Here is a 72,089-nt window from a genome sequence, read left to right on the forward strand (position 1 = left end):
TCATTATTTCTTTTCAAAATTTCTCTCTTTATTTTAGTTAATCGTGGCTTTTGGTATGGTTTGAAATTTTATCGACTCTTTAATAAACTAATTGTGCTGAAATTTTTTTCTGTCTTTGAACACATACTGTAGATTCTTTTTTTCTTTCTTCTTTCTTTCTTTCTTTCTTTCTTTCTTTCTTTCTTTCTCTTTCTTTTTCTTTCCTCCTTTCACAGAGAAAGAGCACAAGCAGGCAGAGCAGCAAGCAGAAGGAGAGGGAGAAGCAGGCCCCTGACTATGCAGGGAGCCCTGAGCAGGGAGCCTGATGGGGGGCTGGATCCCAGGACCTTGGGTTCATGACCTGAGCTGAAGGCAGACACTTAACAAACTGAGCTGGCCAGACTCCCCCATACTGTAGATTCTTAAAATAGTATTGTTCCCATGCTCTATGTCTCGAATAGCTTTCTAATGAACAGATTATCCCACATCCAGGGTTGTTAAAGAAAGTCACATGCTGTTCAAGAAAATATCCAAGTCACAAGCATTTTTACAATGCTTAATCTACAAAACAAAAACGTGTTGTAAAATTTGCAGTCGTCAACACTCCCAGGTTCTGCCGATGAAGTTTTTCCCTCTATCACTGAGATTAAGTGAAGCAGCTGCATACTGCAGACACTCTGCAATTAATTCATCTTTCAAACAGCACTTACAGCCGTTTGTCTTCACCAATGTCATATGCTAATCTCTATATTAAGTATTTCACGTGCATTACTTCTTTTCATTTCCACCGCTGTCCTATTAGTTGTGAATATAATAACTATTATTATCTCCATTTTACAGGTGAAACTGTGAGGCTTGAATATGTAGCTAGCAAATGATTGAGCCAGAAGTCATGCTCAGGAACTCTGAATCTAGGGCGTAAGCTCTTACCTGCTTACTCTCAGATTTCTTTCTTGCTTTCTTTGATTACTGTATTGATATAAGTGAGATGATTTGGAAGGAGGAAATGTTTTTCCTGAAATATTGGTATTGCCTTAGCTTAAGGCTATGTATGGCAAGATAAACACATTTAGCAAAGCTGAAAGGGTCCGTATTTTTCCCGCTCCTTGTTCTAATGAGTGACTGGATTGTGGCAGCCATTTTTAGCCTCTGAGACCTGCAGAGGGAGCATGGAGATTTTAAGTTCTCACACACTTTTGCTAGCTATACAAGACTAGCCTATTGGAAGGACAGTGGAATCTTGGATCCTCCCCCTGACTGTGACCTCTGTTTAACTCTGTCACCAGACCGGGCTACAGCTTCTTCCTCTATAAAATTACAGAGGACTACACTAAATGGTCTCTTAGGTCTTTTCCGGCTCTAAAATTCCGTAAAGCTCAAATGCAATGCCAGTTTAAGTACGAACATGGGGTGTACCTAGTACCAAAGACATTTATTTTTTCCATCTTTTTTTTTAAAATTTTTAAAAGACTTTATTTATTTATTTGAGAGAGAGCGCACACAAGCAGAGGGAGGGGCATAGGGGAAAGAGAAGCGTGCTCCTGGCTGAGCGGAGAGCCCGATGTGGGGCTCACTCGATCCCAAGATGCCAGGATCGTGACCTGAGGCAAACGCAGATGCTTAACCAACTGAGCCACCCAGGCATCCCTGTTTTTTCATCTTTAGTTGCTAAACTCCTACTATTTAGATATGGAGTCATATAGTAAAATACAAACCAAGCTATTCTCTTATCTCAAATATTTTGATTTATCAATTATCCACAAAATTAAAATGAAGGGGCTTTGATATTAATAAGCTTTATTGTATATAAGTAAGGATATTATGGGAGATAATCCACTGCTAAAACAATAATAATGATGATGATGACGGTGGTGTTCTCACTTGTGTTCATACTGATTTATGGCAATCTGTAAATTGGATTTGGAAAATCAGTCATACTGAAGCATGTTTACAAATAAATGTTCCTGTCTAAAAACCATAAATGATCAATAAGCTCACAAGAAGGTATCAATATCACCGAGAATCAAGGAAGTAAAAATTAAAGCAAAGAAATACAATTTTCTAACCCCCGAACTGATAAAGACTGAATGGAAGTGTAATTTGGCAAACCTTTCTAAGGGAAAATTTGGTAATATATTTGGAATTCTTTTTTAATAAAAAAAAAACACTTCATGAAAGCAGCTAAACTTAGCACTAACCCATTTTTTCAATGGTACATCTGAAGAGTTAAATATAAGCGTAGTCTAATTTTGTGCATTTCTGATGACGATAATTTTAAGTTGCCTGCTTCTTTTCCATTCATAATTAAAGAGACAAGCCCCTGTCATGTTTTGTGCCTCTCACCTTCTTAACTTGGCATCAGGGATACCCTGCCTCGGGCACCTGCTGGGGGACCCCAGGTGAAGGTGCTATCAGCTCGAGGTCCGCAGACCTTCCTACTGAGTGAGGGCTCTGACTGGAGTCCCAGCCTCTCTTTCCTCCAACAACGGGAGGTGTGCAGGGTTGCATCTGGCCTCCAGCATCAGCCACCCTTTCAGATCTTCTTCCCACATGGGACAGGGTGGGAAACTAGTGTTGCTTGGTCTGAACAGATGTAAGAAGGTTTTATCAGGAGGACCTGAAAACTACCAGAGCCTGCTCCCGTCCTGCACGTCCCCTCCAGGCGAAGGCCGTGGTCCCCGAGAAAAAGGGCAGAGGCTGCCTTAGTCCTCCTTACCTCCTGGAGCGAGGAGCTTCCCTGAGCTGGAGTGGGTCAGCGTGGACATTCAGGCGGATTCCAGCTTCACTCTGTCCGGGGGGTGGGGGGGTGGGGGGGTGGGGGTGGGGAATGGGGAGAAACTGCTTAATGGGTGAGAGGTTTTACTTGGAGGGATGGAAATGTTTTGGAAGGAGATGGAGGTGGTTGTTACACAACACTGTGAATGTACTAAATGCCACTGAATTGTTCACTTTGAAACAGTTAATTTTATATTCTCTAAATTTCACCTCAAATTATTTTTTAAAGTGAGTAGGGACTATTTTTGAGTAGTGGCATTTTGCATGATTTCTCTTGTCATTTATTTGCCTTTAAAAATTGCCACTTAGGAACCATAGTGTTTTAATAATTAGGAAAGAATTGTAAAAAAGAGAAATTAATACCCAAGAAAGTTACAATTTAAAACTACACCCGAAGACCGCTGACAAAAAGGCTAAGAAAAATCTAGACATCTTTCCACACACTTTGAGAAAAATACATCTTCAAAAAATATATGAAAAACATAATATTTATCATTTTCATCTCTGTTCATTAACAAATTTCTTTCCATGTATTGCTTCCCAGAACTCTTTTAAGCAAAGAAGAACGACAGCAGAAAAGTTCATAGACTTAATTTAGAGCGAGTGCCTTTTGGGGAAAGGAGAGGTGGTGAGAAGGGACGAGATTATTGGGACAAAAAGTTTAATCAAAATCTACTTTTAAGAAAGAAACAACTAGCCATTTGGAGGATGAGAACAAAGTTCGCTTCACAGCTGTCTGTCTTCCTTCTCTTTCTCTGCCAGATAGAGGATTGAGAGAAAGTAGATGCAGGATACTTTTCTGCTTGTTTGTTTTAATCATAAAACTATTCCCTGAAGACTTTAGCTAGAGCAGTTGAGTTTTGGTTTGGAAAAATTAGAGAAGCAATAAAGAAGAAGGAACTGCAATTCTCACGGCCTCTAATTTTCTTCTGTAATGAGTTTCCTGCTTCAATGTGCGTGCAGTTTGTCCTCTTCCCTTATGGGAAAATATGTGCAGGAGCAACTCTTTCAGGGCTGGCTTTCCTCAGAGTGCTCAGTTTGCTCCGTTGGGGGAAAATACTTGCAATTAGTGCCAGTCCAGCCCTACTGTGGGCGACATTTGGGAGAACGTGGAAGGTGTTGTTAAAAAGAATAACAGATCCCGGGTTTTTATTTTTCTGCGAGCTACTTACAAGAAAACCATAGAGCAGATACTGCAAAGAAAAATGGTGGCTGAAAGTGTTTCTCAAAGTGTTTGTGGACTGCCTGAATCAAAATGTCCTCATTATTGTCAAAAATACAAAGAGTAGGTTTAATCCTAGAACTACTGAAACAGAAACTGTGGGAGGCGAAACTGCATTAAAAAAAATACACACTAGGGGCACCTGGGTGGCTCAGTCTGTTAAGTGTCTGCCTTTGGCTCAGGTCATGATGGTGGGGTCCTGGATCAACCCCACAGAAGGCTCCCTGCTCAGTGAGGAGTCTGCTTCTCCCTCTCCCTCTGCTCCCTCCCACCCCTCCTCAAGCTCTTGCTTTCTCTCTCTCTCTCTCAAATAAATGAATAAAATCTTTTTTAAAAATGCATATAAACACATTCTAAGTCAGAGGTCAATGAAGCATCAGCAGTGGACCGAATCCAGCCCACTGCCTGTTTTTATAAGTAAAGTTTTATTGGCACACAGCCACACTCAGTTGCTGCTTTTGTTCTAAGATGGCGGAGAGAAGTAGTTGTGGCGGAAGCTCTATGGGGCTGTGTTTATTGTCTAGCCCTTTGCTGAAAAAGTTTGCTACCCCTGCTCTAAGCCACTGCCTCTCAAACTTTAACGTGCATATGAATCACTCAGCAATCATTTGAGAAAGATTTTGACTCAGTAGGTCTGTCAGGGGGCCTGAGATTCTTTTTCTCTCAAATCTCCTGTGTGATGCTGATGCTGCTGTTTCGTAGGTCACGTTTGGTAGCATGGTCGAGAGTAGTTGTTCTCAGAATATGATAAATGCAAATTCTTAGCTCCAACACAAGCCTACCAGATCAGAAATGCTGCAGGTTGGACTCAGAAATCCATGTTTTATCAAGCCTTCCAGGGGATTTCTGATGCATTCCAAAGCTTGAGAACCACTTGTCTGGACTATCCTTATGTAAACTAAAACCATCTTCAAAGAGCCTGAAATTATGTTTATGTTAGGCTCCATTATCTTTGATTTTCCTAAACACAGTATATATTTGTTGATCATAATAATCAGCAGGGAAGGAGACACACTGCATGAAATTGCCACTTAATACCATCTGATTTATTTCTTCCTTGTATATCCAGAATGGCAGCCTCAAATAACTGATTTTAAATATGTCTTCTTTGGTTTATTCTAGTTTAATTAATATTTGCTTTCGGAGAGGCCTTCTATTTATGTGCCTGTTCAAAATAGCTTCAAATGCCATGTCATTTCTAAAACGAACAACAGGGGGAGCTGGTGTTATAATCTTAATCCATGAGGATTAGCAGAATTTTTCCTCTTTACTGGCCGAATCAAAGAAAGAACAGCCTCTTGACTCATTCTTGAATGAAATGTTATTGTTTAGATAAAGAGTGCATGTTATATACAGCTCTTATGCCAAATCAGTTATACGATATGTTCTAAATGAGTGTAACTTGTCAGCAATTCTATTCAATTACGTTCAACATCCACAGGCCTTCTAATATGTTCAAATAGTATTGAAGGTACAAGAGATTACTAAAACACAGACCCTGTTCTCATTAAACATAAGCTTCTGGGTAGAGGGAGTATTAACATTGTTTATAAATAAATTTAATAATATATATAATATATATTTTATTTATATAATAGTATTAACATTAATTTATAAATAAATTTAATAATACAGAATACAACCCCCTACTAAGATTGGAGAGGAACAGATAGATGCTTTGACTAGAAGTGGTCTTTTGGGTACATGACATGAGTAGTCACAGAAGGACCTGAGCCACGTAGCACGGAGCTGAGTGATGTCCCTCACCACAGCACTAGAAGTACAAACTGGTCATTGTCATTGTCCAGTTTGTCGACGGGAGAGACAATGTTTACAAAACACAGTGGAATGTATTCCCAGGGGTCAGGGACCAGCACAGAGCAAAAAATGACTATATTAGATCCTTGCCTTCAGCACCACAAAGATTTAAATGAGTTTTGGCTGGCAAGGATCCAAGACTTGGCTTTGCTTATCTAGACAAACAAATTAATGTTAATACAGCTGAAGGGTTGAAATGAATGATACTACGTCAGTTTGACTTTTTTTCTGATCAAGAAAACCATTTTAGGGAACATTCTGTATAATGCTTAGAAGGACTTAGTGGATTGGGGACTAAATACATATTTGCTGATATATAAAGAGGTGGATAGAGGAAAAAATGGCTGATTGGATTGACAGAATAAAGAGATAGTTCAAGTCTGATGAGGGCGTTATTACTGAGGATGAAACAGAAAGAAAAACTGGAGAAATACTGTTCAGGTAGATCTCAGGGTTTGATAATTATTTGGACACAGGGATGTAGAAGTCAGTGGGCATGAAAATGGTGACCCAGCAATGATACGGTCTTGAGCATTAATCAAAAACTTAGGAAGCTAGTTGAGCTTGGAGGGTGTATGTCCGGGGATGAGTTTAGCTTTAGACTCTTTGAGCTGGAGGTGCTACACCACCCAGGATGTGATAAACAAGAGGCTGTTGGCGTCACAACTTTGAGGTTTGGAAGAGATTGGAGTTATCTTTATAGAGATTTTAAGATAGCTTAGGTATATGATAAAAAGAAAATATATTCAGTCACAAATGTACTCTTCCATCTGATAACATTTACCAAAGACCTAACATGTTCTATACTCTGGGCTACAAGCTGATGAGTATAATGGCCCACATTTTTGGAGTACTGATTTTATGATAGGCAGTGCCTGGTGCTAAGACTGGGGCAGCAGACGTAGATGAAATTTACATCCTAGTAGGAAGAGATAGAAAATAAAATGAAGAAGTGAAATGTATGCGGTTAGACAATGATATGGAGAAAAGTAAGGCCTGAAAGCAAGATGGAGAATGTTAGAGCCAGGGGTTTTCACTTTTGAACAGGGTGATCAAGGAAGGCCTTGCTGAGAAAATAGCATTTGCACAAAGACCAGATGTGGGTAAAGGAGCAAGGATGTATGGGAAACACACATTGCAGGCAGAGCAGCATGAAGCAACAAGAACACTGAGTACAAATGCCCTGGGGTAGGGACATGCCTGCAGCACTAGAAGAATGGCGAGAAGGGCAGGGCTTCTGCAGCAGAGTAGAGTAATAGGAGGTGATGGGGAGCCGCTCATGTAGGAGGGACTTGTAGGCTGCTGACATGACTTTGGCTTTCACTAAGAAGGAGAGGAGAACCTTTCAGAGGGATTTTCGTGGAGGAGTGACATGATCTGATTTATATGCTGTAGGATAACTCAGGCTTCCACTGGGAAAAATAACCCAAGAGGCAAAGACAGAAGCAGTTAGAAGACTAATTTGGGTAAGAAATGACGGTGGCTTAGACCAGGTTAATAGCAGCAGAGGTGGAGAGCGGTTGCATTCTGGATATATTTTGAAAGGAGAAGCGATGGGGCTTGATTGATTGATTGATTATGGGGTGGGAGAGAAAAGTGGGAATAAAAGATCACTCCACCAGGTTTTGCCCTGAGCAACGGGAAGCATGGCATTATCATTGGCGAGGGTGGAGAACACTGAGATGAAGTTTGTGGAAGGAGGGAAAGATCAGGAATTTTGTCTGAACACGTGAACGGTGAGATACCCCTTAGACAACCAGGTGAAGTCACAGAAGAGGCTATTTTCTATATGACCATGGAGTTCAGGACAGAATTGTCAGCGGGAGATAGAAATGTGGCAGTTGTCCTGTACAGATGGTGTTTGCAGACTGAAGTAGATGAAATCACCAAGAGAAGGAGTGCAGATAGAAAAAGAGCTCAAAGCCTAAATTAAAATGAAAATCTTGGAACGTTCAACATTTGGAGTCAGAGAAAACTACAGGAACTAGTCAAAGAGAGTCAGTCAAGGAGTTATACTAAAAAGAGACACATACAGAAGTAAGTGTAAGTATGTTTGTACTTACTACAGAGGCGGTTCAAAGGAGGAGAGAGGTCAAGTCTATCAAACTAGTGAAGGGCCAAGAAAGATTTGATAGACAAGGACCCTGGAAGTGGGTGAGGATTTTTCCAGGCACAGAGAGATAAGGTTCACAAATCTAGATCATTGGGGGGGGGGGGGGTTAATGAAGATGACTTTGAAGTCCGACTGCGTGGTTTTGAATCCTGGCTACAAACTTACTAGCTATGTGACTTTGGCCAAATCACTTCATGGGCCTCAATTTCCTCATCCGTAAAGTGAGGATAATAGTAGTACATACATCATAGGGTTGTTATGAGGATTCAATAATTCAATATTTGTAAAATTCTTTAATTACATAGCACGCTATGTGCTATGTAGAAATATTAGTTAAACAAATCAACACGTGGAGATTTGCAATTCTATGGAACAACTTGGGAATTGTAATGATTAGAGAACATGGAGGGTGGGGAGAAGAAACGGTGAATCATAAGGCTGGAGAGGCCAGCAAGGGCTAACTCATGGAGCCCTTCATATCATAGTAAGGTATTTGGGCTTTTCCTCTAAGCAACTGACCAGATTCGTGTTTTTGAAACACCATTCCAGCATCAGGGTGAAGGTTCCTGAGTGATGAGGTAAGAGGTTAGAGGCAAAACATGATTAAGGAGAGAGAATGAGCTGGGCTGAAGAGAAAGAGGTGTGAGTGAACTGGAGAGCATTTAGAAGGCAAAATCGGCAGCGCCTGGTCCCCATTCGGATGTGAAGAGTAAGGCGAAAGGGAAAGACTCGAGGGACTCCCAGGTTCTCTATTGTGTTACTGATTAGCTGAGAAGGAACATAAGAGGAAGAACATGCGTTTTTAAGGGAAGGTAATTCCTCTGTTTTGTGAGTGCCGGGATTGAGTACTTTCAATACTCAGGCTAAGATGATCAGACCCTCGGGGGAGCAGAAGCATGGGATACAATCTGATGCATGGCTGTGACCTCTGGAGAAGAGTCTAGGCTGGACATGCGGATTCAGAAGTCAACATCGTATGAGTGGCTGCGAGAGTCATGGAATTAGAAGGGATGCTTAAGGAATAGCGTGCACAAGGAGAACTCCAAAGCAGAGCCCTGTGGAGCATCAACACTCGGAGAAGAGACAGCTGATGAGGAGGTAAAATTGGTATAGAGGTGGAAGAAGCAAGGAAGAGTGGCTTCTTAAAAGTCAAGAAAAGGAAAATATCTAGGAGGATGATGACGGAAGCCCCAAATGCTGCATATGGAGAGGGCAAGGACGAGAACAAAAGAAATTTCATCAGGTTTGGCAATTATGAGATCATTGGCTCCTCACCATAAAATGAAGTGGCAAAAGCTGGAGGCTAATTACAGTGGGTGTAGTAGACACAGGTGCTGCTCCTCCCATATCCTTTGGCATTCGCCATTCCCATACCTGCTGATTACCTCCTACTGCAAACACCTGCCACCTTCTGCCCCCTGGCCAGCAGGAGCCCAGCTTTGTCTTGGAGCTGGCCAGAAGGGCTAGAGAGTCAATGTCACCAGGAGCAACCCTCAGGGATCCGGGATGAGAGTTGATTGGTAAGTACCCCAGGATTCCCACCTCCAAAGGGGAAAACTCTGGGATGTGTTCTGCATAGTTTCTCAAATCTCCTCGGTGAGATTCAAATCTCAGTTTCCCACAGTAGTACCCTATGCATTGACACATCCTACCTCGACGCTTTTCCTTCTCTAAGTCACTTCACCATCCCCCTGGCTGAGATTGTCTCCCAAATAAGCCACTCCCATCAAATTCTCATCAGAGCCACCTTCTGGAGTTGCCCAACCTAAGACATTAGGTAATAAAAGTTATAGAGAGACAAAGACTAAAACAATTTAGAATATTTAAGTGGGATTGTGAATGAAAAAACAAGATATAGGGCAGTAGCTAAAAGGTGGTATAGGGTCAAGAGATTTTTTTCTTTATGTCATAGGAGAAAATCAAGCAAGTTTATATTCTGAGAGGAAAGAGCCTCTAGGAAGGGGCTGAGGGTGTAGGACAAAGGATAAGCTAAGGCATCGGTGTCCCTGGGATAGTTGGAAGGCAGGTGATTGCACAAGGAGAGATCGCTAATCGAGGAGAAAGGGCACGTTTTTATTGAGTAAGAGGAAAGGAGAGTGCAGTTGAGTGTGTATATTCTGGTGGCCAGAAAGCAGAAAAAGAGCTCATTCTATCTGGGTGAGGAAGATTAAGGTCAAAGTATAAATCTGTTGAGCAAGAAAAAGGATAAAAGTTGAGACTGATAGAATGCCTTCATTTGGGTGATGAAAGGAAAAAAGAAAAATTTAGAAAGGAAAGTTAAGAAACAAGTAATACAGTGACATGGACACCAAAGAAGAAACACTTGGAAAGGAGAGAGTGATCAAATTGGCCAAGACTGTAGACAGGCTGAGGTGATAGGAAAGGTTTTTGGATTTTGCAATTTCCTAAACCACTGTCAGTGACTTTGGAGAGAGAAGTCTCAACTGGGATGATAGAATAGAAGCTGTCCACTGGAAGGATAAAGAAGTAAATGGATAGGGGAAAGATAGAGAATAGTAAATAATAATTACACAATAAATAAATAAATAAATAAATAAATAAATAAATACATAATAATTCCAAAATATATGTTCATATCAGTTTAATGGAGAAAGATATTTCCAGGGACACCAAGGGCCTGTATTCAAAACCCATCAGCTATTTGATTCTATTATGTGAAATCGCCTGGATTTGACAATTTTTAACTACAAATAGGGTAATTTCATATGATTGAACCCAATATTCAAAAATGTCATGGGTTAGGTTTCTTACTGACTAGAAGTCAGATTCTCAGTCCTCTGTGTTGTCTACAGGGAATACCTGAGCCATAACACTGCCAAGAATACTTTGTAGCTCATGAGACACATAGATGGAGGATAACGAAAATTGATAAATTATAATTTCATTGTTACTGTTTGCTAATAATGTATACTCAACATAAAGAATAATTTCTATAACACATAGAAATAAGCAGCTTACTTTTTGCTCTATTTTCACAAATATTCTGAAAATAAAAATCTTTCTCTAGAATCCTCAGCTTTTAATCTAAGTATTTTTGAGAGTAAAAATCTGTAGTAGAATGAAACTATGAATGGTAATTTATCTGCTAGAGACATTACTAAATGAAAACAACTTTAGTGAACTTGATTATTTTGGACCTTACTCCTTGCTTCAATAATTTTTCTCAAATTTAATTGCTTCAAGGCCAATGCTGAAGGGCATGTAAAATGCAATTAACAGATGAAAAATATCTCTTGTGATTTGATATTAAACAGAAGTGATGGAGTGTGACATTAAAAAAATGGTATCAGAGGTGCACACTTTGCATTTCACTTTAATTATATCAATTTCAGATTCTGGAACACTGCAGTTTCACACATGCTTAATTAAATTATGTCACTATCAATACTTTTAGGTCAAAAAATTTTTTTCAGAGGAAGTTTCAAAGACAGATAAGATGAGGACAGTCGTTCTTTGCCTTTCTGGCTATTAGGCCAGACTAAGCTCTTGAAAAAGTCTTTTTTTTTTTTTTTTACCTATAAAGATCTGTGGTTGTAATAGAAAATGATTTCAAAGCCCCAAAGACAACCGGCATGATTTTAAGCAGACTTTGGGCTCACAGAAGGGAGAGTGGTCTGTATTAATTTCACTAACTCCCCACCTCTTACAAGTAGTTTCAGACTACTTTTTGCACATGTAAAAAACAAACAACAGAGAAACTGATAAAAGCTTTTTTTAACAATCAAAGAATTAAATCATTAATTTTACTTCAAAGAAGAATTTAAAAGGTCAGGGCTCCTGGGTGGCTCTGTTGGTTAAGCGTCTGCCTTCAGCGCAGGTCATGATCCCAGGGTCCTGGGATGGAGCCCCGTGTTGGGCTCCCTGCTCAGCAGGGAGTCTGCTTCTCCCTCTCCTCCCTGCTCATGCTCTGTCTCTCACTCTCTCTCTCTCAAATAAATAAATCAAATATTTTTTTAAAAAAGAATTTAAAAGTTCTAATTTATATCCATTTTATAGACCGGAAACTAAAACTTTCAGATATTAATGTTTAGGCTGTGGCCCGCTGGTTGTACAGCTGATGTACAAGTTTCCCTATGACATATCACGTACCAAATTCCTAATCTACATGTTCCTTTCAAGGGATTCTGCGAATAGGCAGGAATTATATATTTTCTTCCTTTGCCCCTGTTTATGTTAACAATGATGTTATTTTTGCTCTTCCAGTGCTCATGTCCTGTCTTCTTTTCCACTCTACCCTTTTCCTAGAGGCATTCTATGATAAACATTCAAGTTAAAGTCATTGATGGAGGCCTGAAGTCCTCATGTTGGGGACACTAGCTAAACCATAGAACTAAGTAAGTCTTAGGGGCACATTGGTTAGCTTAGATTCTGGAGAAAGTATCTGGAACCACAGAGATGACCTGCTCCAGACATTTTGTAACAGACCAGTTATTTGCTGGGATCAGGACTGTACTTTTGGACCGGTTTTATTTATTTATTTATTTAAATATTTAATTAATTTATTTGAGAGAGAGTGGGAGCGAGAGAGATCACAGAGGGAGAGGGAGAGGGAGATCAGAGAGAGAGAGAGAGAAGCAGACTGTCTGCTGATCAGGGAGCCCAACGCAGGGCTTGATCCCAGGACCCTGAGATCATGACCTGATCTGAAGGCAGTTGTGTAACCAGCTGAGCCACCCAGGTGCCCAGAACGTATTAACATGTAATAGAAACCTTGAGAACTTACATTTTATATCGGTTCAGTTTATTTAATTTGTTATCAAACAAGTTAGACTTTTCTATTCATAATAATAGTTACCATTAACTAAATACGTCTCATTTAAAAATACATCCATCCATGCATACATATGTACTCTGGTTCCCATTTAAATGGGTGTTATGATTCTCCTCTAAGGATAAGGAAACAGAGAAAGGAAGTGACTTGCTCAAGATCATACAACTAGTCTCCAAAAGGAGCCTGCACATATTTCTTAGTTACATCTCACCTTTGTGGTTGTTAGGGTGACCTTGTCATGTAGAAGATCAGAAGTTATTGTGCGACCCCCTCAAAATCCACTTCCTTAGTAGCCAACTTCAACCAACTCTAGCTGTACTGAGCTGACAGGTTAAAATTGACAGAGTAAAAACTTCCAAGTTAGACATCCCCTAAATAATTAAAATAATTTAAGAGACTCTTTTATAAGCTAGTATTAGTAATGTATGTAGAATGTTATTGAACCATTGACTATCTTTTCCCTGAGACACTTAAGATATTTCACAGATATTTCACTAACACTTTCATCTTCCTTTTAAAACTAAGCATCCCTAATTAAAGCCTAACACTAGACAGAGACAAATGCACAAATCTATGTGTACAGGTTGATAAAATACGACAACATGAACTCACCCATGTAATCATCTTCCAGGTAGAAAACTTTGCCAGTACTCTGAAGCCCCCTCATGCCCTTCCCAATGGCTCCTCCTTCCTCCTTGCCCAAAGAAATCATTGTCTTGGCTTCTAACACCATAGATTAGTTTTACCTATTTTTGAAAGTTTTTATAAGTAGAATATTCAAGTTTTTAACCTGTGCGGATTCTTTCGCTCAACATTATGTTTAAGAAATTTCATCCGAGTGCTTGCAAGTAGCTGTAGTTTCATTTTCATTGCTGATTGCTGTTCCATTGTATGAATACACCACACTAAAAATCCAGTCTGCTGTTCATGAAAACCTGCGTTATTTCTCTATGGGGGCTATTACAAATATCGTTACCATGTGTTTTGCGCATGTGTCTTGGTATAAACGTTCGACTTCAGTAGATAATTCCAAACACATTTCCAAAGTGGTTGTACTAATTTACAATCTTACCAGCTATGAATGAGGATTCCTACATTTTAGTCCTCATGTTTGATGTTGGTTAGTGAGGTTGGGAGCTCAGAGGAAGCATCATCCTTGTCCAAATGCAGCATAGGGATTTTATATATTCTACCCCAGGTAACTAAGCTGTTTTCTCGGTCTCTTGTCATAGTGACCTACTCCCTAGCTGTAACTGTTCACATTCTAGCTGAAAGTATATGCTGTGAACTGAGACAATTTAATAACATATGGCAGGGTACCAGTATGATGATCTCATGTATGAGTAACGATTTTAAAATCATCTTAGTAAATAGTTGCTGATTCATTGGCCTGAAAAGAGCAATGTCAAAGTAAGCCATTCAGAGGGTGAGGCGTTAAGCCTGGACATTGTGCTAAGATGAACACTGAGGTCTTCCTAATGTATCTTATGCTTATCATAGTGTTTAGATGAAAGTTCTGAAGATATCAGAACTTTTGCAATACATTACTATAGAAGATAGCATTAAACTGACCACAGATACCTAAAACTTCTGACGCATTCCTTTTAAGTAGGTCAAAACCTTTTATTAAAGTTCCTTATAAATCCCAATAATCTTATTTTGGAAATTCTTATAAACTATACCAACTTTTTACTCAGTTAAGAGAAAACCCGTGAGAGATGATCATTTACCTTAAATGATCCTGGGGCCAGGAACAATTCCAGAAATAAATTTGCAAAATGAAATGTCTATTATTTTAACTTGTCTTTGAAAAGCTGAGTGAGACTTTGGAGATGGTGTGGAGAAGAAAAGAGAATCACATTCTTGAATTTATTTGTAAGTAATGGATATGCATCTATAATTTTTGTCTTGCTGATGGTAAGGAGAAACTGAACAAGCAAGTTAAACTTGTAGTCTTCAAAGAGAACCTCCCCTCCTTGCCTCATACACCTTAAGTAGGCAAAGAAGAAAGGGAGATGTCATCTCTGAAATATAAATGAAAGATTAAGAGAGGCTTAATCTCTGTGGTATTTCCAGTACCCAAAGTTTCTTTAACCACAAAGTCCATTCCCAACATCTTGATTGTCTTTTTTTTTTAATTATATGAATGGTCACTAATTTCCAATACATCATCAATGTTCTTCAATACCTTTTCTTCAGCCCATGGAGTCATGTGCAAAATGATGCAATCATCAAGTGTCTGGTGATAGTAAAAAAAATAAACACACCCAGTAACCTAGAAGGGAGGTGTTCATGTTCAAATCTACTCATGCTGTCTTCATGCCTTTTGCTTTCAGTGGCATCCAGTTGACTTAATTGATTTAGATAAAGATTTAGCATAGACCCTGACAATTTTTTCAAGAAATAATAGAAATCCTTGGTTGGTGAGGAAAAAAAAAAAAAGGAAAACAAGAGTGGGGTTAAAGAAGAAGGATGAAGTATGGGCGGAAGAGGGTGTCTCTTGTACATTTTCACAGGTGTAAGTCCATACAGGTGTGACTGGTAGGTTTCAAGAGGGGCCTCCTCCTTGTTCAGGAGAGAACAGCTTTCTCCTGTCCCTCAGCTTCTGAGCAGATTGGAAAACCTCCGTCAGGGCAAGGTGGAGACTTCTCAACTATCCGCCTGCCTCTGAGAGGCTACTCTGGCTGCTGTAGAATTGGGGAAGAAAGGAAAAAGAAAGGGTAGAAAAGTCTTATTTGACTGGAATCGTTCAATCTGAAACTTATTTATATCTGAATAGTAAAGTTAAAGATACCTGAAACTTATTTTGCACTTAGTAGATATTTAAAGCTGACTTTGTGTGTGTGTGTGTGTGTGTGTGTGTGTGTGTGTGAGAGAGAGCTGTTACTGTGGATCTCATGTGAATAACCACCCCTTCTCCCCCCACCCTCCCGGGCCAATCACTGAAAATTTCTCCCTGGCAGTTTCCTTGACTGCAGGAACTCTTCATCTCTCTACTTATAACGCCCCCTTCAGCAAGATCTTGTTGGGCAGAAGGGGGCTGGGTAGTAAGAATAAAGCTTATATTATGATATTTGCCCAGGAGTCTGAGTCTGAAAACAGTCACTAGCATAAAATTTAATTTTTAACCATTATATTATACCCTTAAGTTAAATGACAAATGATGAAAAGACACAATTCGGGTCTTTTGTTGTTATTGTCAAAGCAGCTTTCTTTCTAGATTGTTAAAGATATGAAATTTATATATATGTCCTTGCAACTAGATTGACTCTCTTCTCATTTTACAGTGAGAAAACACAAATCTAAGTTGATACAGTTAGTTTGTAGCAGAGTAAGTTCTAGAAAGAGGGTCTCCTACATCCTAGGCCACTGTTCTTGTATACTTAATAAAATGATTGTTTTGTGAGTGATGCTACTGTTTCTTTGCCTGGCATATCTTAAAGTATTGAAGGGTAGTTATGAGAGAGACAAAACCTGCTCTAACTCAATGCTTAAATAATCTTTTTAAGATAATCTTTTTTAGTTTAAGTGAAGACACAGGACATCGAGGCTACAGAGATTGTGACAGTTTTTTGAAGAGGTTTAACTAAAGAACCTAAAAGTCCTTGTTACAGTTTAGATAGTGAGCAAACTGTGTCCGTCTGTTTGTATGACACATATTGTCATGATATATGGTTTTCCTGAGGAACAAAGGTGGAGGCCAAGCAAATGCACAATTAATTATAGTGTTAACTTCTCTGTTGCTAAAATCCATACACTAGCATTGCTGTAATCATCAATTCGTAGGCCAAATACGATTAGTATAAATAATTTAATTTTTAGGCCAATCCTCTTGCCTTATTTTTCATTTTAATATTCCTCCCTATACAGTATTTTTTAAATGCTTAAATAATTACAGACTATATTTGGCATTCTTGGTAATCCTATGATTTGGGATTATGTTATTTCTTATTCTGAAAAGACTTTATTCAGGCACCAGATTCAGTTAGATTATGCAAATATTCTAATTACATTGAGGAAAAATGATTCTTTTTCAGAATGTTTTGTAATAGCCCTGCTAAACAACTTCAAATCATTATTTGGTCCATCCTAGCCTGTGAGCTTACTCAAAATTGAAAATGGAATTATTCTTCTTTTTCGCTAATATTTTTGCTATAACTCATACCTCTCCCTCCTTTTCTCTTTCTCTCCTTCTTTGTCTCTTTCTCTCCTTCTCCTTCTCTCTCTCTCTCTATATATATATATCTATCTGCACACACAAAAATGTGCACACACAAATACACATATACATATACATACACACACGTACATACTTAAAGAGTTTTATTTATAGTTCTCTCAGTACATTGAGGTATGCAGATGAAATATCATCATCAAATAGTTATAGGCCTTATAAACCTATGGAAGAATAAGGGAGCAAACATTCTGTTATTTCAGAGGGTCAAGCCAAGACCAATAGCTAGAAATTACTGGAAGCAGATTTCAGCACAATAGAGATTATGGCTTTCTCCCAATCAGAACTATAAGAACATAGAAAGGGCTTCTTGGGGAGGAAGCGAGGCCTCTATCACCAGAGGGATTTAAGTAGAGACTGGTTTTATTTGTGTTGAGAGAAACTTAATAGGCTTTAGTTGAAGTAGAAGACCTCTATAATTCCTCCGAACTGTAGGATTTTAAGATTCCTCTTTAGTTCTGAATCCAAGTCACAAATGCATATCCAGAAATGAAACTATATAACTTTAAAGGATTTGCTAATAATATGTATGCTCAAGCGACAGCTAATTGGGCCAAGATCAGGTCTGACCGGGAACTACAGCCAAAATGTGCAATTAAAAATTATACAACTTGGGTGTGGGCACCAGAGATCAAGTTCTACTTCTGAATAAGTAAGTGCTAGTGACTTGAACTAGGCAGGTTCCCTAGGAGCACTGAGGACGTAAGGCTTTGGGCTGAGAAAGATCAGTGTGTGAGAAAGAACTAGAGCCTTGCCCCATGGAATGAGAGGCTGCAGCTTCTAGCTCAGTAAAGGTTAAAGCAAAAGGAAACCTGTTAGATTTTTCACAAGATTTAGTGTCACTATTCATGTTTATTGGAAAGTGACAAATGAAAGGTTTGTTGAATTCTGAAATGATTTTAATTTTAATTATGATTTATATCCCTGCCTGCTTTCAAGTGAAATATAGGATAGTTATGATTTTCTGTTCCATAATGGAATCAAAGTTTTGTTTCGGTAAATATACATCAGGAACTGTTATGCCAACCAAAATGCAAAACTACAATACAATGGAAAGGCAGTCAATTAAAGCAACACTTTTTTTCATGTAGTAAATGTCATAAATAACCTTCATATAGTAAGTAACATTCAAAGGGATACTTGTAAATGACATTCTTTCCTGTTTCTGGAAGCTGGTACTATTTTAGAGTAGTAGAAGAAAAGAGAGTTTCAGGATATATTTCAGTTTAAGGGGTTCTTTCCAAGACTGGTTTGTGTCTGCAGCTTCTAAGAGGATTCATTATGATACCTCTGTCAGATTTTTTGGGTTTTTTTGGGGGGGTGGGTTGTTTTGGGTTTTTTTGGGGGGGGTTGGCTTTTTTGACTGACTAGAGTTTTTACTACTTTGCATGACGTGCAACAAATACAACAACAGAGCCAAATGCTTCCCCCAGGAACCACATATAGTTTCTACTGAAAGATAAGGGCGTCGGAGCATGAGTGGTAAAATCGTTAAGCTTTGCTTCTGAGTCTCTTCTCTCTGAAGAGCATATCAGTGTCATGAGAAAGGGGGCACAGCAGCATTTTCTGGTCCTTACCAATCTGGCTAGGGTGGTCCAGAATCCCTGTTTTGACTTGTACACTGGCAGATTTTATTTTCATTTATCTCAGCATGAGCCACACCCTTGGGGACAGCCAAGTGTCAGTTTATTCCCAAGTTCATGGTGAGGAACTCACTTTAAAACACAGGGCGAGCTGGGTAGTGATGAGGGTTGCACCACGGTCTCCAACCCAGTATTTCTCAGACAAGATCTTTCTAATCTGCTGATTCGATGGTGGCTTTGTGGCATTTGGCACATTCATTTTAAACAGGCTGTATCCATTTAGTACACCCAATTGGTTCCTGCCAAAAAGATGACCTGTGGAAACAAACGAAGCACTGGAGTTTCCAGGATATACTTGCAAGCAATAGGACTATGTATCCCCTCCCCACCGAAAGGACGGTGTGGTATCTTCCTGGAAAATTCACTTAATATTATAAAGATAAAATGAATTTATCTGACATTTTCAAAGACCTTTAATACCTGGGAATTTCCAGAATGTGCTGAACTAAAACAGGATTTTTAATAAGTGTTGGTTAAATGACCAAAAAAAAAACACCAAAAACCCACAAAAAACCAGTTCCTTAGCTGGGGTAAACTTAGGTTAACAAACTCCTTGAAGACAAGGGCTAAAAGTCATTCCACATAATTATTACGTGGTCTAAAATTGTAGTCTGACTTGAATCAAAGCAGTCTCTCTTGTGTCAACAGCTCTGCTGGTCCTTCACGTGTGGGTAAGCAGAGCAGTCCACACATGACATATTTGCATGATGCCGTGTGAGTAGGGAAAGATTGACTATGGCCCTATAGCACTTTTTCCCTCCTGTAAAGCAAACATCAGGTTTTTCCATTAGATGATACTAGAGTGCCATGATAATGCGGTACTTGAGATTTAGCCTTTGGAGCTGCCTCCTCAGTAGGAATTAAATCTCACAACTCTTCACCCAACAATCTGAGATACTTGGAGTGAAAGAGAGCACTATTCGTAATTGCACCAGGACAACACCGTATCCTGGCGATGCAAAAAACCAGTGCACCCGGTTCTGCTAGCCTATCAATGCAGAACGGCCATGAGGAACCCCGGCTTTGTCCTGAGGGTTTAAGTATAAATTTTGAGGTTGCAAAATAGGTGACAAAATTTGATATTTCTAGCACAAGTATTCTTTATCCCACCTTCTAAATTAGACCCAAACCAAGATCATGGTTGCCCTCGGTGCTAATACCCACCTGGCCTTCCAGTCCTGTATGAAATCACGGTGTTTAGCCAACCCAGAAAGTAGAATATGGTTCATTGGAAACTCAGATTGGTTTCTCATTATTTGTTGATTTGTAAGTCACTGAATTGAGAAACTCTTGCTGTAAAAGGAGGAATGCAGGAATAGAAGAGGCAGGACAGCACGGGGAAATGCATGAAAGCAAAATAAACCTTTCACTACATGCCGTTGAATTTATATCTTTAAGTGTGGTCAGTGCAGAAGTGAGCCAGGGAACAAAAAGTGTCCTATGGTGTTTACAGGTGGATGAACAAAGGGATCCACCCTGCCTCTTGGCTCCTTTAGAGGAGGGCACAGAATCGGCTCGATGCTGTTTCTGTAATGCTGTGCATGTCTCTGAGGGATGTAGAGCAGCTCTTCCCACCACCAAGTAAAGAGGATGGGAGTTAGGATTGAGAGTGTCTTTGGTCAGATTTAGGTAGGTTACTAAATTCTGATGGTTCTTCTTAAAAGCTAGTACAGATGAAGGGAAGCAGCGGGCCTGACCCATCAGGGTAAACAGCTTAGAAGGTAGCAACCCTGTGGTTTTGTAGATTTGACTTTAAAAATCTAGGCTTATGGGTAAATATTAATAAAGAGAAATGATCAAATGGTGTTAGAGTCTGGGGAGAAAAAAGCCTTAAATCACAGAAATCACATGGAAAGTGAGACTGAAAAATGGGAAAGTATAATCTGCAGGAAAAGAATTTGGCCTCTTCCACTGGAAAAAGTCTATTTGGAGGATTTTTGCTTTTGCAATTTTTAAAGGGCAGAGGTACCCTTTACGAAATTGTCTGTGTGCAGGGAGCTGGGCCAGCTCCAGACTTTGTCCATAATATAATATATATTGGGAGTGGCAATTTTGTTGTGTTGGAGGTGGGCTTGAGGAGGTTGACATTGCTAGGGGATTTGATTTGAGATTCTGTTGCCTGGTAAGCACAGTGTTTTTACTAACATTTTGTGCTTATTGGGGGTGGCTTGACAAGTCTCTTCCTGCTCCGTTTCAAGATGCCCCCTTACATGTTGCTTTAGGCCTGGAACACTTTGAATACCACCCGCATGAGGCATGAGAGGGCTACATATTTCTGCAGTCTGTTGCCATGAGCTAATGACAAATGTAATACCCAATAATATATAAATCTGGACAGTCGGAAGACCTATGTAAGCAAGAGAAATGGATTGATCTTATACTGAGATGAGCCATTATATCCTCTGCCTTATTTAAAACCAACAACCTTTATTGTAACTTTTTAAAATTATAACTTTTATTGCAGCTTTTGCAATATCTCATTTTCTCTCTATTCTCACTTTCAGTTAATTTATCAAGCACATACTTGTGATGAATTATTTAGGCAACTGGAAAGTTGTTGTTTTTAAAGATTTTACTTATTATTTGAGAGAGAGAGAGATAGCGAGCACGGAAGAGAGGGAGAAGCAGGCTCCCCGCTGAGCAGGGAGCCCAGTGCAGGGCTCAATCCCAGGACCTTGAGATCATGGCCTAAGATGAAGGCAGCTGCTTAACCGACTGAGCCACCCAGGTGCCCCAGCAACTGGAAAGTTTTAATGGCTATCCATTTGGAGACATGTTGGGGAGGAATCAAACTGCTTTAAGTAAAGGGACAAAATTCATAAAATAACTCCCTTTTTATAAATGCTTTAATGAGAAATAATCTTATTACCCAAAACAAAAGAAAACCACCTTCCATTGATGAGGTGGCTTGTTGTGGCTGGATGCACCGAAGGATTTAAAACTTCAGGGTGTGGCTGAAGCTGCGTAGCTTCCTGACCTTACTCTCATCCGGGAAGTTTCACTGCTACAGACAACTGACAAGATGCAGACCCATGCTCTATCCACTGACTAGGATTTTCTTTTGGAACGGATTCCAAATCAGACTTTTCTTAAGGAAGATCTGGTTTTAAGCTCATGAGTGAGCAAGATGTGGCAGAATCAGGGTAAAAAAAAAAAACTGGTTATAAGATTTAAGAGAGAAACTAGATTTAAAATAACGTATTATCCACCCTCCCTACCCCATTTGAAGTCTTCTGTCACACTTTCTGGTGAATAGAAAAATAGAAAAACAGCTGCCTCAGGTTAATTAGAAAAAAGTCCAAATGTTGAGTAAGATAACTTTCTGAGTGAGTTTGTTCAGTTTCCTGTCTTTTCTATATATTTTTTATATTTTTATGGGGATATAATCAGACATCCTTATTCAGGGAAGTGAACGTCACCCTGATGTGTCAAAGCCATACTCAAGTTCCTACATTACAGCCTTGCTATTCAAAGTATTGTTCACAAACCAGTAACACTAGCTTCACCTGGGAGTGTGTTAGAAATGCATGATCTTGTGCCCTGCTATGGAAACTACTGAATCTGCATTTTAACAAGATCCCCAGGTAATTTGTTTGCAAATTTTGAGAGGTATTGCTTTATAGGGTTCACTTTGCCCTCCCCCGCCTCCTTTTTTGCTTAATCTGCACATGTACTAGGAAAAGCCTCCGTTGTTTGACCATGGATTGCTTTGTATACTCTCTCCAATGACTGAATTAACGTGGTCTACCAGCTGCATACTTCCCAGCCACCAACGCTGGCAGTCCTTAGGAAATGATTACGTACTACAGTCAGCTTTGAGGAAGGCACATTTATCTACACAAACTGTAACTAGGAAGTTGTCTTTTAAATAAAATTACACAATACACACCAAACTTACGTGTGAGTTTGTGGAATATGAAGCTGACCAACTACGAACATTCATCAAAGAAAAGTGAAGAGAAATACTCCGCTTTACCACTAGGTGGAAATAGAGTAATTTTGAGTATATTTTTCAGGGCCATGAACTACGACAGGAGATAAGCTGAAAGGGACCTAAGAAATCATTTGCTGTAATTCTTATCCTCCTTAATTTCACTGATGAGAAAGCTGAGTTTCTGAAGATATTAAGTAAAATTGCATCTGTCTTACAAATGGTGGTTTTCTAGAGCTGCGCAGGGGGAGAATCGCTGGTGAGTTTTGATTCTTCAACCATTTTCATCTATATGAATAAGTGTCATTATCCTCCAGCATGAAGGGAAGGTGTAACGCCTACATTGTCTCTGTACCGCTGCTAAAACTAATGACCAGCATGATCATCTAAATTTGTAAGGACAGGTTTAGAATAAAACTATTTTTCCTTGTCCCTGTATTACAACATAATTAATCTCAATCAAGTAATAATTCTCCCTTTTTCCAATGAAGAGATACTCAACCAGCCCGTAAAGTCATACAAAGATTTTAATCAGATTCGTTTTTACAACATTTTTGGTTTTTACATTTCATATTAGGTTCAAGTTAAGTAGCCTAGAACAGAACTTCTGTTAGCAGGTTAAGGAAGTTCTTCATGATTTTCAGAACTTGAAATCCATTCCCATTATTTTTAAGAAAGGAAGGGAATCTGAATTCAGGGCTTGAGAGACATAAGAAATAATCTACTCCAATCTCTTTCCATATATATATGTGTGTATATATATATACACACACATATATATGTGTGTGTGTATGCTTCTCATATAGACATATATACTCATATATCTCATATAGACATATATACTCATATATACTTCCATATATATATATATATATATATATTTCACAGATGAGAAGTACCAGAGAACAAGGGATGAAGTGTGATGCCCACAGTAGCAAAGCCATCACCATGCCCTTCATCTTTGTTCCAGGAGAGACTCTAGCAGGTATTTTGGCCTCTATCTTTCTGTTGTTTCTTGGTGTGTGTTAACCACAAAAGGATTATTTCCACTCATTACATCAAAGAGTATGTTTAAAAGTTAACTTCTAGTAACACCTCTGGTTTAAAAACTATTTCTTAAGTACTTCTGTATTTAGTACCATAGTGCCATTTCCCTTTTGATATTTCTGTGACATGGTTGATTACAATCATCTAAAAATTAGTATTCCAGCACGGAGTCCCGGCTATTCTGACCGTGTTCTATACAAACACGGATAAATCATGTTGAATCAGCACACGAAGTATGCAAGTCCAAACACACAGGAGTGCCTCTTTAGGAGGCAGGGGCAGCAGGCTGTCCTAAGTGTCTAGAAGCCAGCACTTGCATCACTGAGCAAATGGCATACTTAGCAGCCTTCAGACCTTGAACATTTTCTCAGCAGTAGAGCCTCAAGTGTGAGACATCTGGGCTCTTAATGGCACAACTACGTGGCCTGAGTCACTCAGTATTAAATTGGTACCACAAGAAAAACTGGGTGACCCTCAAATTAGGGCAGGAATTTGAAATTAAAAAGATACAGTGCAGGGGAGTAAATGTCCTGAGGCATGATGGGAAATGACCATCCTCAGGTTTCAGTTTGTTGAGGATGGAACATGAAGCAGTGTCTTGCTGTGGTTCAGGAGCCTGAAGCCTCTACTCTTAGCTCCCTGAGTACAGTGAGCCAGCCACAGCCAGGTGTGGTCCTGTTTCACAAGGTCTGAAGGGAGGACTGGACAGGGATTCTGGTTCTACCACTTTGCAAACATTCCCTGCCTTATGTCCTCTTTCCAAAAATTGGAACAACACTAGCAAAAATCTAGCGGGGCTCGGAGTTAAGGGATAGAAAGTGTGCAGAAAGCACAGCATCTAGCACAAGCAGATGCTCAGTAGATGGTCCTTCTCTCCATCAAGGCAGCTGGCCTCTCCATGTGCCAACTTTCTTACCTCACCCCAACTCACTCCCACAGGGACTGGGGATCACCTGGTAAGGTACTGTGACAAGTACACTTTGAAAAGTATAATATTCTACACAACAAACACAGGGTATTATTATAATTAAAGGCAAAGAGGAAAGCGCTGGAGTCTGAGAAGATACTATGAAGGGCTCACTCAACTAGGAATGTAAACCAATAACACATTCTTGATAGGTACATTTAAGAGCAATGACAGTCCCTTAACCTGAAACTTCTTAAGGAGTTTTAGTTTGGCAACTGAAACCTTCCCCTACCCTGCACCTTCTGATAAAACCATCTAACTCAAATCACGTATATACTCGCCCTGAGGCCCCAATTGGGCAGGAGTGGAGGAGGGAGTTTAGAGAGAGGTGGGGGGTGTCCTGAAGGTGGGGAGAACAGGTTCTCTCAGGAAGGTATGGGGTGTGGGTTAGCCCACTAACTAGAAGCAGAGATGAAGGAGGCAAAAAAGTTTATCAATCAGTCAAACCACCACCGATCAATCCATTCCTGCCCCCAAGCCCAACAAGGGCTAGTCCACTCATTGGGGGTATTTCGAAGGAAAAAGTGGCGGCTTGGAGGTAAAACGGTGGGGCGCTGGAGAGCTGGGGCCGGGCTCCCCAGGGGCCCGGCTCCCCAGGGGCCCCTCCGGCTTCCCCGCTCGGCGGAGGCGGTGGAACGTGCAGGCGCTGGCGTCCGGGGCGGCGTGGGGCGCGCCGGGCGAGTCCCCGCTTGCAGGAAGCGCGGGGGGGGGGAGCCCCCCAACCTCCCTCCGTCCCCGGGCAGGTGGAACGGGTTCGCGCCTCGCGACCCAGGGAAAGAGGCCCTGGGGGCGTGCGGGGGGGCGGGGCGGTGGCCGGGCGAGGCGCGTCTCTCATTGGCCTCTCGGAGCCGCCCGTCGCGCGCCGCTTTTATAAAGCAGCCACGGGAGCCGGCAGGTCGCAAGCCACGCTCCTGACGCCCCACTCTGCTCTGCTCGCTGAGCCCGCCCGCCCGCGCCCACCATGGCCACCATTCAGCAGCTGGTAGGAAGATGGCGCTTAGTGGAGAGCAAAGGCTTTGACGAATACATGAAGGAAGTAGGTGAGGCTCCCGGCAAGGCGGCGCCTGTAACGTGGCGAGTGGGTGTCTGTTCCTAGGTCGCCTTCAGCGTGCTGAGCTCAGCGGCGGGGTATGCTCGGCTGTCCACCCCAAACCCCTGTACCCCCATCCATCCCCCAGCCCCCACCCTCCACCCCCACCAGCACGTGGCCAAGCCGCCGGGAGAGCGGCGAGCGCTTACCGCCTGCCTGCGGATTCTGGGATGTTCCGTCTCGTGGGCCACCCAGCTCTCTTCTAGTTTTCCCTAGCGCACGCGGCAGCCGCCCGCACTGCTTCCTGTCCTTAGCGCGCTCCTCTTCCTCCCACCCCAAGCTTCACTTCTTTCGACCCCCTTCAGACAGCCCCCGTAACTTTCCCTCTTTTTCTTTTCCTACCGCTCATCTTCCCTGCTCCTGCCGCCATCCTGCCATCCTGCCTCTCCCGCTCGCCCCATCGTGGCCGCACCCACTCCTTCTTTCCCACCTTGCTCCCGCATTGCCTCATCTTTTGTTCCTAGATGGCGTCCGGGTCCCCTCTTCTCCACGGGGCGCGGTTTCCAGCAGAAACCCTTTAGAAGGTCTGAGTGGGGCTACAGCTTCGGCTTTCGTTCTGCCCTTGGCCGCCTCTCCCCCAACCCGCAGGCCCTCTGCCCGCCTTCACGGAGCGAACCGGGCCCTTTGGTTTGGAGCGGCTCCGGGTGGAGCGTCGGTTATCCTCGCCTCCGGGGCCGCAGAGCGGCGCTCAGAGGCGTGGCGCGGGCGACGCCGACCTTCTGCTGGCACTGCCCGCCCTGCGCGCCGCGGTGGGCAGGTGGCCTCTCCGAGGGCAACTGTGGGGCCTGCTGGGCCCACGGATGGCCACGCGCTGCTGCCCTGCCCTCTGCGTCTCGAGGGTGAGGGGCCTAGAGGCAGGGAGTGGGTTTTATTGGAAAACCGCATCAGAAACTGCAGAGCCCTCCTGCGGCTGCTTTCCAACTGCATGCCAGATGGGTGTGGCCCCGCAGAAGGCCCCGCAGAAGGCCCCTGACTGCTTAAAGCCTTTCTAGGCAGTGGGAGTCTCTGTAGGGAGATTCCAGTTCTCCCTCTCAAATTGTGCTTGATTCTCTTACTGTCCTTTTCTAAGCCAGCGACAACGACTATATGCCGGTTGACACATTGGGTGGATTAGCAAACAAAAGTGGACCTTTGTCACAGGCCACTAGGAAGTGGGATGGAGTACTGTAGCATGGATCTTCTCTGAAAAGGGGCGTCTAGCCCTAAGACAACTCTGGGACCCTGAGGGTGCTTTGGAAGCTGCCCATCCCACAAAGGTTAACATAATTGCTTTCTGGTGCAGAAGTTACTACGGAGACAGACCCTCTACTGAAACCTAGTCCCTGTGCACTTAAGAAAACCTCCTTCATTAGCCTTTATCCGAGACAATGACAGGTGAAGGCTGGTTCTGTGGTGAATCGTGAGTGTATTTATGATTCTGTGAGTAAAAGTAGAATGCAGTCTTTTTCTTTTTGGCACTATAAATCTAGATCAAGATAACTCTGGAAAAAGCCAATTACTGCACTCCTATCCAAGAGATGTTGGTGTGTGTTCACTTGTGTGAGGACCAAATAAAGAATGCTGTTTCTCTGCCCTTTGAAAGTGAACGTGTTCATTGGGTGGTTTATTTCCAGGGTTCTAGAGTCATGAAAGTTGCCAAGGCTGAATTCATTAGAGAGCAATCAAGGTGTGGGAAGAGCAGAGCCCTGTATTTGTCCAAAGTGAGAATTAATGACTCATCTAACAACACGAGACACCAGCCTCCACACTGACAAAAGAGAAGGCACCAAGAGGACATTGCAAGCCTAGCTGAGTTTTTATCATCAAGCCAGTTATTCTGCTTAGGTTGTAGTCTCATCTGTGAAACCAGAATTTGGCCTAGATCTAAGTTTCCTTATAATGTTAACATTAGGGAGAAACACATAGATTATAAATTAAATATGATATCAATATAGTAATTGAGTTACACAGCTCTGAAATGTTTTTGAGGATAAAATTTTCCCTATTTATTAGCATCACGATTGTGTAAGTTAAGTCTTTTTTTTTTTTTTTTTATTCGACAGAGATAGAGACAGCCAGCGAGAGAGGGAACACAAGCAGGGGGAGTGGGAGAGGAAGAAGCAGGCTCATAGTGGAGGAGCCTGATGTGGGGCTCGATCCCAGAACTCAGGGATCACGCCCTGAGCCGAAGGCAGACGCTTAACCGCTGTGCCACCCAGGCGCCCCTGTGTAGTTAAGTCTTAAAACACCGTGCTATTTGAACAGAACTGATTTGGATTTTGTGTAGTTATTAATCAGATACTTATCAAGAGCTTTGTATGTGTCAGACTGTGTGCTACAGTCATATAATACAGTGTTTGGCAGAATTGAGTAAATCCATTTTGGAAGTCCAGATTTCTTCCCTAACTTTCTGAAGGCCAGCATAGCACGGTGGCCAAGAGCTTAATATTTGGAGCCAAACTGCCTGCTCTGTTGGTTCCAGCTCCATCACTTCCTAGCTGAATGAGCTTGGGTAAGTTACTTCAGTGCCTCCTGTTCTCATCTGGTAAAATGGGAACAGTGCTATCCACCTCTCAAACAGTTGTTGCAAGGCTTCCATTGCTTATTATATGTTAAGTGCTGGCACATGGTAAGCGCTGGATATGTGTTTACATTTGTTATTGAGAAGTGAATAAGTGAAAACATGTACAACACAGTAACTGCAATTGAATTACTGCATTTATTTTGTAAACTATAGCTTTGGTCTTCCTGTTACTTAACTTGATAAAACATTCTGTAGGAGTGGGAATGGCTCTTCGAAAAGTGGGTTCAATGGCCAAACCAGATTGTATCATCTCTTCTGATGGCAAAAACCTCACCATAAAAACTGAGAGCACTTTGAAAACAACACAGTTTTCATGTAACCTGGGAGAGAAGTTTGAAGAAACTACAGCTGATGGCAGAAAAACTCAGGTCAGTCATAATTTAACAAAATCGTGAAGGCTTATAGAATGATAGATTGTGTTAATATTCTTAGTGTTTATAGGCAGAACTTAATGAAAGTAAAATTATTTTATGAATTGAGTTTGACCAATTAGTGAAAATACCAGCTTCATAACTTAGTCTATTTTGAAAAAATAGTTTAAGGAACATGAGAGAGAATAAATGTCTCTTATATGGGAGTTTAGATTGAAAAGCACAAACTATATTATTAATAAAATCAGTATGGGTTAATGAAGTGGACCCAGAAAGGAAAAGATGAAAAAATGTTGATTAAGGAAGTTATAAGCCATGGTATCTCTCTGGTAAACATACCTTGGAAGACTAAAAAGTGTATTTTTGCAGACTGTCTGCAACTTCACAGACGGTGCATTGGTTCAACATCAGGAATGGGATGGGAAGGAAAGCACAATAACAAGAAAATTGGAAAATGGGAAATTAGTGGTGGTAAGTGCCAAACTTCTTATGTTTTATTAGGCTTCTTGTTTGCATTCAGAGTTCATGTAACTGTTCAATATCACTGATCATGAACATGAGAACTAGGTTTGGGTAGGAAAGAATTGCAAAATAACAAGGTAAACACTAGAACACTAATAAAGAAGAAAGCCTTTTGTGGGGGCAGAGATGTGAGATGATGTGGAAGAGGATGTACCTGGAGCTGGGTTTAGTCCATGCTCACTGCCGCATTACAGTAAAATCCTGGGCAAGCCACCGAACTCCCCTCATGGGCATACATCTGCCCACTTCTTTAAAATAAGGAACAACATTTGCCAAGATCAAATGAATACTTGACATTTTGCAAATCAATACTTTAGTTTGCAGTAAAGCATACATGCATTATAAGCAAAATAACAGGTTCTAGCTTTTCAAACCCAGGCATTCTAAAATTCATTTTCTCCATCTATGAAGTAGATTACAAAGTTTTGTAGAATGCTGATCCTAGTATTTAACTACTACCATTGCTCTGCGATGCAAGACTAACCTAATTCTTTAATATCGTCCTTTCTTCTAGGAATGCGTCATGAACAATGTCACCTGTACTCGGGTCTATGAAAAAGTAGAGTAAAAATTCCATCATCATTTTGGGGAGGAATTAGCTGTGAGGATGAACGAGCTCAGTTCAATGAGCAAATCTCCATACTGCTTTTTTTTTTCATTACTGTGTTCAATTATCTTTATCACAAACATTTTACATGCAACTATTTCAAAGTGTTGATTTAATTAGGATCATCCCTTTGGTTAGTAAATAAATGTGTTTGTGCTACGCCAGTGTTGTATGCTTTTTTTTTTTAGCTTCCTTGGAAATTAGTGGTGAATTTTAATAAGTATGAATTGAATAAATTCTGGGGTAGACTTGAGGGTACTATATTGAGATTATATTTTAGTAATTTATGTGTAGAGCTCCTTCTGTGGCAAATGCACTACCAATCATTTAAGCTTGCCCTACACTATTTGAACTCTGTATCAACTCAAGAATCTTACATTTCTGGCAAAAGACTATTCTCATTAAAAAAGAGCTACATGAACTTTATTATTTAAATATCAGAGTAAAAGTTAAATTACCATCGTTGACCAATGATCATACTTTTAATAGCACACTTATAACTGTTCAGGAATTCTGCAGCCCTAAATTCCTTTAATTAACTTTCTGAGGACCTACCATGTGCCAGAACGTGTTCCAGGGGTTCAGACATATCTGGACACAAGGTTAAATCATTGCCCTCACTGTGAGGAGAAACACCAGCTTTGGAAGAGCAGAGTGGGTTCCTTAACAAAAGCCGTAGAAGTAATACAGCTCTAAAATACTAACTGTGTGCATATATAAAGAATAACTAGAATTCTAGTGCACACCTGTTCTGCTTCTCAAACCCAAATACAAACATCTACAGTTCACATTTGGAGAAGTAGCTTGTAGACATTGGGCTAAAGCCTTGTGTTCATAATCACCAGAGCAATACTTAGGGGAGCTGATACCATTATCTCTATTCAGCAAATAAGAAAACAGGTTTCAACTAGCTAATCTGTTCAAGGACATAGGAATTAGTAGAGCTGGACTGGGAACCCACATCTCACGGAGTCCACTCAGTCATTCTACAACACTGCCTCTCATCAGCCTGTATTAAGACCCTGAGTCTGTTATGTCCCTCAGTGTAATAATTGAGACTCTTGTGAAACCACTCTGAAATGTTAGCTGGTAAGTATCTTAAGAATACTGAAAGCTAGCAGTCAGGGAAAAGAGCTCAGCTCACTGACCCTCCAGGCCTATGCTGTCTAGTATGTAACCATGAGCCACCAGTGGCTACTGAGCACTTGAAATGTGGCTCGTCTCAACTGAGATGTGTTGAAAGTAAAGTACACATGGGATTTCAAAAACGTGATACAAAAAAGGGTGAAATGCCTCCTTTTAAAAATATCGATTACATGTTGAAGTAACATTTCTGGATAGAGTTGGTTACCTAAATATTATATATTAAAAATAATTTTACCTGTTCCTTAGGGTTTTTTTAACATGGCTAGGGAAAATTTTAAAATTACATGTGCTGGCATTTTTGTGTCCATGTCTTTTTATTGGCCGGTGCTGCTCTAAACTTCCTTTTCTATTTGAATTTCCATCTTATTTTAGTCTTCATGCTAGAGTTCCTCTTTCATCCTCTTTTTTCACTTCTAATAATAGTGTACGCTGACTACAACCCTCCCTGAACCAAACACCGGGCCAAGTATTTCCAGAGTTTTGTAATTCTCAGAACCACGCTAGATTATGTGCATTAACTATAGTTTTCTGCCTTGTTTAGATAAGGAAACTAGGGCTTAGAGTCTAGGTAATGGGGCTGCAAGCCATACAGTGAGCACAAGTGAGAGCGCAGATTGGAGCACAAGTTCATCTGATGGTCAAGCCTGTGCTACTAATAACTGTCATTCAGGAATTCTGTCACCCTGTTTAATGCCTGTACTGCCTCAGTTTGTGGACTGTGGAGTGTTGCTTGAGGAACAGTAGGCTCATGTTTCTTACATGGGAGCTGTTGACATTTTGGGTGAGAGAATTTTTCACTGTGCTGGAGTATGGCAAGCATCATAAGACTTTTAGCATCCTAAGATCATGGCCACAGAATGCTCATGGTTCCCATCAGTCTACCCCAAACACCCCCTACATTTCCATATGTCCTATAAGGGTATGGTATCATACCCATTTGAAAACCCTGGGTAGAGCAAATGTATCTCAACTTTATATTTCCTGGTGTCAATTAAGCCCTTCTTTCTGCTAAGCGATTATTTAATGTCAGTTGACCTCTTAGCAAAAGATATAAAGTAGTGCCTTCATTGAACATTTCTGTATTCTCTTAACTAGTTCTACAACACATAGGATCTCTTGGGAGATTCGCTTTTACCCCAGATCTATCAGATCTCCTATTTTCTTTTCTATGCGTCAACAATAACCCACTGGACATTTCCCTATGGATGCCGTGTTTAATTTCAAACTAGTTACATCTTTCTAAAATATAATGTGCTGATGTAACTGTTTGAGCTATGGAAGCAGACAGTCCTGTAATTCAGTTCTGGCTCTCCACCCTTTAAGAACTCTAACTCAGGGCAAGTTACTTGACTTCTGATCCTTAGTTACCTTATTTGTAAAAAGACACTACATTACCTGACTCATAGAATTGTTTTGAATATTAAATGAGATAATGTATGTAAAGCACTTAGCCCAGGGCCCAGCACAGAGAAAAGGCCCAGCGTCTCTCCAGTACCGCTCAATAGAACTCTGCAATGAAACAGGCTATCCACAATCCAATACAGTGGCCACTAGCCACATGTTTGTGGGTATTGAGCACTTTAAATGCAGAAGTGCATTTGAGGAATTGAATTTTTTGTTAAAATTTAATCAATTAAAATGTAAATTTAAGTACCCATGATGCTAACCTCATGTTTTCCAAAACCAAATTTCTTATCTTTGATCCCAAACCTACTCCTCTTGCAGCATTCTCCATTTCAATACATGGGACTGGCATTTTTCCAGTTCCAAACCTAAAAGCCTGAGAGTGATCTTTAATTCCTTTCTTTTTGATAGTATATCTAATCCATTAGCAAATTATTTCAGCTTTACCTTCAGAATATATTTAGAACTCAGTTACTTTTCACCTCTTCTGCAAATACCACGCTGGTTCAAACACCACCATCTCTCCTCTGCTCTCCTGTTGGCATATTTATTCTCCCAGAGCTATCATTTTAAAAAACAGCATTAAAATATATACTCCTCTGTTAAGAAGCTGAAGTCTTTACAGAGGTCCTATCGAATCTTGTCTGTGTCTCCCAAATTCCCAACATCCCCTCCTGATTTCTTCTCCTACCGCTCTCCTCTCAAACATTTCCCTTCAGCCACTGACTGCTGACGCAAGTGTGCTGCCTCAGGATGTTTGCGCTTGTTGCCTCTGCCTGTAACAATCTTTCGTGAGGAATCTGCAGCCCAGGCTTCTCAGCTTTCTCACTTCCTTCAGGTCTCTTCTCAAATGTCACCCTAGCAATGAGTCATTCCCAGATCACACTATATATAATAGCTATCACCCCTCCCCCATACTGTCTATTCCCTCACACTGTCCTTGCCCTTACTTGTCCTAACCATATATTTAATTTAAAACAAAATGGGGGGGCGCACCTGGGTGGCTCAGTCGTTAAGCATCTGCCTTCAGCTCAGGGCATGATCCCAGGGTCCTGGGATGGAGCCCCACTTCGGGCTCCCTGCTCTGCTGGGAGCCTGCTTCTTCCTCTCCCACTCCCCCTGCTTGTGTTCCCTCTCTCGCTGGCTGTCTCTCTCACTGTCAAATAAATAAATAAAATCTTAAAATGGGGGGAATTATTATCCATCTCTCCCACTGGAAAGTACGCTCCATTATGAAGGGACTTTGTTTTTACAGTGTTCGCTCTTTAGTACTCAATTAGAAAGCATCTTGGCACACAGAAGATAATAAATATTTGTTGAATGTAAATTCTTTTTTTTTAAAGACTTTATTTGTCAGAGAAAGAGAGAGAGAGACAGAGCACAAGCAGGGGGAGTGGCAGGCAGAGGGAGAAGCAGGCTCCCCGCTGAGTAGGGAGCCTGATGTGGGACTCTATCCCAGGACCCTGGGATCATGACCTGAGCTGAAGGCAGACGCTTAACCCACTAGGCCACCCAGGTGTCCCTAAATTCCTTAATTAATGGCTTCTTTGTGCCTGTTTAACGTATTTTAATATTATTTAAGACCCTTTATGATTTTGCTTCAATTTATTTTTGAAAACTATATTTCTTACCCTTCATACACATCATTCAAATTTCATTGGGTCTTTTACTTATCCTAGAAGTAATGTGCTTGATGACTACAGAATATGAATGAAATAGGGAGTAAGGTATTCATGCCCTCATTTTCCTGAACTGGTATGTCATGACATTCTGCTTTACCAGGAAATAGGCTGCCCAATTTTGGTCAGCATTTAAAATTTATTTTACTACAGCTGAGTACTGCCAACAGGCAATATCTGTCAAAGAACTTCACCCGAGTTCTTTGTGGAACATGGTACAAATTAGATACAATTTACTACAAATAAAATAGTTTCACATAAATCAAACCCTCACCAAAGAAAAACGTACAGCCAAGAGATGACTTAACCTTTGGATTAAATCCTTGAGTGGTACGAGGCCTACAAGTTCATACGTTTCCTTTAAACAGAATCTGAGTGCCTAAGGATGAATGGTTATGGTGAATCACGACCGTGTGATCTTTGTAGGCAGTGTGAGGCTTTGTTATGTGCAAGTCTAATTATGTTGCATTTATTGTTAACTTATTCCGTGGTTTCTTGAGTCTTAATGTCAACTGTTCTCTCAAAATCTGGTGTTTGTGCTATAATCAAAAAAAGGTTGGGAACCATGTCTTTAGTGCCTAGATTTTAATGCTGCCTACACAACTTACATTATTACTCAATTCCTGCTGCTTATTGATCAATGATTATTAATGTTCGTTGCATTTTAAATTCACTTTTAAGTTCATGGGAATAATGGTGGCTTTTCCCTGGGTTTCATGTACTCACTGTTCTCCTTTCTTAGTGTTGCCGTCTTAGAATTCACTGCCATTTGGTGGGTCATGTGTGATTTGGGTTAGTAGGAAGAAATGATGAAACTGATAGACTGGTTTAAAAAGCTGAGTGACACATGTTTTGAAACATTGTGAAAGGCAGGGTGGTATGACTCCTCACTGGTCCCACAGCAACTGGAAAATAAATTGAGTCTTATGACAGCTGGTCTGTCAGGACCAGTCAGCAGATCATATGTGAATATTTACTTGGGATCAAGCCCATCTCTTCCTCTCATACCTCCTCTGCACACTTTGAAAATGTCTGAGAAGAGAATAATAATATTTTGAAAAGAGTACTTACTATGGTGCTGGTGCCAGTGAACAAGACAGAGCAGGGTAAGAGTCCTTTTTCATGGAACTCACATTCTAGTGTGGGAAGATAGAACACAGACAATTATAACAAATGGCATAGAGTGATAAATGCAGCAACAAAAAATATGAAAACAGTTTTGTGATAAGTAGTGTGATAAATAGTAGTGTGAGTAGGGTTGAAGCTACTTTATTTGGGATGGTCAGGGAAGTCCTTTCAGGAAGGTAATTTTTAAATTGAGACCTGAATAAGGAGCGGAAAGTAAGCAAGTAAGTATCTGGGGACATAGCATTCTAGGCAGAGAGGTTAGCAATGACAATAGCCCTGTGTGGGGACAAAGTGGGACAGTGACAGAAGTTTATTGAAAGAGAAGCAATGATGGACAAAATGTAGTCTAATGTTCTACATTAGGAGACAGAGCATGTAGGATCTGGTAGCTGCTAGTGAGGAATCTGGAATTATCTGTGGGTCAAGAGAAACGATTGGAGGGTCTCAAGTAGGAAATGACAAAAGACAAAAAACAAAAAAAAAAAACAAACCCAAACAAACCTAGTTTCACTTTCAGTAATGGAAAACTTGATATTTAGAAATAACTCTCCTATGAAAAACAAGTGAAAATACTGGACCAAATATTTTAAAATTTTTCTTTCAAGCGACGGAGACATAATAAAATAGTGAGGAATTATTTGGCATAGATTTGGGAATCAAGAGACACAAGTTCAACTGACAGGGCTGGTTTTGCCATGGATCATTTATTTGTGGCTCCAACAGTGGCTGAGAGGCTGAATTGTACTTTTGATAACAAAGGAAATAATTGGCCTTTGTCTAATGATTAGATGAGCTAACTTCATCTTCTACTGAATTAGAAAAAGAGGTCCTAATAGTTCAAAATTTAGGTATGAGGATGTTCATCCGAGTGCTATTTACTCTAGCTGAGGATTGAAAAGCAGAGAACTTTCTAGAAATGGGTAACTGCTTAAATAATAATGGCATGGGCATATGATAAAATACTAACAGGCATAAAAAAAAGACTACTAAGATCTTGTTAAAATTGTAAATGAGATTGTTTTCTTAAATTCTCTTTCTGAGAGTTCATTGTTAGTATATAAAAAGGCAGGAGAGGCGTGGAGGGTGGAGTGCTCACCTGCAGACGCTAGAGAGAGAATACAAAAATGGCGCCCGCCCACACTTGCACCGCAAGGCAGAGGGAGAGTGCAAAGATGGCGCAAGCCCTTGCTGCTGCTGCAAGGGAGGGAGAATGCAAAAATGCTGCCTGCCTGTGCCTCCAGTCCGGAGAGAGTCCCAACAAGCTTCCGCACCTCCCGCAGATGACTTAAGGTTAGCAAATATCTCCCTTGCATATGGTCTAGGCGCTTTTCAATCTGCTGCTTTTGCGCTGGGTCCCGCAGCAAATGCGTCTGTGTGTGAGCCTTCTAAGAGTGGAATCTCTGTTCCCTATCGTCCTGTTTCTCCAGGAAAGTAAGCCCCATTGGTTTTCAAAGCCAGATATTTTGAAGTCTCTTCTGTCTGGTGCAAGGCCAAAGGGTTGGGGTGCCTGATGTGGGTACATACCCTAATTCCTCAGGGAGAAGCTCAGTGTTTGCGACGTGTTGCCCACCCCTGCCGCCGCCTCCTCCGGATTGCAGTTTGCTGCCCCGGGTGTGGGGTTTTTGGAGAGACCTGTCTCCGCTTCCCCTACCGGTTTTGATGTGGTCTTTTTATCTTTTGCTGTGGAGAATCTGTTCAGCTGGTTTTCAGGATTTGTTTGTTTGTTTTTCAGAGAGAATTGCCGCATATGTAGCTCTATAGATTTGTTGTGTCCATGGATGGAGGGGAGTTCAGGGTCTTCTTAGACTGCTATCTTGTACCACCCTATCCCACGTTGTTTTTTAACTTCATAATATTTAACTTTACTTCAACTATATTATTTATTTTATCAATTGCCAAATGATAACTGTTCAAGCTTTTTTGAAAAATTTTCAGTTATTAACTATGGTTCAGTGAATATTTTTATATGTTGATATAATTAGATCTTTTAAAAATATTTAAAAGGTATTTTTTACTAGGTCCCCAGAGCACTTACTCAGGATTCTTCATAGCAGGTATGAGCATTTCCTGGTTGCAGACACAGCTGACCTCAAAAAGCTGTAGAATGCAGTAGGGCCTGATTAAGGAGACTTCTACCCTAAATATTTTGCCTCCAAGAGGCACTTAAACTACTTTAACAAGGAACATGTTTTTCCTTTATACAATTAAATATCTAAAGGTAGAGAAATCTTTATTCTAAAGTCAACCCTAATGGACAAGTTGAAGGACCAATGTTTTATTTATGATGGGACAGTTTTGCTCTTCTCATTTGCTGGGCTTTATGCAAGGCTGTGGTGTTTCCTTGGGCACAATTTGAAGGGCCTGTCTTCTCATTCACATCTGTGTGGATGGCCCCGCTGGGTCATGTGAAATCTGTGTGGTTATGCCACTGATGTCCTGGTGTTTGGTGTAGTTTGTTTCTTGCTTGGTTGGTTTGTTGGTTTGTTAGTTTTCTAAAAGAAATACAAGGGAGACAAATCCCAGTGTCAAGTTTCAGAATTTTAGGAGAGTAGCAAGGATGATAGTGTTCACACAGAAATTTGGAGAAGTTACATATAAGAGAACAAAGACATCTTTCATGATTTAGATAGAGTTGGTTTGACAAAGGTTTTCAGTAAATCACACTACCAAATATAGAAACTAAGCTTGCTGACTCAGTCTATTGCACTAACCACTAAATTCAGCTTCCTTCCTTAGCCATGCAGGGCAGAAACAAGGGAAAGAAATATGCCACCCTTTCTGGAACAGGCAGACTCTGGGAAACTGCCAATTCTGGAGGCTGACCTGTATAATGCACCATTTTACAGAATGCATACCACACCCAGAAACCTTGGAGAAATCATCATAACATAGATGAGATAATCTCAAAACTTTCTGATTTCATGTTGAAATGACTAACATGTCAGTAGAAGGTTCTTAAATTCTTTAGAAGGAACTTAAATTCTTTATTCTGGAAATAGACAATGATTTTAGGATCCCAGAAAATGTAAATCTGTGTTGATTCTGTATGTGTGGGCAGTTGATGGGGAAATAGTGCTATTTCAATTCCACAAATCAGGGGCACAAAGACGCATTAAAATAAGAAATAAGACATAAGACCAGAATGAGTCAATACAATGTTAATGATGGCAATTAATCCAAGAGATGATTTTATAAAAATGTCATCAGGATATTTGCCGAGTAGAGAATCACATTATCTCTATCATGTCTCTTATTTCATTACACCTAAATTCTGTATGTCCGCAGTCATTCTTTTTTTGATCTAGGAGAAATACTTTATACCAAGAACAAACTTATATACGACTTATATATCTCATATATAAGTCATGTCTTCCTTATTGTACTAGCTTTGATTAGTTAGCCGATGAGGTCTTTCAGTCCCACCCAATGTCAGCATGCTTGAGATGGATTAATTGATTGATTCATTCATTCATTCAATTCGGCAAATGTGTATTGAGCCCCCACAACGTATCAGGCATCATGCTAGGCTGGGCATACAAAACTGAGTAAAGGTGAAAAGTTCTTGACTTTATGGAGCTTAGAGTCTGGAGGGAGAGATGGACAAAAAAACCAAAACGAATGTAATAATTATAGATTGACATGATTGCTGTGAAGGACTAAACAGGATGCTTGATGGAGAGTAACAGTGGGAACCCATAATGGGCAGGCTGCAGATAGCTTCCTGAGGAGGAGAAATTTAAGTTAAAACCTGAAGGAAGAAAAAGAGCCAGGCAGGAGATGATCAGGAGAGAGCCTTTTCAGCAGAAGGAGTCAATGGCCAGAGGATGGAAGGAACTTGGTGTGGAGCCAGGTGCGCATGAGGAGGAAGAACTGTGCTGGGCGCTGGGGAGGGTGGAAATGGACTGGGTCCAGCTCTGCTGGAAAGTTACTTGGAAGATTTAAAATGAGGTAGAATCATAGTAAAAGGTGTACACACATATCTCAATCCCTAGGGCCAGATGTATTTTTGAATTCAGAATGTGTTTTGCATTTTAGAAAGTGAATATGACGCACACATGAAACCATATAGTAACCCATCGATTATGTAACTGCCAGAGGCACCTGGGGGCGGCCCTGTAATCACACGTGTTACTATACCTGCAGTGACACATGAATATTCACACAAAGTGAGACCAATAAAGACTATACATGGCCCTGCGTCAGTTTATCTCAGGCTTTGCTGCCAAATGAGTTCAGCTCCAATTAGATTTTGCCACCAACTAAATTATTAAAAAAAAAAAAAATCAGTTTTCAGAGCTTTTGGATTTTTGGACTGGTGGATGAATGACAGATTACAGATCTGTAATTATCCTCCCCTTCCCCAATCATTTGGCTAATACTCCGTAATTCATTAATTCGACTAATTATTTTTTGAAGACCTTTCTAGGTGCCAGGTAGTGTTTTGACTGTTGAGAAATGTTTAAACATGAAAAATTCATATATTTTTATGTAGGAAAACTTCTTTTTAAAAATTAGCCATGTAAAAAATATGTATAGCTATGTAATTTTTGAATGTTAATTTTCTACAGTAAAATATTGCAACCACAGAGGCAACAAACCTGAATCAGCTAGCACAAAGCCTCTTGGTACGTAGGCTAACTTAGAAGAGCCTAGTGCCAAGTTCTTGGTCAGAGGAGAGTGAGGTGCTGGAATCGACAGTTGGCTTCCCTGAAATTCCTTCAATGTGACAGTGTCCAGAGCCTTTCCGAAGTTCCTCAGACTTGGGTTTGCCTTTGATAATTAACAGAGTGCATCTGCCTGTGAGGACATATTTGTGATATAGGATTTAGAGGAAACATGTAGAACCAGGAGTATACTTTGGATAATTCTTGTTCCGAATGATGAATTTCAATACTGTTCTTGCAATAGTGCCAGATACTGAGGTAAGAACTTCGCATGGTTTCATTTAGTCCTAAAAAATGAGGTAGATACAAATATTTATTTCCCTTTTAAGAATCCAGGAACAGAGGTCTAAAAGCAATGTGAAGTGGATACTGGAGTTGCAACCCTAGAGAGCGAGGCATGCGTGGGAGTTTACCCCCCACCCAGTACCCACCCTGCTCCGGAGGTGGCAAATAAACAATGACTGACAGGTGTGGGAGTGTGAGAGCTCAGGTCCCTTGCATCAGGTGAGGACAGCTCTGAGATGTAGGTGACACTCGGAGCGGCGCCGTCCAAGTTGAGCCAGCCCTCTGCAGCACTTTGCCTGAGCTCACACCCTGCCTTGGTTTCCTCTTCCTGCTCCTGCTTCCCCTCCACTCTTTCTCTCACCCTTACAGGTCTCTCCCAAGCACTTCCTTTAAGGAATTGCTTGCACAAAAATTCTTGCCTCCGGGTTGGCTTCTGGAGAACTCAGAGCAGCCTTGCTGAGCCCTGGGGAATTCCCGACCCGTGGAAACCATGAGAGATTTTAAAAAGTGCTGTTTAAACCATGATTTGATATATGCAGCAGTAAGTAGTTAGGACTCCCTGCTATGCGCGGCAAACGTGTACAGCAGGGACATTTCCAGCTCTTTCTCAGAGGGATCTGTGGCTAAATTCATCATGATCAGGCAGACATATATTCCAGATGGAAGGTTTCCCTTCCTGCTGTAGGGCCTCGGCTAACACCACTAACTAAGGGCCCACAGAGTGTCTGATCTGTGAAACAACATGGCCTTGGGTCAGGGCACCCACGTTCTGGTAAATGAGGTGTGACAGAGTATAAATGACCACGGAATCCGCTGATCCTACCATGAGCCACCTCACTCAGAAGATTTTAGCCGGATAGAGCACAGGACAGTCTCTTGAAGGCACAACTAAGAGTGGGGTATATGATCCTTCAGGATGCGGTTTGTACCACAGAGCAAAAGCCATTACATCCCGCTGGGTACACGCTGGGAGGAATTTAGAGGTTCAGGAACAGGAGTGGCCCTGCTCACCATTAACTCCCAGTGACCTATTTTTTATTCCTTTGGATCTGTTTTTATACTTCCAGAGCCACAGCCGTGGTTCCTCTTGGCCAGACTGTCTGCACACTGCTGGAGCCATTCTACTTACAAAGGGCTGGAGGTGCCTGAGAATTTATGTTCCCCTCCTTTCCCCACCAGCGCTGCCGGCCTTGGGTATGGCGCACAGAGCATAGCTCCCTTGTCGCAGATCGGGACAGCTCTGAGGCTGAGCTTGCCCTCTGGACCTCCCTTGTGGGACAGTCTCCACGTGAGGTCTCGTTCTTGCTCGCCTTCCTCTCCTTCCTTCTGCTTCAGAGGACCCTCACCTAACTCACTTTCTAGCGACACAAACAAAACAAATTGTGGAATCAGAACCTAGAGTTTATTTTATTCATTCTTTATCTGAATTTTAACAGGGTGTCCTGTATTTTATCTGGTAACTGTATCAGGCCACTAGCCCAAGTCTGTCTTATTCCAGTACCTATGCAGTTTTTTAAAATTAATAAATCATTTTGAACCTGTGAATCTATAAATAAATTCAGTGCACATATTATAGAATTCAAAATATAATATTATAGAGTTATATAGTAAACAGTAAATCTGCCCACCACCCAGTGCCCAGCCACCCAGGTCTCCTTTTTAGAGACAGTCATGGTAAACGGTTTCTTGTTTATCTTTCTTAAAAATATTCTTTGTAAATGCAGGCGTAATTGTGTATGTATCTCTGTAATTTGGTTTATTAGTTTAACAACATATCTTGGAGATAGGTCCTTATCAGCTAATCTAGAGCTGCCTTGTTCTCTTTAATAATTATATATTTACTTTAAAAAGACTCAATTAATAGTCATGTGGATTGTTTTTAGTTTTTTGCTCTTATAGATAGCCAAAGTCCAGGCTATGTTGTTTTATTCAATTTAAAGAGACTCCGGGGTCTAAGTATTAAAGTGCAGATCAACAGATTGAACTGCTAAATACTCCTAATAGGATTGAGGAACGATGTGGCTTCCTTGATAATTCGGTAGAACACATGAAATGTGTGGATGCTATCTATGCTATCTGACATTTAAATTTATTCTGCCCCCAATTACTGTGCTAGAATTTTATAGTGGTTATGAATACATGTTTGCTCCTGATCCTTTACAATAACTCCCCAAGAAAACTAGTAACTATTTACCAATCAAATATCATTATCACTCACAATAGGAGAGGGGATTCATGGCATTGTATTTAATTTCATCTGGGAGTCAATGCATTTTCTAAGACTAATGGACAGTGAGTGGAATGCCTACTGCGAAAATGTAGTAAGACAAGAGTGTGTTTTAAAAGCACTGTTTCTGGGATAAGCAGAAGGTCCTATAAATCAGTTGCACCCCTTTCTAGAAAAGAACCCTCAGAGAAAGTGGAATAGATGCCAGGTAGGTTCCCAGAAGGTTGTTTTGCTAATATGTAACAGAAGGGAAAGATACATTTCAGGACAAAAAGACACAGGCCCAATTTGCTCAGGGTAGAGCCAAATGATGAGTTTAGGGGTTACAAGAGACTGACAAGGGCACATAGTCTGGTATATTGTCAAACAGGGAAGTTCTTGCTGGCTGAGAAGATGGTGGAGAAAATGCAGTGATGGTGAGTATGCAAGAAATTATTATTATAGACTGATATTTATTTGGGGCAACTCTCACTGGGTTAGAAATACTCCAGGGGTGCCTGGGCAGTTCATTCGGTTAAGCGTCGGACTCTTGATTTCTGCTCACATCATGATCTCAGAGTCGAGAGATCGATCCCCATGTAGGGCTCCTTGTTGGGTGTGGAGCCTGCTTGAGATTCTCTCTCTCCCTCTCCCTCTGCCCCTCCAAAAAGAACAAGAAGAAATGGTCCTCCCCTCTTTAGGTTTACAATACAGTAGCCTGACATGGAAACAAAGACGTTATGTAAACACAAGAGTTGTCTTGAACAGAATTCATATATTACAGTATAGTACACAAGTAATATGCATGGTTTAGATTTTCTTAAATTCTTTGCTAGTCAAGCATATGCAACTACTCCCTGATAAGCCTCCATAAAGGCAGGCTAACGGAGTAGGAATTTGGTTTAAAAGGGAAGATAAAGGTTCTGCAATCACTATGTATCCTGTGTTTCCCTCCCTCCACAATTAATCTTTTCACTACCTTTAAAAACATGTTTATTACTTAAGGAAGAAACAGCTTTGAAACGTTAGACGAGCATGTGGAGTTTTCAACCTGGTTCTATGGTAAACTTATTATTTGGGAAAGGAACATTAGCAGATTTGACCCAACCGCTTTGTCTTTTCATTTTTAACGCTCTTACATTGCAGTGTCTACTGGTAAGAGTAGAAGGTACAGCCTGATGGTGTGCACGGTATGTGTTGGCTCACACTTTATATGTTAAATAAATATCACAGGAACTGAAACAATCGATGCTTCTCAAGTACAGGGATCCTCTCAACCACAGGATTTACTTTAGCCCTTCCTGAAAAGTGCTACTGTAAACATACAAGCCATGCCACCCACTTGCAAATTGCACTTGAACACCACGTGAATGCATCTCTTGAAGGAACATGAAGGGGATAGATTGCAAAAAACAGCATTCCAAAAACAAACATAGAACACTGATTGCCTGGTGATACTAGTCTGCCCACTCTCGGTTTCTTATTTCTTACTCTTTCTAAGCTACCTGTACTTCATTGTTTCTTTACCGGGTAAATTTGAAAATGGTAAAAACAGTGAAAATGATCTTTATCCTGAAGCATCTTCCCTTCCTGTCTTTATTAGTCCACTAACTGGCTTTCCTGTTCTTGTGCGTTGGCAATGGAGGGGGCGGGGTTCCTTGCTCCTCTTAAGGTCCCTGGCTGGGTCTGAGCATTAAACTGACAAAGACAGATGAACAGGTGAGAAGCATGGGTGTTTCATCGAATTTTTACATGTACGTGGAGCCTACAGAGGAGAATGAGGACCCGAAGTGACTAGAGCAGGAAACTTTTGTATCTTTTACACAAAGAATAAATTTGTGGAGAATTGACAAAACAAAGGGGTTCGGGCTTAAGGCAGTAAATGGTGAAGAAGTTACTAGGAAGATAAGGGTTTAGTAAGGTTTGTTTGCAGATTCTTCTGGTGCTTTGTCTGGGCTGATAAGGGTTTATCTCCAGTAAAAGGAGGCTTATGTCCTGTGTTTAGGCAGAAAAGGGGCAGCTTTGTCTGCAATTACTGTTTCATTGTTTTCAGCCCAAAATAATTTGTATGGCAAATAGGCACATTTTAGGGTGGCATATTCTGGTTTTCTTCAGCAAATAGGAGTCACGGAATCAAATGACTCCAAGCCCAGGGGCACTTGGAAGGGACATCTGGTAGAAAAATCCAGGAGAAATAAATACAGAATCTTAGATTTTCAGGGCTGGAAGGAAACTTAAAGAGAATTCAACCCAATATCAGGTATTTGAATCTCTCCGGAAATATGTAGAATTGTTTAAAAACAATTTCTAGTTTGCGAACTCTTGAGTCCTAAAGCCTATTTCCTTCCCACTTTTGAAACACTTAATTACCAATGTCTAACTTTCCAACCAGTAATGTTTAAAAATGTCATAGATTATTGTACATATCACATAAAACTAATATCATATGTCACTGCCTACAGTAAGTTCGTATTTATTTTTCTTTCTTTTTCAAGATAATCTTCTGGTACATTTTTCTATTTTCTATTTTCTCACAGCAGTGAAAATACAGATACCATTACTGTTTTCCTATTCTCTTCTTGGTTCAAATCTCAAAGAGTATTGAACTGGGAACTTGAGGAGCATAATTAGCAGAGATAATAAAACAAGAAAAAGTAGATACAATAAACTATTTAAAAAAATCAGATTCTGAAGCCAAAGGGCACTTTAGTTAGATTTCATTTAGTAAAATATCTTCATTTTAGAAGATGAAGAAAGGAAGACCAAGAATGTTTTTGTGTGACTTGTCTAGTGATACACAGATGGTTATGGGAGGTGGTCTCTGCTAGGTCCCATTTTCTTGAATTCCAGAAGGGCTGTAAGGCAGTTCTCAAGAGAAACTTCAATGCATGAAAGGTATTCTGGCTTCTCCTTCCTGAAAACTTGTTTACTAGACCTTTGGATTCTGAGAACTTGATTTCTTTTTCTCTTTCTCTCACTCTCTTTTTATTTTTTTGCACGTCTGCTAACTCTAATTTAAACGTTCAGCCTCAGAGTAATGGGAAATATGTATCTGCTGAGCAGATTAAAGTCTCAGAAAATTCTGGGTCTGGAAAAGGTTACAGATGCTCCCAGTTTGGGCTATTTATAATAATGAAGGGGAGCAGTAATATACATGATCTAAAATAATAAATAATTCTTAAGAAATCGTTAATTAATTTAAATATAAAAATTAACAACTAGGCTAACATATTAATGGGAAACATCCTTCTTAGGCAAAGCATATATATACATATGCAGAATATTTAGGGCTTTGCTTTCAAAAGGGGAGGACTTACATAACTCCATCCACCACCATTCCTACAAGTTGTAAGAGAAATTTTGATAGAAGCAGTGATATTCTGGAATATATTTCAGATAGGAGAGGTCTAAGCAATAGGTTATGTAGCTCATTTTAAAGAATGGAATATATTTAATTTATGCAGAAAGGTGGATAGTAGAGCTAATTAGCTTTCTATGATAAAATTCCTAGGATGGAGCTCATTGAGAAGTGCCATAATGTTGAGGGAAGAACCAAGAGGAATGGTCACTTGTAACCCCTTCTAGGAATATTATTAACATGGCTCTCTGTGTAAACAGTTGTGCTCATTCCTGCTTGCACTCCTGCAGTAAATTAATTTTTGAAATCCATTCTATCTCTGTGTATCTTCTCTTTTATTATTATCTTTTGGATTTCTAGTTTTGTTTTGTTTTTAACAGAGGAGATAATCTATTTTTCTTGAAAATGAACTCCAGCTTTACATCTCTTCTCCTTGGAGGTTTTGCAAACTCAATTTATCATGAATAATTGAGAGTTTACTTTTTTTTGGAAACACTTTTTTATGACTGCATCAATATATGGAAAATAAAAAGATGCTGGCACAGAGTTAAAAAGACGTTGACCTGCCAGTTCACCAGTCTTAAAGACCAGTGTGTATCCCTGTGTGCTTGTGAGCCATGGCAGACCACAGATGTTCTCGAATGATTGTTTTTCATCACGTTGGGTAGCCAGAACACGAATGAAGTTCTTCATTCTCTGTAGATATATTTCCAGATTCTTTAGACTTTCTCTTTTTAAGAATAATTTCACGCTTTGTGTTTTCTGTTGTCGTCACATTGTTTTTCTTCTTAAATAAGAGATCTCAGAATCAGACCCCCTTAGGGATAAGTGTTTTGCTGAAACAGTATTTCCTTTAACCTAGAGCCTTTCTCCTTTAGGCCATTTCTACTTCCTGTTCCTTAAATATTCCATTTCCCAGTTTTTGACCACTAGGTGTCATGAGTGTTCACACAAATGCCTCAAAGGTGTAAAAATAAACTTTCTCTTAAAATAAGCCTTTGAGTCTCTTGACTTTTCATATATGATCTTGTATCACTTGGGCCCACATAGTAGCTCACATTTGTATGTGATTCAAACTCATACTAGAAAGTTCAGATTAACTGTCAAACCCAAGGAGAGCAAAATGGAAATCTTTGTGGCATATGAATGGTTTGTCAAAGGGGCAAATATGTGTAGCTTTGAACTTTGCAGAACTTGTTCCTTCCAGACTCCCTTCCCCACGGGCCTCCAAGGTGCCCTTAGCCCCACCATACGAGATTAATAGGCACTTACTTTTAGGGATGGGCAGCACAAAACAAGAGCACATTGATTGAAATACCCTTTAGAAATCTTTGCATTACTTGTAATTGGGATACAGATGAGATACCAGGACGTACTATCATTCTACTTATTTGTTTTTCAGCTGAAGTGTCTGATAAATTAAAAAATTACTTTCAAATCATGATTTTTGGGAGCTAGAAGGATCCTTAGAATGGTCAATTCTAACTTTTTGATTTTAGGGTGGGGAAATGATGCCTGGAGTAGTTTGCTCATTGTCCAAAGATGGTAGTAGAACTAGACCTTGGACACACATCATCTGACTCCTATGCAGAATTCATCCTCTTCGTAGTTCTTACTGTTCTTAGAGTGGATTCACGTATCTACCTTGGAATTTTGAAGACAATATAAATCAAAATGTTCCTCAGCCTATGTTCAATATTATAAGAAAATCTTAGTAAGCTTCCTTGGTGGATATCTGATGTTAAAAAACAAAACCCAAAATCAGTCTATTAGTTATTGTCACGATGACAAGAAACAAATCTTAATGCTCTCATTCTATAAGATTCACAGATCGCATCTGAATTCAGAGCAATGGAATGGCTGCTCCATTTAGCTTTTTGCATTGCTGCCAGATCCATACACATCTTTCAACGAAGTCTTTTTTTTTCTTAAAAGACGATGACCATATTTAACGGAAAGATGTAGTCTATCTATTGGTATTCTAAGTCTAAAAGAATATTATTGTTGTCACCAAAGTGAAGAGGAAATTAGCTTAGTCACTTGGATATAAATGGAGTGAAAAATATTCTATTTTTCCAAGTAGCTGAATCATGAAATGATTTTGTTTGTGTAATGCACGTTATTTCTTAGGATAAGCAGGGCCATCCTTGTAGGACCAAATGGTTGGGACAGTCCATGTCCTGGATATTTACTCATTTTCCAGGGAGAGAATCTATAGATCCCTCTGGTAAATATGGCTCTTTTCATTCTGACCGAGATTTTCATGGTAAACCCAGTGCAGAAATTCTTTGAGTAAAACTTTTCATCTAATTGTAATGCTAAACAATTGCTTTGGCTAAATTTTCTTATAAAAAATTTGAAACACTGAATTAAAAATTCTCTGGTGACAACAGTGCATGGAAACTAGTTACACTGATAATTTTGAGCAGCGTTTGAGATATTCTGCCCCAAAAAGTTACAACGTAAAATAAGTTGGTGAAATAAGTTTGTATGCTTAAAACTCTTAGATATTTACAATTTTGCTTAGCATATTATAGACTGAAAAATCCTGCAATTACAAAACTTTTGTTGTAAAAGGACAAATAACATCTTGTGAAAAATAGGTTGAGAAATTTTGATTGCCAAAATGACATAAAATACTTGATTGATAAATCAACTACTCTGTGTCTTGTGATGTGCAATTCTTCTATTTGCTTTTTATCTCATTTATTGGCAGTATCTTGACAGTATCCCCTTTGCCTCCCTGGCCACTTTCTGGCCAGCAAGACTCGTAATTGCAACATCAAAGACTCAAACCCTGCCAAATTTGTCCACAGAATTTCTTAAGTATCAATGTCCTGTTGACAGACTATTTTAAAATATTACTTTCATGAGTTATAAAACAGTCGTTTCAATTGATTTCCTCTAACCCATTTATTTCTTTCACTTAATGTAAAAAGAGGTCAAATAAGCCTGGACTAAAAATGCAATTGTTTTATTTCCTGGAAGCTGATATTATGGTTGTAACTGGTGGTAGGAGTAGCTTGCCTATTCAAGATAAAATACTAACTTAGTGTGGCATAAAACGTTGAGTGCATTTGTTTCTAAGGTGGCGTGGAAGTGGTGCGCCCAGATCACCACTGATAACAGAGCTTTAGCAGCAGAAATCAAGATAAAACAAGGTAACCTGGGCTAATGTCTTACTTTCTTGTTATAAATTGACGTGAGGTCCTGATACTTCCATAACTGGGTTGTTCTGAAAGCCTGATGGAGAAGTGTAATTTTTGCACTGTTTTGTTTGTAGCCGTAGCTTATGTGATCTGCCTTCCCTGTGTTTTCTGTCCCTACACCCCAAGAGAGAGGATTCATTTACATTAGTTTGTCATCATCCCATACAAAGAATTCTTACGAGGCAGTTTTATTCCAAGCTACTGCAAAAGCCATTGACTACCCTCAAGTTCAAGTTCAATCTGGAATTTAGTGGCTCTGGAACTAGACTAATCCCCAAGTCTGTTCATTTTGTGCAGAATATCAGCATTTTCTTCTGATACACATGCCATGAATCCTAGCAATAAGTTCCCTAAAGAATTACTTGCCCTTTCTGTCCTCGAAGGGGATATAATGAGCGTGGTCATGACAACCCAGGAGTTCCCGTCTGCTACTTCAACTGATCTCCCATTGCCTTTCTTCTTTCTTTATGAAAAATAGATGAATTTCTTTTCTCTAAATATTCTATGCTTCTGCTTGCTGCCACGTTTTGTGCATGTATTTCTTTTCTATCAGAAGGCCATTCCCTTCCTTTATCACACAATAAATTCTTCCCATATTTCTTGGTTAAAGCAGGACCTTTCCTGTGCTATCTTTCGTGTTCATTCTGAGGCTCAGAGAAAACTTCATTTACCATGAAAAAAAATTAAAATTAAAGATTAGAATACTTAGTGTATTACTTATGATAGGAGTAGCTGCTATAACATACTTCTCAAAATACATAATTGTTCAAAAATATGTGATAGAAGTTTCTCGCTCAGTTATATAAACTCCCAAAGAGATCGGGGGCAATTCTCCTCCAACTAGTGATCCAGGGTGTTAGCTCATTATATCTCCTAGATTCACCATCCCTAACAATGTGCTATCTGCATCTACTAGTGGAAGAAAAAAAAGAGGGTAAAAAAGGTGTGACCACTTCTTAGCAACATTGATCCGGAAGTAATACACATTACTTCCACTCATTTCTATTTGTAAGCACAGCTCAGATGGCCCAATCTTAATGTCTTGACCTTGGGAAGTATGGTTCCTGTCTGGGTGGTGTTTCCTGGTGACAAAACCTTCTGTAGGAGGGAAGCATACATGTTGGGGATGACAACCAGCTATAGTACAGTTAATATCCTTATGTTTGCAAATGACACAAACTTCAATTTAAGAAAGCTTAAACAAGGTTGTTTTAATGAAGTCATTCAGGGGGTCATTCTGAGACAGGAATAGCTGCAGGGATTAGGCAACCCTGGGGAACTTCAGATATGGGACGTGGAGACAACACCACCATCACAATTATCTTTTGTCTTTGTTTTAACTGCTTGCTAACTTTGGTCTTTCGTATTGCAGAGCAATCCCTGCCTACTTGTGGTGGGAGTGGAAAATTAGCCAGCTCCAGGCTTAGAGTCTCCAAGTTTAGAGACTCCAGGAAAAAGTGAGAATGTGTGTTTACCCATTTTGCTATGTAAAATCCCAGGGACAGACTCTGGCCAATTTGGCTCATGTGTTCCCCCTCTGGACTAGTTACTGTGGTTACTGCTAAGAAGTTTTCTGATTGGCTAGGCTAGAGTCCTGTGCCCCCCCCCCCCATTCTAGTAGTGGCAGGCACTATGATGGCAATTCTATACATGACAAGGCTAAAATCAAACTCTCCAAAGAAAGGTAGGAGCTGATATTACCAAAGAATGAACAAAGATTTTCTGGGTAGGAAAAAAAAAAAAAAAAAAAAAGGAACAAATATCTATTATAGAAATGCTTTGTTTTAAAAAATGAATTAAGAATAATGAATTGAGCTCTGAGATTTTATTCTAAAAATCTGTTTTCTATATGTTTTCCTACCTTCTATAATAGTAAAATAAATTTGATAGTAACCTGAAGAAAAACTTCAGTCTTCTCCATATTTATGTTGGTTGCCAAATGTCAAATTTCATTTTATTTGATGTTTCACTTTACCATACCATGAAACTTTTATAAGGGGTCATAATGTGGGAATGAGGTAAAAAAAAAAAAAATCTATGCTATATGGAGAAAAGGAAACCCTTTGGCACTGTTGGTGGAAATGTAAATTGGTGTATCCCCTATGAAAAACACTATGGAGTTTCCTCAAAAAATAATAATAAAACTACCATATGATCCAGCAGTCCCACTCCTGATGTACAAAGGAAATAAAACTATTATTTTGAGAGATATCTCTACTCCCACATTTGTTGCAGCATTGTTCACAATAACCAAAGTATGGAAACAATCTAATTGTCATTAGATGAATGGAAAATGTGAATGTAATATGTTATATATATATTGATATATATAATATTAATATATAAATGCAATTATGTATATCAGAAAGAATATTATATAGAAAAGAATGTTATATGTAACTTAGTTTTAAAAAGAAGGAAATCCCTTCATTTTTGACAACATGGATGAAACTGAAGGGCATTATACTAAGTAAAATAAGCCAGACAGAGAAACACAAATGCTGAATGATATCATTTATATGTGGAACTGAAAGGAAGGAAGGAAGGAAGGGAGGGAGGGAGAAGGGGAGGGAGGAAAGAAGAAGAAAGAAAAGCAAAAAAAAAGAAAAGAAAAAAGAAACTTATAGAAACAGAGTGAAAAAGTGGTTGCCAGGGGCCAGAATGGGGGAAATAGAGGTAAAAGTGTACAAATTTTCAATTATAAGATCAACAAGGTCTGAGAATTTAATGTATGACATGGTGACTATCATTGATAGTAGTGTATAATTGTAGTTGCATTGTATTATTGAAATTTGCTAAGAGTAGAACATGAATGTTCTCACCAAAAAAAAAAAAAAAAAGGAAGAAAAGGTAAATATGTGAAATGATAGATGTGTGAATTTACCAGATAAGGATAATCTTTTCACAACGTGTATGTATATCAAATCATCATGTTGTACCCTTTAAATATCTTCCGGTTATACCTTAGTGAAGTGGAGAAAAGAAAAGGAAAAAAAAAAGTTATGCCAGTGTTTCTCAACCTTCTTTTCATTATCACCCCCTAACGGAACATTTTGGACATTTTTTTCCCTTATTACCCATACCCCTACGAAATTGTAATACCACAGATATTCTTTATATTTGTTCACGTTCTGGGGCTCTTCAGAGGGCCATAAACCATTGTGGTATCTAACAAAGTGTTCTACGCCCCCAAGAAGCAGTTTTGGCTAGTGGGGTGTATTGCCCCCATTGTGAAACTCCGCTTTCCATGTCATCCTAATTAGTGGAATAGTAAAAAGAACATTCAATTTATAGTCAGTTGCAGATGATGGAGGATTAGAATACCAACTCTACCTTGTACTACCAATCTTATTTTAGCAAAAGTACTCAATTTCCTTGAATGTCAAATGCTTCATGTATAAAATAGGGTAAGGTAAAATAATAAGCAAACAGAGAAACAAGATGGAAAATATCTTATATGCCTAACATCACAGGGCTGTTGTGAGAGCAACTTTCCTGAAATAAATTTACTTATCAAGATGGGACTGACCAGAAGATTGCCTATTAGCATTTCCTTCACAAAACCAGAGACTTGATATAATTAACATAGGAAGAACCCCAGATATTTGCACAGTAGTGTTGAGAATGTGGCAATAAGCCCTACATTTCAGCTGAGAATGCAACCAGATGATAAGGGTCTTATGTGGAATTTGTTGAGATATAAAGGAGTACTCATGCCTCATGGAGTAAAAAGTCACAAAAGGAAATCTTGGAATATTTTCTATTTAAGAACTTTGAAAACAGTATCAAACATTGCTTGACTTCAGTGAATTATTTGCAATCAAGGACTGGATTAGATGATTACAAATCATTCCTTCTAATATTTAATTCATTGCTTTTCTATAACCAATGTTATTATCTTTAGGCAACCTAAGATATCAATGTAAATTTTTATTTCTTTTTTTTTTTTAAGATTTTATTTATTTATTTGACAGAGAGAGACACAGCCAGCGAGAGACGGAACACAGGCAGGGGGAGTGGGAGAGGAAGAAGCAAGCTCCCAGTGGAGGAGCCTGACATGGGGCTCTATCCCAGGACTCTGGGATCACACCCTGAGCCGAAGGCAGATGCTTAACGACTGAGCCAGCCAGGGGCCCCTAAATTTTTATTTCTAATCATAGTTTATTAAGTATAACATCTGTACTTATAAAACAAGTTGAATTGGTCTAAGATAAGTCGAATTGGTCTAAAATAATTAAGTTGGTCTTATAAAGTTTATTTAACTTTTAACTCTCCGCAACCTCTGAAATATGCAATTTGTTGAAAAAGAATAAGATGTGGGGGTACCTAGGTGGTGCAGTTTGGGTTTGGCTCAGGCCCTGATTTCAGGGTCCTGAGATTGAGCCCCACCTCCCGCTACATGCTGAGCATAAAGTCTGCTTGAGACTCCCTCTGCCTCTGCCCCTCCCACCCACACTCTCTCTCAAATAAATAAATAAATCTTTTAAAAAAACACATAACAATAGATGTGTAACATTTATTGAACTCATGGCATATGCCAGGCCCTGGACTAGGTATGTTACAATCATGGTTTCTGATTCCTATAGGAACATGAAGAATTAATAATATGCACTGTACCAGTTCTCTACTGTAGTAATAGTCATTTTATTTACTTCCAGTTCTGTGTGTCACCCAGATTGTGCTTGCTCAGGGTCACTCGTGTGGACACAGTTTGTGAGCAGCTTGTCTGGGAGCTATTTGTTTAAGGGAGGCTCAGCTAGGATGTCTTGTCTTAGTGCCACACGGTCTCTCTTTCTCCAACAAGTTAGCCTGGGCTGTAGTGTCCCAAGAAGGCAAGAATGGAAGCTCCCCGGCTTCCTGAGACCCAGACTCAGAACTCAACAGCATCACTTCTGTTGCATTCTCCTCACAGCAAGTCACAAGACGAGCCAGATTCAGGGAGTGTGGAAATAGATCCCACCTCTTGATGGGAGGAGCTGCCAAGAATTTTTGGCCATTTTTAAATCTATAACACATAACTCCTACATATGAGCCATTTGTTATTTGGAGAAATCTCCCAGTAACCCCTTATTCATTTATTAATTTTTTTATTTTCACCATCTTCAACTTAGCACGACAAAGAGGTAGGGTAAAGAAATAAAAACTTATAGCAATATTATGCATGCAGTGACCCAAACAGAAGAAAAACATTCTTACTGCTGAAATCTCCATGAGCTCTGAGTTTTGAAGATAAGTCCAACAAATATAACTGAAGTCTAGACACTTCCCCCAAATGTTGCTTGTGGAATAGGTTATCCTCTGGGGGGCAGTAAATAAGGCTGGACCTAGAGCCACATGGAATTTTAGGCAATGCTTGGTGCTCTGGAGCCTTGCTTGCCCCTGAGCTGAGGCTGGGTGGTGGGCCCCCCTGTGAACGGGAGACTGCTGGTGAGCCTGTCATGGGACCTATCACTTTGGTACAGTCCCCTAACTCCTCTTCATTTCAAGAGCTGGTAAACCGATGGGATTTGAGCAGGTGCATGGAAATACCCTGTCAAATGAGCTTGGTACTACGGGGGTCGCGATTTTTTCCTTCATAGAAGAAGGAGGTAGCAGCGGACAGTGGAATCTTAGCACTGCACAGGTCTACGTGCTCTCTGCTTTATCATTGGTTTGGGGTTTTTTTTTTTTTTTTTAATTTCTAGCTTTGGGACTCTGGGAAAATTGATCTCTCTGATCCTCAGCCTCCTCATTTTCAGAAATAATACATACTTTATAGGATTTTTGTGAACACTAAATAATGAATGGCATGAAAGTATCAAGTCCAGTTCATGGCATTACCTGGTGATTGCTTATAACGTGGTAGTTATGAGTAGAATTAAATTGATTTTACTTTCCATAGATAGCTTATGTTGCCTCGTGGAGCCATAGGTGATATTATTTATTAATTCATTTACTCAAAAACTATTTATGGTGCCACCTCTGTGTGCTACATACACTGCCCGGTGTCGGGAAGATGGGACTACAGCAGATGAGGTCTGTGGTCTCAGGGGTGAGTGCGAAGCCTCATTTCCTCACTGTTCACAGTGTAGTGCTCCCTGGAGATTGTCAGACGAAGCTCCGGCCCCCCCAGAACTGCTGAGTCAGAATCTGCATTTGAACGAGTTCTTCCACACAGCTGGTGTGCACGTTAACGTATGAGAGGCAATGTTCTAAAGAACCTTAAGTGGCACCTATGACATTCTGCTCCATCTGGTACCTAAAGTCCAGGGAGTGTTCTTGCATTTAAGACGGCGACCAATCTGAGATACAGAGCTGAAAATGTAGAGAAAACCAGCTACAAAGAGTTTGGGTTTAACTTCCTTAATTTAGCAGAAAGAAATCAGGTAAGACGTACAGGCCACAGTATTAAAGAGAAAATAATGATGAAGAAAGCAGTAAAAGCAAGGGCATGCATATTCTTGAATTCTTTCTCTCCTCCTGATTTCCTCATTTGTGCAGCCTGTGGTGCACGCTTTGACGTTACCAACCCCATCCTGTCCTACAACCCCTACCCCCAGCCTTGCCGTGTTTAGGGGACTTGTTAAACCAACGATGCGGTTAAGGCAGTTCACTGCTGGACGTGGGAGGAGCTCTCACTTGCCGAATGTGCCCCTGCCTGGGTCCTCTTAAAAGATTTTTATCAATGACGTGAATGAAATCATAGAGAGAAAGCTCTCACATTTACTAAGAACACAAACCTGGGAGGGTGTGACAGACTCTATGAGTTGTTCCCGAGTACCTGTTCCTTACCCTCTTACTTAATAATACGATGGTTCTTTTTATCCCAAGACACAGCTGCCCAGAATAGAGAGAGCATTTTTTTCAGCTTCTCTTGTAGGTAGTCGTGGCCATGTGGCTACATTCTAACTAATGAATAAAAGGTACGAGAGGCAAAATTCTGCTGTCTCTAAAAAAAAAAAAATCATTTCTTAAGGGTCTATAAACCAAAGTGTTATATGGAGTGGCACTTTGGGGCAGTCATCTTAAATAGACTGGAGACAAACTTCTTGGCTCTTTCCTACTTCCTGTTGGCTGGAGAGCGGGTAGGACGGCTGAATCTCTAGCCTTCATCTTGAACTATGAAGTGAAGGAGGTGTTCAGGATGATAAAACCAGGTTGAAGGGACCAGGTTATCACCTCGGTGCTGAAGTGTTTATCTGTGGTCTTTGTTAACATAAGGTAGGACTGCATTTCGATGTTGTTTACATGATGGTACCTCAGTGTCATGCTATTCATAGCCAAATCTAATCCCCGCTAATCCAGAGAACTTGCTTATATACTGAACAATGAAATCAAGATTAAAAAGCTCTTGACAGACTGAAAGGATAGTCAAAACTGCTGTGAAATAAAATGGAAATGCCAACACTTAAAGAAATATTTCCAAATATAAAATTGAAAAGAACTGGTTAGAGAGTATTTCATATATAAAAGACACGAGTACGTGTTAGGGGAGGGAAGCCGGCAGACGCAAAGTTGATATGAGTGAACAGTGTAATGAGGCTTTTACAGCTAATGCTGTGCTAGGCTAAGTTAAGTTGTACAGACCGAGGGAGGTTAATACTTTCAATTTCCTGTGTTGGCACAGCACTTCCGGGGTCTTGTGCTCACTTCTGAGCGTCATATTGTTCACGGTGATAAGCTAGAGAGGCTCTAAAGGACAAACAGGATAGCAGAGGGTCTGACGATCTTATCACAATCCATGGAAGGGACTGTGAAGAGTTAGCCTGGAGAGGAACAGGTGTAGGGAAATGTAGGGGAAAGGTAGCTTCAAATATTCAAAGGGTTGTCACACGGAAGATGGAGTATGATTGTTTATTTGCTTTTTTCCCTGAAGGCATACTTATGACCAATGAATGAAAGATACTAGAGGCAAAATTCTGTTCTATATAAGACATACTTTCTCAGTAACTAAGGCTGTCTTGAATGAGAAGGCACCGCTTTGTGAGGTGTTAAGTTTGATCATTCTAGCACTGTGAGTGCTAACCTTTATTTGGTACATTCTATGAGGCAAACCCTTTGTATGTGTTATTTCATTTAGTCCTCACAAACCTGTGAGGCACATTTATTTTTATTTCTGTTTTAAAAATTTGGAAGTTGAGGTTTAGAAAAGTCAAGTAACCTACCCACCATCATCTGACCGGTGAAGGGCAGAGCCAGGCTCTGGTGCTGCCCTGCCTCCCCGTCTTGTCCGTTCATGGAAGTGGTCAGGCAGGCGTGGGCTGGGAGAAGGGGAGCATGGGCTGGCAGTACTCTAAAATTCCTGAGTTAAGCCACATCTGGAAAATTCTCCATTTCTTTATCTTGAAAGCATTTTCTTAACTTTAGTAGTAGTAATGAGACTCCGTGTGGTACGGCAGGAGAAAATTCCACCGGCTTTGTCTCATTACTACTACTAAAGGGTGACATTTCATCCTGTAGGTAAAAAGGGATAATCATGAAACAAGTAGGGGAATGTCAAACATATACATTTAAATCCTGACTCTTCTGTCTAGTTGCATAGTTATGGCCAAGACATATAATCTGTTTGAACCTTAGTTTCTTTATGAGTAAAATTCAAATAACTACATGCAACTTGCAGGATTGTTGTGATAGCTAAAAATTAAGTGATTCGCTCTGGGTCGACTGCAGGGCAGATGCTCAAAACTGGTCCTTCATTATCACTGCCACCGGGCATGTACTGATGCCACTATTAGCTGCAACTTGTGGTAGGAAAAATAAGACAAGGGAGTTCCTCCAGGATTTATAGGAGAAGCTTAAGCTCCTTTAGACTACATAATTTTCATAATGCCTTAATCACTACTTGCCTAGAAATTTAGAACTTTATTCTTTGGGATGAAACTACATTTCCCAGGCTCACCCAAAATTAAGGTTCTGTTTGTGATTTAGGTTTTGTCTGTTAGATGTCCTCATGCAACGCTTGAATTAGTGAAAAAATAAGTGGGGGCAGAGACACAGAGCAAGGGCATGTCAGTGTTGGGGAAATATAAAGACAAAATCTCCTGCCAGCTCAGAAAACCTCTCCACAAAGTTCTAAAAGAAAGAAAACAGCTTTATTATTGAGTAAGCATAAGCCAGGATGTGATGTGAATTACAGACAGTCCAGTAAGAGATTACAGACAGAAAGCAATATATATGTATATATATATATGTGTATGTATGTGTGTGTGTGTGTGTGTGTGTATATATATATATATATATATGTATATATATCTCCTTATATAGCCAAGCAGACACAACCCTTGCCATATATGTTCTCAAGGTAAACAATAACTAGTCCTTAAGTAAGAGGACGGCATGACACCGTTCATCACACATCGTTGATCCTAAATTCACCCGGTAATTGGGGCAGACACCTGGATTTGCCCATTGCCTTTATCCAAAAGGAAAGTAATCTTTCATATAGTTATGACAGGAGGTAAGTTTGCAACTTGGAGCCGAGTGCCAGCTGAAATTAGACTCCTCCCCTTCCCCAGAAACTGGAAGATAGGGACACTATCTTCCCTGATGATTATATTCCAAAGAATTGGTTTCCAGGTCCTTGAGGAAACATTCCTGGGTTATAAAATTGGCTAGAGGGATATTTCATTTTTAAAAAGTTACATACATTTTAAAGAAGCAGAGAAATTATGAGTTTTCTAAAGCAAGTGTTCTAAGAAAAGGGAGAGGGAGAAGCATTTCACTTTCCTCAGTGAGAAGAAGTAAACTTGTTTTTTCTTATTTTTAATTTTCATTTGCCCTTATACAGTTCATCATGCATGCATGGTCTTAAAGTCAGCAGTTCAGGTGGTAGCTTCCCCATCCTCTGATCATATTTGAACACATTCATGTTCTATGACCCCTCAATTACTTTCCCAAGCAAATATCCAACAGAAATGCATATGTACACCAAAAGATACTAAAGAATGTTCAAAACAATGTCATTTGTGACTACCTCATACTAGATACATTTCAAACTTCTGTAAAGAGTTGAATGAAGAAATCGATTGGTAGATTTACACAATGGAATAATACACAGTAATGAAGGCAACACTGCTATACTCAATCTGGATGAAACTCATAAATGTAATGTTGACCCATAGAAGCTTTAAACACAATGACACATCGTTTATAATTCCACTTATATAAAATAAAAAACAGGAAAAATTCTTCTGGGGTATTAAAATTCAGGACAATTCAGGCAGTTAAAGTATGGCCTGGGGTGGGTGTATTTTCTGGCGTTGTCAGAATGTTCCATTTCTTACCTAGCCAGCATTTATATGAGTGTGTTCCCTTTGTGATAATTCATTAAACTGTACCTTTATGATTCCTATACCTTTCTGAATGTATAATTCAACAAAAATATTTATTGAAAAAACATAACCAACCATTAAAGCATAAGTAAAAGATCTCCTAGGCATTGCATTTTGGGGATATGATTATACAGTCTGGTATGGGGAGGTCCGTGGATTTATGTGTACACATACAGATAGGATTTCCCTTAGGAAGATCTGAAACAAAGAAATCCACATTTACAAGACAAAGAAACCAAGAGGAATGCTATGTATGTAGTATTAAATGCATCTTTTAAGAAACAGTTCTCTTATTGTGCATGAAAACGTAATGTGATTTTCAAATACTTCATTCCAGTCTTCAGAAAGAATGCTGTTATGTGATTTTTAAAGTAAATTAAGTGTGCCGCCTTCCACCTCACCCCCCTCTATTCTGTCACTGGCGTATTTATTTCATGAGACCCTAACGGAGCACCGTCACCATCTTTAGTGTCATCGTCATCATTACCCCACTGCATTTTCATCACGCCTGACAGTAACAAAGAGCTTTCTCTGATTGCACAACAAGCCTTAGAGGTTAGGGAGGCAAAGATCAGACTCACATTCTGCATTAGCTAACAGGCTCGGACTGGCTAAAAATTGTTTTCATATCCTACTGCTTGTATGAGGTGAAATTGCACTGTAGTCTGGTAGTCTCTCTTCATTAGCTCTTGAATCTGTTAGGTTTCTTGATTTCAAGCTCACAGACCAACTGCAGTCATCTTAAGTCACGGAAGAGAGAGAGAGAGAGAAAGGAAAGGAAAGGGAAGAGGGAGGGAAGGAAAAGGAAGGAAGGGTAGGAAGGGAAGGAAGGGAAAAAAAAGAAAAAAGAAAGCCAGAACATATTGGAAGGATACCAGGGGCTCAAGTGTTAACAAGAGGCCGAAGCACCCATCTTGGAAAACCGGCCTTTCCAGCCAGCTCCAGAGGCTTGGCAGAAGGAACCATGATGCAGAAACCATCTGGTCTTTGTGTTGCTGTTCGGATGATTCTGAAATCCAAAAATATTCCTGCTCAGAATTCACATCCCAGGAAGGAGGCTTGATGGGCTGTTTTGGTTACTGCCTACTCCCTGAGCATCCTAAGGGACCAGGAAGGATTTGAATCCCTTCATTCCTGAGAGGAGGCAATCAGTGTTGGGGGATTTCCCAAAAGGGTTATTAGAGTTAAGAACCTCCCCTAATGGGACGTTAGGGTGCCGATGATGATAAAGGTGAAAGGGAGTTTGAGAGATGATGTAGGTAAGACACGAGGTTATAATTAACTCGACTCCACAGACATTCAAGGCTGCTTTCTAGACTAAGCTGATTCTCAGTTTTAACTGGTGAAATACAATGTAAGTCTGCATGTCAATTATTTTCAAGATTTAACAGGGTGAAAAGCAAGCAGAACAACAAGAACAACAGAAAAACTAATGGGTATCTAAGATAATATAACAATCAATAATTCAGTGGCTACTAGGTATTTACCCAAAGAATCCAAAAACACTAATTCAAAAAGATACATGTGCCCCTATGGTTGTTGCAGTATTATTTACAAGAGCCAAGATATGGAAGTAACCTAAGTGTCCATCAATAGATGAATGGATAAAGACGATGTGATACATGAATATAGCGGAATATTACTCAGCTGGAATAAAGGATGAGATCTTGCCATCTAGGACAACACAGATGGACTGAGAGTATTATGCTAAGTGGAGTAAGTCAGATAGAGAAAGACAAGTAACAGATGATTTAATTCATATGTGGAATCTAACAAAACAAAACAAAACACCCAAACAAATGAATAAGCAAACAAAAGTAGAATCAGACCCGTTTACACAGAGAGCAAGAGGGCTTGGGGACGGACAGAATAGATGCAGAGGATCGAGAGGTATAGGCTTCCAGTTACGGAATGAGGACGTCACGGGAATGAAAGGCACAGCACAGGAAATACAGTCAGTGACACTGATCCCGTTGTGTGGTGACAGATGGGAGCTGTGCTTGTGCTGGGCACAGTGCAGCACACAGAGATGTGGAGTCACTACGTCGTACACCTGAAACTAACGTAACGTGTGCCAACTATAGAGACTCCAAAAAATTTAAAAACAAGCAAAACATAACACAAGAAAATAATGCAGTGGCAACCAGAGAGGTCAAGGCCATTGCCAGCGTAGCAGCTACAACAGTTCAGGAAACAAGTGGACGTTGAAAAGCAGGTATTTGTTTGTTTGTATTTAGGGCTGGAAATGTGGGAGTCTTCCACATAATTTTCAATATGATCAGTATAGTTTTTAGTATAATCATGGTTGAGATGATCGTGTCTGTTCTTTTGCGAGGGCTGCCGTGACAAAGTACTACAACTAAGTACCTTAAACAATGGAAATGTATTCGCTCACAGTTCTGGAGACTAGAAGTCCAAGATCAAGGTGTTGGCAGTGTCTGAGGGAAGATCTGTTCCTTGCGTCTCTGCCAGCTTTGCTCGCAGCCTTTTGCATTCCACGGCTTGCACCTGTATCACTAGGTCGCTGCCTTCACGTTCATATGGTGTTCTCTACGTGTGCGTGTCTGTCTCTGTCCAAACTGCCCCTTTATGTAAGCACATAAGTCAGGTGCTTACATGGATTGAAGCCCTGATGACCTTATTTTAATTTACCTTTGTTAAGACCCTATTTCCACATAAGGTCCCATTCTGAGGTACTGGGGGTTGGGTTTAAATGTATCTTTTAGGGGCGCCTGGGTGGCACAGTCGTTAAGCGTCTGCCTTCGGCTCAGGGCGTGATCCCGGCGTTCTGGGATCGAGCCCCACGTCAGGCTCCTCCGCTGGGAGCCTGCTTCTTCCTCTCCCACTCCCCCTGCTTGTGTTCCTTCTCTCGCTGTCTGTCTCTGTCAAATAAAAAAAAATAAATCTAAATGTATCTTTTAGGGGAATGTAGTTCAACCCTAAACATGGTCAATGCTTGTTCAACCCTAAACATGGTCAATCAAGAGTAATACTTTGTAATTTGTAATATCTTTTTCTGGGGGACCAAAAAGCATGTTCAGCGCTGTTTCATATTTAGGAATAGCTTGGTTTGTGAGAAGGTCGATGATTTTCCTAGGCTCAAATGATGATACCAAGGCTACAGATATTATGTCCTGAGGTCTGACCTTTGTTAACTCTGCTAAGTGCCTAGTTTCATGTTTACTACAAAATATAAGGTCCTTCCATGGAAAAATATTGGCTTTGTCACACCCTATTTAACACCTTTATCTTTGTGTGTATGTGTGTCACAAAAAAATCCCAACTAATTAAAAATTTTTTTTTGTTTTTTATATTTAAATAAATATTTAAATTATTTTATATTATTTATATTTATATTAAATAAATATTTAAATATTTATATTTAAATAAAATTAATTAACATATAATGTATTATTAGTTTAGGAGGTAGAGGTGAGCGGTTCATTGGTCTTATATAACACCAGTGCTCATCACATCACATCCCCTCCTTAATGTCCATCACCCAGTTACCCCATCCCCCCATCCCCCCCGCTTCCAGCAACCCTCAGTTTGTTCCCCATGATGAAGAGGATCTTATGGTTTGTCTCCCTCTCTGATTTTGTCTTGTTTTATTTTTCCCTCTCTTCCCCTATGATCCTCTGTTTTGTTTCTTAAATTTCACATATGAGTGAGATGGTAGTTGTTTTTCTCTGATTGACTTATTTCGCTTAGCATAATACCCTCTAGTTCCATCAATGTCGCTGCAAATGGCAAGATTTCATTTTCTTGATGGCTGAGTAGTATTTCATTGTATATGTATACCACATCTTTATCCATTCATCTGTCAATGGACATCTGGGCTCTTTCCATAGTCTTAACACCTTTATCTTATTTAGAGATTTCATTTCTTTGATTTTTTGTAAAGATCTTATTTACTCATTTGACAGAGAGACAAAGAGAGAGAGAGAGCACAAGTACACAGAGGGTCAGGCAGAGGGAGAGGGAGAAGCAGGCTCCCCACTGAGCAGAGAGCAGAAGCGGGGCTCCATCCCAGGACCCTGGGATCATGACCTGAGCCAAAGGCAGATGTTTAACCAACTGAGCCACCCAGGCGCCCCCATTTCTTTGATTTTAATCTCAGTTTTCCAAGACTTCTTGAGGATTTTGCTATTGTTAATAATTTTTTGGTCTTAAGTATGATATTGTTAGTAGGAAGGATTCATAAGTTTGGAATTTAACAAAGACAGCTAACATGTATTAAAACATTATTATGTGCCAGGAACAGAGTAAGATCTTTATACAGATGATCTCATTTAATTCTTGAATTATTCTCACTTTACACATGAAGAAGCTGAGGCTGTGGAAGGTTCCATGAAAGTCAAGGTCTGTAGCTACTAATAGAATGTGGACTCAGGCTGATTCTAAAGTCCTGCTGTCATCATTCTACAGGACTGCTAATTAAACAGTTTCAGTAAATTAAGATTACCCCCAAATTTGTCTTTCAGTTCCTTGCTCACAAAGCAGCAAGTTTTATTTATAACCAGAAATTCTCTGAAATGCTTGCTGGGCGGTGACTGCAATATTGCAATCAACTGTTGTGCATATCTTCTGGAAAAGAGCTAGAGGAAAGGGAAGAAGGGTAGGGAACGGAAGGATGGAGGGAGTCTATCCTGTCACTGGGAAGTTTTTCAGCATACACAGGACGGCATGAGAGCGCTCCTTTCCTCTTCTTCCCAGAAACTCAGGAGGGATAGGAGGAATCTTCCTCTCAGAGAAGGGTCAATGTGCCAGGCCCAGTGCCTAAAGCTGAGCAGCTAACGGCTGGCTAGAGAAAGTCAGAGCAAATTAAGACTCAGGGTAGAGTCTAAATATTATGTCGGAAGAACATTCTTTAGGTACTATCACCTTGCTGTAAAATGGATTACTTTTTTCTTCGGACCCAGATCAGCACTTCTCTGGGTTATTCCATGGAAGACATTCAGGGCTGAGATGAATTTGTCTCTGCCTTATATCTGATTCACTTTCAACTTCTATTGATTTAAAGGGGGAAGAGATGACTGCCTCAAATAAATTGTTATCTCCTATAGGTGGCAATGGATGAAAAAAAAAAAATGAAACTGAATCCTTCTCTTTCCGAAGTCTGGAGAGAATGGGAAGAGGGAAGGCAGGATATGGTAAGGTATCCCGAGGCAAGCTTCAGCTTTGGAGTGTGCCCCAGGCCTCACCCAGGAAATATGACATATCAAGAATGCACGGGAGTGCAAGGAGAACCTAATCTCGCCATCAGGAACACTCTGCTTTTGGAAATTCTCTATTTCAAAAAGCATCAGCTGACAAGAGGCCTGGCTGCTTTCTTAATTATCTTTGCAACACAGCACATAATTTCCCTCCTATTCTAAAGGGAAGGTGATTTGCTCTTTATCTCTCTTCTCCCTGACTGTGTGCAAATACTATGGCCTTCAGCAGATGGGCTTGAGAACTATACAAAAAAATCCCTTATGATCTTTCAAACTTATTCTTTTTCTCCTGGAATGTGCTGAGGTGTCCACGGCTGCCTGCCACTTCAGATAGTAGAAGTGGTCTGATGATGACCGAATTGGAGAGTGAGTGGAGGATTCCCGACACCAGGTAGCAGCCAGCCAACAGGACACAGGCTTGTCCCATGGCAGCAGAAAGTTGCTCTGCAGGCCAATAGCAAGGCTGCGAGGTGGCCTGATCGGAACAGGAGCCAGTCCTGACTGCGCCCCAGAGCCGCCTAGCCAGCCAGGCCAGTGAGGCAGAACGCCGCCCTCATTGCTGACACCGCAGGGCGGCTCGCACAAAGCGCGGCCTGTTGGCTCTGGGCATGGACCTCCCACACCCACAGATGAAACAGAGGGAGATTAACATGCATTAGAAACTAAGCAAACAACTTAAGGGATCACTTTTTTTTAGTGCTTGTGTATCTAGATCCTGACCTTCTTTTATTCAACTTCTAGGTACGCAAATAGGACACCCAGTGATACTTTCAGTCCTGAGCAATGTGTGCTAAAATAGCTCCTGGCCTCTGTGGCTTTCAGGGTCTAAATCTCATTTAGCTGTCAGTCAATTAGCAGGAAGTACGCAAAAGAACTTTTCTGCGGAGTCGGGGGGCGTGGCTCTGCTGACTGGGGAGGGCATTATGGATGAGTGCTCAGAAACGGAGGCCCCGGTGCTCTACTCCTGGAGCCCTTGACATGATGCAGGTCTGAAGCAGGAGTATCATCCTAACAACCGCCACGGAGATACAGTGTGGCCTCACAGTGTTTCTTATGCATTGTCATTTCTACATCTTTAATTTGGAAATGCCTCTCTAATCTGTTAGGCTAACTGAAAAGTATGACACATTTATGTCATGATATCTAAAAGCAAGCACTTTGCGATTACATACAAAGTGCTGAATACTCACAGAGTATCATCAGTATTCAGTAAGTGCTGTTGAATTTTCCAGCAGATCCTTTTCTTATCGTCGCATTATGACTTCACATTTATTCCAAAAAGAAAAAAAGAAAGAAAAAGAAAAAAGAAAAACAAAACAAAACCAGGACTGAATGTTTGAGTTACTATCCTATTTCTGAACCTAACTATTGGAATGGTTGCTTTTGCTGTGAGTGTGAGGAGATACGCAAAGGTAGCTTCGATGTTCCCGCATTCTCCCTTGGGAAAATGGTGTTTAGACCATCTCATGTTAACCAGGAGTTCCAATCTATTTTGGAAGCCCGTTCCACAGAAATAATCTCAAAAGTATTCATATATTCAGGAAATGATGTTCCCTTTACCTTTGAAAATGAGAGCAGCCCAAAGAGCAGCCCTACTGCTTCTTTCTCCTCTGCGTTAACGTTCAGATTGAGGAAACCCAGTCCTCCCCAGAGGGTGGTGCAGGAAACAACACGAGCAGGGGCTGGGACAGGGAAGCACGCACGGAAGTATGGAGTAGGAAAATGTTGGTCACGTGCTGCTGTTCTCTGTCCCAGCTCCTGACTCCCTGATCCCTGCTGGGAAGGCCCTCTCTCTAGCTCCACTTTTTTTTTTTTTTTTTTTTTACCCACAGGAAAAGTCTTCACCCTTCACAGTTTGCACACGGCATCTCAAAAACACCCATGTCTAGGTTCTCTGTATTCTGAAAGAGCAAGCACTGTGATCCCTTCATTCTCTAAGCAGATGTTCCCAGTAGTTTCACCATTCTCTAGACTCACTTCGTGGAGGTCCTAGATATTGGGAAATCTCTCGTGTAGTGTTTAGATTGAGGAACCACATTACTCTGAGAGGAGTGTCATGATCACAGCCTTTGGTACACATTACTCAGCCCGGTTCGCCTTGGGCATGCCGGGGCCTGGGGTATTGCTGTTGCAGGGGAACAGTCACACACATGCAATAAGGACTGAGGAGCTTTCCCAAGGAGTCCCTGTTTCTAGGTTAGAGATCATAACTAAATACCGAAATCAAAGGCTGAAAAGACACGAGGGAAAGAAACTTCCAGAGAATTTTTTAGAGACTAATTCTTTACAGTCTCCTATCAGAGTAGCTATTAAATTCATAATGGTTTCATCAAAGGTCTCGTCTCTGGCACTGTGTGTTTGGGAAATTCAACTGCCCTAGCAGAATCAGCTGCCTGGGCGCTTGGCAGCGATTTTTTTTTTTTTAATGTGCTCCCAACTATAAGAATTTGCCATTGTTAGTAATTATAAATCATAAGACCTCAGTAACATTGGAGCAATTATAAGAAATGACCCATAAGCCAGTTTTACGTTGTTTGAAGAGGTACGGAACTGTTAAGGCTTCGTCTTATCTGTAAGAAAGTCAGTGGTAGAATACATAAGTGCCAATGACTCAGATAAGGCAGCAAACCACAAGCACTCAATCCTGTACAACGTGTATAAGTCAACCCCAGTGTTTCACTTCTTAGTCTGAGATCAGGTTTCTTAAAGGAAGTGTGGCCAGTTTAGATACACCAAGGGTAAGAAAGCAAGTCATCCCGGGGAGGGGGGTGGTTTTTATAGGCAAGAGGGTTGCTACCATTTTTATTAAGCATCTGCTACTTAACAAGCATTGTTCCTAGCACTTTGCATATCTGATTTTGCATACTCATCTCAGTAATCTATAAAGTTGGTATAATTATCTCTGGATTTCAAATGCCTACCATGGTGGAAGTTAGGTAAATTTTGCAGAGTTTCACGGACAGGAAATGCCTTTGGAGAGTCCCAGACCATTCTGATTCCAGATCCCAGAGTGCATGCTTCTGTCACCCCTCCTCTAGGTGAACCTCGAAGGCACTCAATAAAGGGGAAATGAGATCCCTGTAGGACTGCCAGGCAGCTGTGTGAATGAATGGAGGGAAAATCTCACTGCTGGGCCACAGAAAACACATGCATTCTACTCACCTATCTTTATTTATTTTTTTTAATAATATTTTTTACTATATTATGTTAGTCACCATACAGTACATCCCTGGTTTTTGATGTAGGGTTCCATGATTCATTAGTTGCGTATAACACCCAGTGCACCGTGCAATACATGCCCTCCTTACTACCCATCACCAGCCTATCCCATTCCCCCATCCCCCTCCTCTCTGAAGCCCTCAGTTTGTTACTCACCTATCTTTAAACCAAGCCAATCCTCTGCAAAAAAAGCCTACTGCTGGGTATTTGCACACCCAGTCCTAAAGTTCATGCAAACTCCAATTTCATCTTGTTTCACTGACCTTGTTTAGCTTCTGGTCACTGTCTTGCCTCCTTCTATTCTCGACTCCTGTCACACCTTTCTAGTTGCTCCAGTCACGTGCTTCCTTGCTAGGGGTTCTGTGATTCTGATTTTTGGGTTTCGGCTTCTGCCTTTCACTTTTAGATGTGTGGAATCCATAGGACAGGCCTGCTCACTACACAGAACTCTGTCATGGGAAGGACACTGCACTATGTTCCGAAAAGTATATTTAAGTCATTAGTAACTATCCACATTTTTCTAAAAGTTATTAAGCCATTGCTTTTAAACATGGTAAAATCAGGTGCATCTGGGGGACTCAGATGGTTAAGCATCTGCCTTGGGCTCAGGTCGTGATCTCCGAGGCTCAAGCCCCACCTGGAGCCCCACATTGAGCTCCACGTGGAGTCTCACTTCCTGCTCTGGCCCAATGGGGAGTCGTCATCTTCTTCTGCCTCTGCTCATGCTCCCTCTCTCTCAAATAAATAAATAAAACCTTTAAAAAAAATAAAAAAATAAACGTGGAAAAATAAGGTTGTTAAGCCACCCAGGCGTCCCAGGGATGGCTTAACAACCTTTAGAAAAATGTCCAAATATAGTTATGATTTTCTGAGCACAGTTAATATTTAACATTTCAAGTGGAAATATTTCAGTTTATACTGATTTTTGTTTCAAAATTTTAAACATCTTGTTGAATTGCTATATTGTACACCTGAAGCTAATGTAACACTATATGTTAAGGACACAGGAATTAAAATTTAAAAAAATTTAAAATATCATTTTCCGTTTGCTAACATTTTAGCATCTAAATTTTAATATTCTTCAGATTTCTAACTAGTTTTCTTATTTTTCCTTTATAAATTTACACCATGATTAAATATCAATTTAAATATCACATTAATCACAAATCATCCAATCCATTAACATGTTCCCTTCTAAATATCCTTGCTTTCTTCCTGTTGTTTTGAGAAGTTTCATATTTTTAAATTGAAACTTTCTGCAAACTGCTACCCAACTTTCTGTTTCTGAAATTCTTGTTAGAAACCAAAATGTTAGCATTTTATCTCTGATAGGACTCTTGGCTAATTCTGATTTGTTTCATATGATCTTTAAATTAAATTTAAAATTTTAATTTAATGAAAATTCAACTTAATCCTAATTGTAAATCAATTTTAATTAAACTTAGAATTTTCTGTGTTTTAAAATTTAAATTAGTGAAACTAAAAATCACTTGCTAAAAATGTAAATTAAGGTTGACGTGTCATTTGAGGAATTGGCAAAATAATACTAAATGTGCTTAAATTTTCGAAAAATAGTCACATATTGAATGCCAAAACTGTTGATGGAAAAAGTGGCTCATATTGTATTTTCAGTGAACTGGGGATTTGCTACCATTTTAGCATTCAATTAGGATTATTTTATCAGGTGGCCCCCCAAGTTTAGTTTAACCAATATACAAAAGAATATATTTGATTATATGCAATCAAAATCGAATATTTTTATTAAAACTGATAAAAACTGCAGTCTACAAATTTTGGTCACTCTACAAATTGATTCTTTCAAGAACAGATTTTTAGTGGGTTTGCCTGCCTTCGTCTTCAAGACTCTGTAGTTAAAAATACAAACAAGAACATCAATAATAACGGCAACATTTACCGTAAATAGACAGTGAGCCAGCGCCGTGCCAGAGACTCTACAGTAGTTGTCTTCCTTTGACCCAAACAACTTCTCGAATTAGGTATTATTATTATCAGAGGTTCAAAAAGGTCATTCACGTAAATTGCCCAAGGGAGGCAGGATTCGGACTCCTTGTCTCGGAGGCCAGGTTGCCAAGCTGTGAACTGCAGGATGGACACAGTCCACTCTGCCCTGGATCTGCAAAGTGGAGAGGAGGAAAGAGGTTGCTCCCATGTTACTGCCTAAATAGAAAGAGCTCAGCATGTCCACAGATGCGGCATTGGGGGCAACTAGCAAGCGGGCTGGAAGATTTCCAGCCAATTGTTCAGGGAGTGGGAGTGGCAGCAGAAGTGACAGAGGTGATGGTCCAGGCATCCAGCTGACAGCAGTGCTAGACATGGACATCTCCTGGTGGTGGCTGCAGCTGGGCACTGAGCACAGTCCACTGACTGCTGGTCCAAGGCTGCACAGCACAGTTCTCCATTTCCCCCGCAAGGCCATTATGTCTATCCGACGCAAGGAAGAGGGCTATTGCTCCAAAGTGCAGCCTGCCACTGGTTGCCCTCTGGAATCATGCCTGTCAGCCCTGCTTGGCTGGCAGGAAATTAAGGTCTCTTGTCCTAGAACCTCAAAGCATAAAACCGAAGGGCATGTGCAGGTCTAGCTCAAGGGGTGTGGCTGAGGGGTCATCAGAACAAGAGGGACCCACATGGAATGGTTTTGACTGGGTAGCAAGCATTTGTTTGGGTAGTTGAGATGTGTATGGGTTAACCTGTCGGGTGAGCCTTAGTGCATTATTAATACCAGCTAGCAAATACCAACCCTCTTCCTCTTCCTGTCTCCTTCTATAACTCTCACTAACCAACCTGGAGTGATTATCCTGAATTTTTCTGCTCCAGTGACAGATCTGGGTGTAACCAGGGATTGTCACCGACACTCATGCTTGCCACAAACATACTGCTTCCTCTTTTCCACTGCAGCTTCAGGAAGAACTGGACTTGAGAAGAAAGAGAAAGGAAACTGGGAAGATTTCCTTCTCTTTCTGCTTGGGATGACATGATACCATATCCATCAGATTATTTTTCTTTTCCAATCCCTCATCTCATAGCCTTCTCAGATTGAATGTCTCCAGTTAGTGAGATGGAAAGTTTATATATATAATATATATTTGTTTATTTTTTAAAATTTATAATTCAGTGGTTTTTAATACATTTACAAAGCTGTATAAACATCACCACTATCTAAAACCAGAACATTATCGCAACCCTAAAGAGAAATTCTGTTTCTGTAAATTCACATTCTCCTTCCTTCCCGAGCTCCTGGCAACCACTAATCTATTTTGTGTTGCTATAGATTTGCCTATTCTGGACATTTCATAAAAATAGAGTCACAACATATGACCTTTTGTATCTGGCTTCTTTTACTAAGCATGATGTTTTCTGTGTTCATCTATGTTGTAGCCTGTGTCAGTATTTCATTCTTTTCTATGGCTAAATAGTGTTCCACTGTATGAATACACAATGTACAATGTTTACCCATTTATCAGTTGATGGAAATTTCAGTTGTTTCCACTTTTTGGCTACTGTGAATACTGCTGCTATAATCATTCACGTATGGGATTGTGTGGACATGATTTCATTTCTCTTGGGTAACACCTAGAAGTGGGATTGTTAGGTTATATGGTGCTCCATGTTTAAATTTCTGAGGAACTACGAAATTGTTTTCCCCAGTGGCTGCACCATTTTGCATTCCCACTAGCTATGGTACATAGTGCAGCCAAATAATAAATTAATGCCAAGTAAAGGCAAGTTATTGAAACTAGAAATGGACAGTGCTATTAGTATGTTACATAAAAATGAAAAAAATACTACAGTTAGTGACTACAAGGCCAGAAATGAGATGATGTTACTTAAAATGAGATATAAGAAAGCATTTTGATTAATTGCATGTAAGTGTACAAAGTGTGATTTATACAGGCAACATGCAGGAACAAAAAACTAGAAGAAAAGATATCCTGAAATATTCAAGGAAGCTTCCTTTTACTATCAACAATAGGGGGTTGCAAGGAAGAGAGACTAAATGTTTGTAAACTATTTTTGTTTTGTCAGTTCCTTGGGTGAATAAAGGAAATCTATATAAATAATGGAGATCTCTGATCCATTTAGGAAATGGAAAACAATGTCCAATGGTAAGAGTTGGACAGATCCAAACCGATACAGAAGTGTTGGAAAATTCCAACACCATCTGAATTTTTACCCTAAGTACAGCAGAACATCTACTGCTAACATTTAGTCAGTGGAACACTGAATTGGAATGATTTGATCAGATATATTACTCAAATCTTTACCACCATATCCAAGAGGAGCAGTCTTTCACAGGTGTTTTATTCATAAATAGAATCACCTGGAAAAGAAATAGTTTCTGAGGTAGCCATGAATAAGTTTATTTTGATTAGAATTATTTATTTTGGCAGCTCTAGGGCATTAGTCTTAGCTCTCAGGATATTCTGCAAAGTCCCCAGAAGTTCATAGGAATTAATACATTAAGTCAGATGTACGGTCATCCAGAACAGGATTATGCCCCCAATTAAGACCACAGGGACGGTTTGTGGGATGACAATTGAGCTTCTGGCTCTGAACCATGAGGATTAGGAAC

The 72,089-nt window shown here is 40.2% G+C and overlaps 1 protein-coding gene and 1 long non-coding RNA gene across 2 annotated transcripts; both read left to right on the forward strand.

The window, feature by feature from the left end:
* The first annotated feature begins 8,545 nt into the window (after positions 1–8,545).
* On the forward strand, positions 8,546–23,640 carry LOC130542868 (uncharacterized). The gene is made up of 3 exons (XR_008957736.1): positions 8,546–9,427; positions 22,593–22,766; positions 23,396–23,640. It is a non-coding gene; the product is annotated as an uncharacterized LOC130542868 (long non-coding RNA).
* Positions 23,641–25,398: 1,758 nt separating this feature from the next.
* FABP5 (fatty acid binding protein 5) lies at positions 25,399–29,833 on the forward strand. The gene is made up of 4 exons (XM_026495832.4): positions 25,399–25,561; positions 28,370–28,542; positions 28,915–29,016; positions 29,582–29,833. The coding sequence occupies exons 1-4, from the start codon at positions 25,483–25,485 to the stop codon at positions 29,633–29,635; spliced, it is 408 nt and encodes a 135-aa protein (XP_026351617.1). The 5' UTR covers positions 25,399–25,482; the 3' UTR covers positions 29,636–29,833.
* The last annotated feature ends 42,256 nt before the right edge of the window (positions 29,834–72,089 follow it).

Source organism: Ursus arctos, unplaced genomic scaffold (genome assembly GCF_023065955.2).
Source record: "Ursus arctos isolate Adak ecotype North America unplaced genomic scaffold, UrsArc2.0 scaffold_6, whole genome shotgun sequence".
In the NCBI taxonomy this organism is placed as follows: domain Eukaryota; kingdom Metazoa; phylum Chordata; class Mammalia; order Carnivora; family Ursidae; genus Ursus; species Ursus arctos.

Excerpts from the sequence above, each read along its gene's own strand:
- FABP5 (XM_026495832.4), top strand. The coding sequence starts at position 25,483 with ATGGCCACCATTCAGCAGCTGGTAGGAAGATGGCGCTTAGTGGAGAGC. Across the intron at positions 25,562-28,369 it reads CGAATACATGAAGGAAGTAG|GAGTGGGAATGGCTCTTCGA; the intron begins GTGAGGCTCCCG and ends AACATTCTGTAG. Across the intron at positions 28,543-28,914 it reads CTGATGGCAGAAAAACTCAG|ACTGTCTGCAACTTCACAGA; the intron begins GTCAGTCATAAT and ends GTATTTTTGCAG.